This window comes from Microcebus murinus, chromosome 18 (assembly GCF_040939455.1).
Source record: "Microcebus murinus isolate Inina chromosome 18, M.murinus_Inina_mat1.0, whole genome shotgun sequence".
NCBI classification, from domain to species: Eukaryota; Metazoa; Chordata; class Mammalia; order Primates; family Cheirogaleidae; genus Microcebus; species Microcebus murinus.
In genome coordinates, this window is record NC_134121.1 from 9,602,857 (window position 1) to 9,673,187 (window position 70,331).

At 48.5% G+C, this 70,331-nt stretch overlaps 1 protein-coding gene across 1 annotated transcript; it reads right to left on the reverse strand.

Moving 5' to 3' along the window:
- Positions 1-27,478: 27,478 nt before the first annotated feature.
- LOC105878427 (myosin-3) lies at positions 27,479-49,000 on the reverse strand. Its single transcript, XM_075994095.1, has 39 exons — positions 48,797-49,000; positions 46,893-47,036; positions 46,279-46,435; positions 45,490-45,517; positions 44,617-44,725; positions 43,902-43,994; positions 43,084-43,147; positions 42,885-42,983; positions 41,700-41,803; positions 41,478-41,616; positions 40,950-41,068; positions 40,718-40,867; positions 39,815-39,985; positions 39,421-39,727; positions 39,219-39,289; positions 38,470-38,557; positions 38,268-38,385; positions 37,742-37,865; positions 37,512-37,648; positions 37,172-37,427; positions 36,741-36,983; positions 36,481-36,657; positions 36,227-36,372; positions 36,053-36,143; positions 34,976-35,365; positions 34,743-34,869; positions 33,560-33,678; positions 33,220-33,416; positions 32,675-32,858; positions 31,857-32,022; positions 31,420-31,544; positions 30,491-30,799; positions 30,165-30,368; positions 29,967-30,092; positions 28,963-29,133; positions 28,770-28,874; positions 28,539-28,634; positions 28,294-28,431; positions 27,479-27,754 (listed from the first exon to the last, which is right to left on the reverse strand). Exons 1-39 carry the CDS (start codon positions 48,998-49,000, stop codon positions 27,728-27,730), a joined length of 5,823 nt encoding a protein of 1,940 aa, XP_075850210.1. The 3' UTR covers positions 27,479-27,727.
- Positions 49,001-70,331: the final 21,331 nt, after the last annotated feature.

Here is a 70,331-nt window from a genome sequence, read left to right on the forward strand (position 1 = left end):
TCAAGGAAGCTTCAAGCCCTGCACATTTGCTTTCAGACATCATCGGGTTCTTTTTAAAGTTCTGCAGTGTCATTCCCCCTTCACATGCGCTCAGACCCCTTTCCGGTATTTTCCACTTGGTGATAAAAAAAGATATATATATATATATATGTTGTTAAAGAAGAAAGGAGCAAGGAAATAGTTATCTTTCCATTCCTAAAATTTAAATTGTAATTGATATTCCTTTCACTACTCCAAAATGGTTGCAGAATGAAGATATTCATTTGCTCTTTTGAGTTTTTGTTCATGTCCTGCTGACTTGCCCTCACGGGGCCCCGTTGTGATCCAGATCCGAATCTATATTGTTCAGAAAGCATTCACTGATCAACCTCAGCAATGATACTCAGTCTCCTTTGAATGTTCACAGATCATGTCTCTTCTATTCGTAAGGTGCTTATCGATGAAAGATCGGACCCGACCTGCCCTCAGTGAATGTATGTTGAGCACTAACTGTTCCCCACAGTCTTCAGGTTCTGGGGATACAAACTAGATTTCGCTTTCATGGGGTTTATATTCAGGGGTGTGAGACAGTATAAGTAAGTGTTTTACACGAACGAATGCAATGATTCAAAAGAGCAGAGAAAATGAAACAAGGCGATGCCGTACAGTGGCCAAGGAGGAGAGAGAGTGACATCAGCTAAGCTACTCGGTGAAGGTCTTTGTGAGGAGGAAGCATTTGAGTTGTAATCCATGTGACAGAAGGCGCCAGTCATGCAAAAATCAGGGGAAAGAACATTCCAGGCAGAGGGAACAGCAAGTGCAAAGGACTTAAGGCAGGAAGGAGCTTGGCATGTGTGTGCTCACAGGTTTCCCAGAGGATGAAGGATTTTTTTTTTTTTTTTGAGACAGAGTCTCACTTTGTTGCCCAGGCTAGAGTGAGTGCCGTGGCGTCAGCCTCGCTCACAGCAACCTCAATCTCCTGGGCTCAAGCGATCCTGCTGCCTCAGCCTCCCGAGTAGCTGGGACTACAGGCATGCGCCACCATGCCCGGCCAATTTTTTTTGTATATATATTTTTAGTTGGTCAATTAATTTCTTTCTATTTTTGGTAGAGACGGGGTCTCGCTCAGGCTGGTTTCGAACTCCTGACCTTGAGCTATCCGCCCGCCTCGGCCTCCCAAAGTGCTAGGATTACAGGCGTGAGCCACCGCGCCCGGCAGATGAAGGATTTTTTTTTTAAGGTATCTGTATTTCTCCTCCAACATCTAGCACATAGCAGGCAATCAGCTGCTAGACTGTAAGCTCCATGAGGGTGGATTCCATGCCTGTCTTCCTTTCCATCACTAGCGCAGTGACTGGCATATGCAGGCACCCAGACTGATGAATGAGTGGGGTTTCATTGAGCAACTGCATGCCTTAGCGCTGGGCTGAGAGCACTTCTGCAGCAGAGGCAGAATGGACAGGCCGACTCCTTCATCTACTAAATGCCAGTCCGTGCCGAGCCATGTCCTTCCAAGTCTCGGTCTCTGTGGTTCGGTGCCACCGTTCATTCAATGGAGTAAGAACAGAGCACTTCCTGCCTTTTCGGGGAGCACTGTATAGATGAGTACAATCTCACATTGGAAATGTCTGGAACTTTTGGAAGCAGCTCAGTAAATTCAGACAATTCCTACAACGTGGCTCAGCAGGTGGGAAGCCAGAAGCCATTGTCCGCTGCAGTTTACAGTGGGAATGCGGTGCCTGCCCTCACTACTGTGGGGTTTCCAAAGCTGGCACCGCTTTTAAGTTTTGGAATGTAGATAAAGCATTCCACCAAGTGAGCGGGGCACTGTTTCGCCTTCCCTGCTGCCGGGCTTATTGTCGTGCTGATTGCAGCGCTGGGCCTGGCCCTTCTCTTGCATTCTTTCCTGAAGAAGCCTGTTCACAGTCACCCGGAGTAATCCCCGCTGGAGTGGTGCTTTTAGCGTATGGAAGAGACTGTCCATTCATAGAAGCAATAACGTGGTAAGATCGTTTTTCAGGGGCATCAGGCCTAATAAAACATATAATCAAAAGGTTTCTTAAAGGAATGAGCCTCCACAAAACCTCTCTCCCGAAACAGCAATGATATTAGTTGAAACTATAGGCCTGCTTTGGTTTTCAATGGAAGTGGAAAAAGCATGAAAGTAAGCATCTTTAAGGTGTTTGTGTATAATTTCTTCTTTCAGTGTTACGGGGGTGAATTATACAATACTGAAGATAGGGACCACTTCGTTCCAATAGGGAAACTGAGGCCCTTGCGAATGAAGCACTGTGATGCTCCCCTTTCAATAAAACCGAAACGCGCACCAGCTAACCCTACCAAGAGGTCACATTTTTTTTCTAAACAGCAAAAAGTAGATGCTTCAGGAGTGATTTTCCTAGAAGGAATTCTTAATGCTCGCCTGTTTCCAAACCCACTCTGCTGTTGGTGCCACTGCTGATGCAGCCCGGGGCTGAATGCGGAGAACGTCCCTTTGCTAACAACCTGTCATGGGACTCAGGAGCCAACCTAGGAGTTTAGCTTTATTTGTGCAGAGCGGCATTTATTAGCATAGCCTTGTTTCTTTTACCAATCAAATGGAAATAGCAGATCCACCAACGTCCTGGTGTAGCGGCCATAATTTCCTAGGGTGCGTATAATACTACATAGCTGGTGGGGGTGAGAAGATGAGACAGAGGATGACAAGGCGGGGTCCACATCTCCTGGCTGGCCCCCTTTTACCATTTCATAATCGCTGTCTGAGTGGACAGTGCCTGGGATAGAGTTTGGGCTTACACAGACAAACATTAGTGCTGGACTTAATCATTGGACACACCATTTTGTCAATTGAATTGGGGTCAAGTTTGGTGGCCGAATTCCCCAAATATTTTGTGCTACCCAAGCCGTACCCCCAAAACATCACCCAGCCTCTAACCTCAGAAGGTCTCTTACTGCTCAGGACTGCTAGTCTGGATGGCTTCTAGGCCAGGCAACCCACAAACCCTGGTGCAGGCACACCCTCTGCTCTCCCTGGTTGGTATAAAACTCAGTTTGGGATGAAATGGAGAGGCCCTTTTAGCTGCATCAGGGCACATTAGGAAGGACTATTATTTGCCAAGCAGTTAAAATAAAACTTATTTCTATTTGGTTTCTACTTATTTCCAAAAGAAGAAATTTCCCCTCTTTTTCACACAGTCCCAGGAAGTAACATTTGAGTCTTGGAAGTTAATAGATGAGAAAAGTCTCCTTAAATCCTTCTGAATACAGATCTTCCCATTAGACCCTTATGTGTCATCAAATCCAGTTTTCAGAACAAACCTTCCATCTTGGACCACTGTTCATAAAAACAAAACTCGCAACCAGGAGGTTATGATCTAAGGTCGAGGCTTTGCTCAGTGCACTGACGCTGGTTCTGATCTGGCTTTTGTCTTTAATCCTTTTATGAATTGAGTAGCGTGACCCTGAGCCAATAACTGTAAGCCTCAGAGTCTGCAAATGCAAGCTAAATCCTATGCTACCATTCAGCTCTGAAGTCCTGATTATATTCCCAATCAAAGCTTATCGCATGCCTTCACTCATGCAATAGTTATCTTCAGCCCCCAATATGCATGTAGTACACTAGGACTAAGCCTTACTAGCAAGGTGAGTAAGAAAAGGCAGGAGCTGAACAACCGTTGCCCCCACATAGTGGGAAAGAATGACATGAACAAACATCATCAGCAGCAAGGTATTAGGGGCTAGCTTGGAGAGCCTCACACGGTGCAGAGGGAGCACTAGGGAGAGGAAAAGGAATTCTTGCGATGCTGGGAAAGGCTTCCCCGAGGAAGGGACAACATTGCAATTTATTCCTGAAAGAAGGGTTTGCGGACAGAGAATGTAGAAAGAGCATTCCCCAAAGGGGGAGCAAGGCGAGCAGCATATACCACATGGACGTGTAAGGAAGCTCGGTAAGTCTGTAGAAAAGCAAATCGTCCAAGGTGGCTACTGTGTGGGGTGTGGCGGGGAGAGACAGCACGGAAGAATCTGGAGAGGTAAGTAGAGGCAGGAGACAACGGGTCCTCAATTTGCCCAGTTGCAGACACCATTAATCAGACGCAACCATTAGTAAAACCCAAAGGACAGTCCCGCTCATGCTTAGGTCTGTGATGTGACAGAGGCCGGACGGCAGGGTGCAGGAGGGAAGAGCATGGGCGTTAGTGCATGGAAGACTTGAGTGTTTTTCTAAGCTGCAGGACTTTTTACATCTGTGGTTTCAGCAAGTTGTTTGCTCTCTCTGAACCTTAGGCCTCAGGCTCATTGTCTATAAAATAGGAATAAGTATAGCAACGACTTCTTAAGTAGGAACAAAAGGAGCCAGCAAAAGAATATATATGAAGGACTCAGTGCTGTGACTCGTACACGGTAAGTATTCAACAAATGGGTTCGTAATAGTACACGATTCATAATATCTGACGATTAACTGGGATTGATAAGAACATTTCCTTGGCCATGGTCAGCAGAGAAACTCAGAGTCAGGTGGGTCGGCTGAGGTCAGGTTACCCCACCATTTGGTTTCTGAGAATAGCCCCGGAGGGATTTGCAGCCAGAGCCCCATCCCTGGGCCAGATTTGCGATGCTGGGTGGACATGCCTGGCAGGCTCATTCCGTCCTCAGATTTCTTACCCCATGGGATCAAGGAGGGCGAGCCCAAGCCTTGGATTATGAAGAAATTCTTGTCTCTCCCTGTGTAAAATGATAAGGCCAGAGTATCCTGGCATCAGGCAAGGGAATGCAGCCCCCGTCCGAGGCTCCTTGTCCCCGCACGATTACCAGGTGCCTGCTGATATTAGACTCTGGGGACTGCTTTGAGAGTCCTTGTTTCTTTTCCCCTGTTGTCCTTGTTTAACAGCTACGTTGTACAAGGGGGTATGGTGTGTATTTCTGCCTCCTGGCAGTGGTCGTTGGCTTCTGGAAAAAAAAATGTTTTAATGCACTTTATTATTATTATTTTTTTAGAGCAGTTTTAGGTTCACAGCAAAACTGAGTGGGAAGTAGAGCTATTGCATTTCCTCGCTGCTCGCACACAGCACAACTCCCCGTTGTCAGCATCCCAGACCGGAGAGGTGCACCTCTTACAGCCGATGAACCTACATGGACACATCACTGTCATCGAAGTCCGTAGTTTACATTAGGGTGCTCTCTTTGTGCTGCACATTTCATGGGAGTTGTTGGCTTTTTACACCAGCAAGGTGTAAAAGGAAGCCCAAGGAAGCCCAAGGAAGCCCATCCAGATAACTTGGGACAAGCCTGGTGATGCGAACTTACTCCCTAATAACCTGTTTGGGAGAAGAGGTTTAAGACTGGGTAGAAGTACAAAAGAAAGAAGGAGAGAAAGACAGGCAAGGGGAAGCAAGGCCAGAGAAAGGAGAGGACCGCCCGCTCGGCCAGCCAGTCCCACCCCAGTCTCTGAAGCTCGTCACCGGTGAAGGCGAGTGATAGTCCTTGCCTAAGTGTCCAAATTCTGCTCCTGTTCCCCAGACCTGTTTTACCGCCCTGCGCCTTTCTCTGGGCCTTCCTCTTCCTGGAGACATAATGCTGACTGTTCATCTTTCCCTTGCAGTTTTTTCCCAGCACACCCTCCAGGGCTGCATGAAAAACACCCACGCCTGCCCCCCAGACCGTGATAGGGCGAAGTTTTACTGTGAACCAGCAGTCTTGGGGAGGGACTGGGGCTCTTCTGGAGAGAGGTTTTCTTGTCATCTAAAACAACTTATTTCAATTGCTCTTGCAATGTTCTTGTAAGGAATTCTAAGTCCGCTCCTGCTTTGACAGATGAAGCCTTCTGGGAAGCTGGCCATCCTGGGAGCCCCCGGCGATGCTGAGATGTCCTTCCAAATAGGGACCCGAACAGCTGTAGGGCTCCAGTTACCCTAGAGGTGGGTGACATGGACACTTCTTTTGCCAGTTGGAGAAGGAGGAGGGCGAGGGTGGTGGTGAGGAGGACAGTGACAGGAGGGTGGGGGGAGCTACAGCTGTCGGCAGCCGGGTGGGGGAGGGGAACATCCTGCCTCCGCCAGTGTTCTCTGCTGCACTCTGGGGTACAAAGGTGGCACCCCACTTTGAACCTTGGGGTATCATTGGTGATTTCACACCCAAATTACACCCTGCCTGCAGTGAAACCATACTGCCTGACTCCCCCAGAATTATTAGGGTCCTCTCACTGCAAGTGGCCGTTGTAAATGCAGCTAGCCATCCGTGTGTTAGCAAGTAGTTTGCTCTAAATCTTTGATTCAGGATTTAATAGTGTATTAAGTTTGTTCAAACCGTGAATGAAAATGCATACTCATTTACGTGTTTTTATTTTACCTTGTTTTTGCACACTGAAATTTTCTGTATTTTTCTAAAATGACTACGGATTATTTTGGCCATAATAAAAATAAATTATTTTTAATTATAAAAATTGAATTGGTTTGAAATAATTCACAAAGTAATTTTGAAAAGTTTTATAGAGAAAGAGATGAAAAGATACATGTCAAATTGGCGAGGTGGGACTGGAGTTGGAACAAGAGACAAGCAAGAGATTGTCAACTTCTTTTTTTGTTTGTTTGTTTTGAGACAGAGTCTCACTTTGTTGCCCAGGCTAGAGTGAGTGCCGTGGCATCAGCCTAGCTCACAGCAACCTCAAACTCCTGGGCTCAGCGATCCTACTGCCTCAGCCTCCCGAGTAGCTGGGACTACAGGCATGCGCCACCATGCCCGGCTAATTTTTTGTATATATATTTTTAGTTGGTCAATTAATTTATTTCTATTTTTGGTAGAGACAGGGTCTCGCTCAGGCTGGTTTCGAACTCCTGACCTTGAGCAATCCGCACGCCTCGGCCTCCCAAAGTGCTAGGATTGCAGGCGTGAGCCACCACGCCCGGCCTCAACTTCTTTAACAGTCTCTGTATTGCTTGACTTCTTTTATTTATTTATTTATTTATTTAATTTTTTTTTTTTTTTTTTGAGACAGAGTCTCGCTTTGTTGTCCAGGCTAGAGTGAGTGCCATGGCGTCAGCCTAGCTCATAGCAACCTCAAACTCCTGGCTCAAGCAATCCTCCTGCCTCAGCCTCCCGAGTAGCTGGGACTACAGGCATTCGCCACCATGCCCGGCTAATTTTTTGTATATATATTAGTTGGCCAATTAATTTCTTTCTATTTTATAGTAGAGACGGGGTCTCGCTCTTGCTCAGGCTGGTTTCGAACTCCTGACCTCGAGCAATCCGCCCGCCTCGGCCTCCCAGAGAGCTAGGATTACAGGCGTGAGCCACCACGCCCGGCCTCAACTTCTTTAACAGTCTCTGTATTGCTTGACTTCTTTTATTTATTTATTTATTTATTTAATTTTTTTTTGAGACAGAGTTTCACTTTGTTGCCCAGGCTAGAGTGCTGTGGCGTCAGCCTAGCTCACAGCAACCTCAAACTCCTGGGCTCAAGCAATCCTTCTGCCTCAGCCTCCCGAGTAGCTGGGACTACAGGCATGCACCACCATGCCCATCTAGTTTTTTCTATATATTTTTAGTTGGCCAATTAATTTCTTTCTATTTTTAGTAGAGACACTTCTTGCTCGTGTTCAGGCTGGTTTCGAACTCCTGACCTTGATCAATCCTCCCACTTTGGCCTCCCAGAGTGCTAGGATTACAGGTGTGAGCCACTGCACCAGCCTGCTTGACTTCTTAAAGTGACCAAAACAATTAAAATATTATTATAGAAGAAAACCTAGGAAAAACTAGCCTCAACATTGGCCTCAGTAAAGAATTTATGACTAAGACCCGAGAAGTGAATACAACAAAAACAAAAATCAATAAATAGGACCTAATTGAAAGAAGCAGCTTCTGCAGAGCAAAAGAATCAACAGAATGGGAGAGAATATTTGCAAGCTATACACTTGACAAAAGCCTAATATCCAGAATCTATAAGGAACTCAAACAAATCAGCAAGAAAAACAAACAACCTCATTAAAAAGTGGGCAAAAGACACGAACAGACATTTTTCAAAAGAAACCAATGGCCAGTAAACATATGAAAAAATGCTCAACATCACTAGTCTTCAGGGAAATGCAAATTAAAACCACAATGAGGGCCGGGCGCGGTGGCTCACGCCTGGAATCCTAGCACTCTGGGAGGCCGAGGCGGACGGATCACTCGAGGTCAGGAGTTCGAAACCAGCCTGAGCAAGAGCAAGACCCCGTCTCTACTACAAATAGAAAGAAATTAATTGGCCAACTAATATATATATAGAAAAAATTAGCCGGGCATGGTGGCACATGCCTGTAGTCTCAGCTACTCGGGAGGCTAAGGCAGGAGGATCGCTTGAGCCCAGGAGTTTGAGGTTGCTGTGAGCTAGGCTGATGCCATGGCACTCACTCTAGCCTGGACAACAGAGTGAGACTCTTTCTGAAAAAACAAACAAACAAACAAACAAACAAAAAAAAACACCACAATGAGAAACCACATTAACCCTGTCAGAATGTCTGCTCTTTTCTTTCTTTAAAAAAAAAATGGGAAAGGATCTCACTCTGACATCCAGACTGGAGTGCAGTGGGATGATCTCAGCTCACTGCAGCTTCAAACTCCTGGGCTCCTGATCCTCCTGCCATAGCCTCCTGAGTAGGTGGGACTACAAGGTCCCGCCACCATGCCCGGCTAATTTTTAAATTTTGTGTAGAGACAGTGTCTTATTATGTTATGCAGGATTGTCTTGAATACCTGGCCTCAAGAGATCCTTCTACCTTGGCCTCCCAAAATACTGGGTTTAAGGTGTGAGCCACCGTGCCCGGCATAGAATGACCATTATTAAAAAGTCAAAAAACGATACATGCTGGCGCAGATGCAGTAAAAAGGGACACTTATACATTTTTGGTTGGAATGTAAATTAGTACAACCTCTATAGAAAACAGTATGGCGACTTCTAAAAGTAGAGCTACCATTCAATTCAATAATCCTGCTACTGGGTATCTACCCAAAGGAAAAGAAGTCATTTTATCAAAAGACACATGCACCCATATGTTTATTGCAGCACAATTCACAAAGATATGGAACCAATCTAAGTGCCCATCTACTGCTGAGTGGAAAAAGAAAATGTGGCACACCATGGAATATTACTTAGCCAAGAAAAAGAATGAAATAGTGTCTTTTGCAGCAACTTGGATGGAACTGGAAGCCATTATCCTAAGTGAAGTAACCAAGAAACAAAAAACGAAACACTGCATGCTCCAACTTATAAGTGGGAGCCAAGCAGCGCGTATGCATGGTCATACAGAGTGACATGATGGGCACTGGAGACCCAGATGGGAAGGATGCAGGATGAAAAGTCACCTGTTGGGTATGATGTACACTATTCAGGTGAGGGGTATGCTAAAAGCCTAGACTTCTCCACTATACACTTCATTCCATGTGACAAAAAAACATTTGTACCTTGTAAATCTATTAAAATAAATTTTTTAAATGAAAAAAGCAAGTGTATATTATTTTTGCAATTTTTTAAGTAAATTCAAGGAAGAAAGAAAAAGTTTAAAAAATTATTTTCACATGTGTTTTTCTTTTCTTTTTTTGAGACAGTCTCACTCTGTCACTTTGACTAGAGTGCTGTGGCATCAGCCTAGCTCACAGCAGCCTCAAACTCCTGGGGCTCAAGCGATCCTCCTGCCTCAGCCTCCCAGAGTGCTAGGATTACAGGTGTGAGCCACTGTGCCCTGTCCACACGTGTTTTTAAAAAGTAAGGCTGTTTTAACTTCCTACTTTTTAATTATGTAAATTTTTTAAATTGAACTTTATTTTCTTAACCCCTTAGCAGATCCATTCTACCAATTTTATGAGTCAGCCTGTCTGACAGAAGTTGAGTTTTGCGTTTGTTTCTCCATATGGATAATATAGGCCTGTCTATCATAATCAGATATTTCCACCCAATGAATTTTTGGGTAGAAATATAAAGTATATACTTTTGTTTCAGAGGCTTCAATGGCTGAAACAACTTTTCTTTTCAACTATGAAGTTTCAAACTGACAGAAAAGTTTGAAAAATAATTTAGGCTGGTCTGATGGTAGTGGGTTATCAGAACTTATTAACATTAGTGTCACTAAAGTTGGTATATAACTCCCCATTGGTAGATTTGACTAGCCAAAAAGAAAAAAGGAAAGAAAAAATGAAGATAAAAAAGAAAAAAATATTTTCAAACATGCATGATCTGCCTTCTAGGTTTAACAAATGTCATTTTTTTTTCATATTTGCTTCAAATCTTTAAAAATAATTGCAATAATAAACTACTATAGTTATCACCTGCCTTCATCCCGGGGCAGCTGTGTCCCTGAAGTTGGAGTGTATCTTCTTGTCCAATGTTTTACACTGGAGATATATATATATATATATATATATATACACACACACACACACATTTTCATCTTATTTTCGTGTTTCCCCGAAAATAAGACCTACCCATAAAATAAGCCCTAGCAGGATTTCTAAGCATTTGCGCAATATAAACCTTACCTTGAAAATAAGACCTAGTGACGGGCGTGGCTACACAGTGTGTCTGCACAACCCGTGCATTTCGTCATGGAGCGGTGAAGAAGACGAGCAGCCCTTCTCATCTGCCCCATCGTGACAGCTACTATCCCAGAGGTGACCGGAAAGTTGCAGGCAGCCCCACCAGCAAGGTCGGCTCCCCCGTCAGGTCCCGGCCATCCTGTGCGCGCTGCAAGCTGAGGCTTTGAGGGGAAAATAACACATCCCCTGAAAATAAGCCCTAGGGTGTCCTCTTGAGGAAAAATAAATATAAGACCCTGTCTTATTTTCAGGGAAACACGGTATATATGTATATCCATTTAGTACTATGTACTATTATTTTAAATTTAAAAATTTTTAAACTATACCAAAATAGTACGGTGATTTTATATATATATATATTTGCTGTTTGTTATCACTTTTTTTTGAGATACATGTAACTCTGGTTCATTCATTTTCATTGCTCTAGAGCATTCTATTTTGTGATTCTACCCCAGGTTATCCATTCTCTGTGTCTAATCGTGGGCATTCAAGACATTTCTAATTTTTCTGTATTGTAAAAATCGGTGCATTGAACATCTTTGTTCATGTCTTCTTATGCACTTGAATCAGAATCCATCCATGGGATTTTCCTAGAGATCGAATTGCTGGATCCATTGAAAAACCTTTTTAAATATGAGTGAGAGAGAAAAAGAAAAATGGACCAAGTCTTAGGTTTTCTTTAAAATGGTTGGTTTTAATAAGGATTCCAAGTCATCTCACTTTGACTGAGGATGAATTCTTCAATTCCTTTCATTACTTTTCTCCCAAATGTGAAAACCGTGAAATCTCTTAATCAAAACCCTGATTATGAAGCATTTGTTGGTCAGAACTCAAAGAACTAACTCATGCTGAAGCTGAACTGAAGGGGAGACATACACAAGTTATTTTTCATTTCCTTTCTCTTAGAATTTTGCATATCAATTTAGAACATATTAAAGGAGACATCAAGATTAATGAGCTTGTTCAAAAAAGCAAATAAGTTCTGGTAGGTAGAATGATAAATTAAAAATTCTGGATTTTATGAACCCAGGCTGAAAGACAGCCTCCAATCCCAGCTGTGTCCCTGTGATGTTACTTTATGGGCCTTCTATAATGGTATTTCTTCCCTCCTGCTAGATCAATTTCAGCGTGTTCGTATCAGCAGATTCCGGGTGATGGATAGGCAGCTTCATTTTAATAGTCTGTTGGTACAGGGTGACCTGTAGCCTTTCCAGAAGAGGTAAAATAAATTCTCCCATTATTGCTCTCTCCTTCCCCACTCCAACTCCATCATTAATCTCCAGTTCTCCTGATTTGAGTGCCATGGAGGACTGACAGACTCCGGAGTCTCAGCTGCTGCCGGGTACCCGTGGTCACCTGCGCTTTCTTCAACCCCACGTGTGAGTGACTCTGGATTAAGGTCTCCAGCACCTGCCCCAAACCCTCCTACGTCTGTCCCAAAGTGTGATACATGCACAAGGTGCAATATGCAACAAGAACGAAGGTGCCCTACTGCTAGGTCTGTTGCATTTTAATAGTCATTAATTTTCAGATGTACTTCACAGATTTTATTGTTGAAGATGGGGCTAAAATAGCATTAAGTTAAAGAAAAAAATCTTGTTAAAAATATTAAGTACATAAAAGTGCATGTGGCTGTGGCACATATTATGATGATATTCAAATGACTAGACGTAGGAGACATTGCCTGAGGCAAAGCATAGTCCGGCTTAGAGTACTATAAATCCTTGAATTTGTGTGAGTATCACACATATGCGAATTGATGTGAGTATACACATTTGGGCGTGTCCTTTAAGTTCCTTGGTCTCAGTTTACTCCCCTGGAAAATACGGGGGTTGGACTAGATCAGTGATTCTCAGCCTTGCCTTCACCTTTGAATTGCCTGGAAAATTATTATTTTTTTTATTATTATTATTTTTTTTTGGAAAATTATTTTTAAATACCGATTCCTGGGACCCTCTCTCAACCAATTCAGTCAACAACGTTGGAGGGTTGGGCCAGACATCAGTATTTCTTAAAAGCTCCTCCAGTGATTGTAATGTGTAGGCAGGATTAAGAACCACTAAATAAGATTGTGTCTGAGGTTCGCCTCCCTGATGTAAGATTAATTGATTTTCTGATCCCAGGGATAGACTGTAAATTCAAAGTAAGGACGACTCAGTACCCTTCAGGCTCGTCTATAACAGGTGCAATATTTACCCACTTCTCCAGGTCAGGGTCAACACTGATTTGGAAGCTCCCAAAGGGCAGAGACTGTGTCCTTTATCTGGGCTTTACCAGTTCCCACCATGGTGTTTGGTATACAGTAGGTGCTCAATAAATGTTGGATGCAAGAATGATAGGTTGGAGTTCAGGAACATGATTTTGTCAGGGCATCTAGAATTAATCAAGTGGTCAGAAGTTGATCTGCACTAACCAAACTCCCAGGAGACTAATTTTTATGCCGGAATTCCAATTTATGAGCTTGAAAAGGGAGCTCTTTTGGGCCCGAGAAATAGAACCAATCTCTATTCCAAAGCATTCTCTTTCTGATGAATGAGATCAGGTCACCTGGTGAGCACAGAACAAGAGTTGGGTCTTCTTGAGTGCTATTTCCATCAAGCTCTGAAGATCTGATGGCTTAGCCTCCTTTTCTTTAAGCTTATTTTTATGTAAAGTGTCAGGATTAGTCCTGCAGAATCAGAGAACCTGCTGGACCTCCTGGTGACACACTGATAGATTTTCACTTTCCAACTTTCCTTTCTCAAATGTTCATGCGACCACCCCCTTGCTGTTTACATTCCTTGTTACCACAACACACAGTTCCTAAGTGTTGGGTTGTTTTGCTGCTTGCTAATGACGTACTGGAGAGAAGCACTTTAATCTTCTCAGTAAGGTCACTCCAAATCTCCCTGCGAGATGATGCGTTACTTCTGGAAATCTGTCCCGTAGACAGCTAATCCCAGCCTCCTTGCAGGCTTGACTTACGAAGATGGCATTTGCTGACCTTATGTTTTAGAGAGTCATCTTATTTTGAGGCCTGTAGCGCTTTGCCCACCGTCTACAATTACCAGCGACTAAAAATACTTCAGAGGGTGAAGAATCTTCAAGGAGACTTTGCAACCTGGAGTATATTCCTTCTATTCCGGTGCCATATTTCAAGGCAATGGCCACGTTGCCGTGCTGAGTTGCATATCACCTGCCAAACCAGCATTCCACTTTAGAGTTGATTGGAAGCCGATCTTTATGCCGAACCTTATGATTATGTCACCTTTTCCCCCTAAATGCACCCAATAGTGGTTTTCCTAACAGCACTATCACGGCTTAGCCGCCATATGCAGAATTAGCTACCTTCCCTGGGCATCATGCCAATGCTGCATTTGCCCCGTGGAAATGTAAGCTTCCATCCTCCAGTGTCGGTTGTAATTCTCCTACATACCACCTGCATCTCCCACCTCCAACAGTACAGTTTAGGAGGGTCTACATAAACCCAGGATCAGAGAGACGGATTCAGCTGTGTTGCCCAGGAGCTGCTGTTTGTCTAGGGAAGGGAAAAGTGTATTACGTGAAGCTGCAGGTCCGACCTGAACTGTGCATTTTTTTCTATGTCTTTTTATGACATTGACTCAATGAATGGTGTGAGTGTCACTCAGAGTCACTCAACTGCCAATAAATAGGCTGCCACCCCCTGATTTCAGGCATTACCTTGTCAGGCGCCACCACTCCCTGCCCACTTCTTAGTGTGTTTAAATAAAAGGAAGCTCTTCTACCGTGTGAAAATGTTAGAGTTACTCTGAGGATGTGCACGTATATTAAGTAAGCTCTTCCTTAAAATCAATTCACATTTCCCTCTTACATTTTCAGTCTAACTAGACTCTTGGGGAAGTGTGTGTGTGTGTGTGTGTGTGTGTGTGTGTGTGTGTGTGTGTGTAGGTACTGCACGTGGATAGAACATTCGTGGAAGGACACACAAAAAGCTGCAAACAGTGGTTACTTTAAGGAGGGGCATTGATGATTGGGGTACAAAGGAAACTATTTTTATTTTCAAGCCTCCTGCGCTGTTTTAGACTGCTTCTTCATCCATTAAATAAGAGATTAGATTTGAATGGTCAGATGATCTTCTGAGTCCCTCTCTAAGAAGCTGTAATTCTATTGAGCTGGGGGTATGTTTCATATTTTCTTTCTTTAATCTTTTTACTTTACTGAATTCAACTCTGTTGAAAAATGAGAAACACCTCATTTTTCCAGCATTACCTGAGAATGAAATTTTCCACACCGAATTCTCCAGGTAAATGAGTCTAAGCCCGTCATGTTGTTGAGGTCTGAAGTAATTTCTCATGGAATATTTATAAGCTGTGTTACATGCCTTCATAATCCCTTTTGTTACAGCTTTAGGAGATACATTTCACAAGTTGTTACATTTTATCTATTAAAAGTTCAGTGGTTTTTAGTGCAGTATATTCACTGAGATGTGCGTCCATCACCACAATCTAATTTTAGAGCATTTCAACACTCCCCTCCCCCAAAGAAACTCCCTACTCATTAAGCTCTGTCTCCCCAATCTCCCTTCCCTCTGCTTGTGTCAGTCACTCATATATTTCCTTCTCTGTGGATTTGCCTATTCTGGGCATTTCACATAAATGGAATTATATAATGTGTGGGCTTTTGTTCCTGTCCTCTCAAACAGAGTGCAGTTAGTATTTTACTTTTTCTTTATGACTTAGGCTTATTATTATTATTGACGGTATGCCAAGCTGATGGTGGCCCTAAGAAATACTCAGCCCAGGTGGCGTTTGCCTCTAAATTCCATAGCCTGTTAAGGCATACAAAACTTTGTCCGGGCTCTGTGGCTGGGCCACCAGGTGACTGCTTGAATACCTTGTCCTGTGACCCTTGACTCCCGTTTTAACCATCATTTCCTTTCTGGTCCTCCTATTTCTGCGAAGTTGCCTCATTAGTACATAAATGAGATCAGGCCCGAGGTTTCATGCCTTCTCTCAACCCAGGCTCATGATGTAACTCCGCTGTGAACTTCTTTGGTGTGTTTCTCTCTTTCTCCTGGAGTGATTAAACAGGCTGAACCCTTCCCTGCTTTTATTGCTATCTTGAGCATCTTGTATCATCCAGTCAGCTGAATTCCATCTTAGTGAACAATCTCCCACAAGTATTTTATGATCTCTGTGGTTTAAGCAATGTTAGACTCTTTGATTCCTGGTATCCTTCCTTCTTTCTTAAAATAGTCTATAGCCCTCATGTCAAGGACCTTATCAACTTCCCTTTCTCTAAAATTGTGTGATTGTACAAGAAAACTTTCCCTTATTTTCCTTGAGGAGCAGATGTTATCAAAACATTCTTACATGCAAACGTCCAGGCGGGGTGGGGCAAGGCAGCCCCTAAGTCAACGGGGCGTGTGTCCTCCAACTCCAAGGGCATTTGAATGTTTGACAGCAAGAGAGGATATTTGATTTCTAAACTGTCGTGGGAAGTCGAGTCTAGTGAGTATTTTCTTTGCCTCTTGGTAGGAGTAGGGTGAAGGGGGAAGGGGGAAAGCTTGGTTTAGGGCATTGCCATAGCTCTGGCTCAGACTCTCATGGGGGCTGTTTGAGGCTCAGTGAGTCAGCTTGGCAGGGGGGGAGTTGTCACTGCTCTGAATTTGGCCAAGGGCACATGGCAGGGTACAACCATAAGTATGTGACGCGAATTTGAGATTGGGGGGCTTCTCATCTTATGCTTATTGTCAGGAAAAGCCCAGAAGTGTGGGGACCCCCCCCCTTGCAGAGAGTAGCCCTGAGTCATTCTGAATTTGGAGAGACCAAGAAATTTCAGTCTGCGACACAGAAACCAACCCTTGGCGGGGCCTGGCTTGGGCTGGGGAGAGGACGGCAAGTCAAACAGTGCCTGGCACGTGGCAGGCACCAGAAATATTTGCCAAATGACCAAACTGCTGCTGTCAGTCTGAGCAGTTGGTAGCGACTGTGCGTCGTGAGATGCTGAGAAAGGCTGGGTGGGAAACACCGTGATTTGCGGCCGATCGTCCACAGGTGCAGGGGAGCGAGTGGAGAGCAGCACAAGGCGCAGGGCACAATGTGGGACCTCAGAGGGAACCAGAGTCTGAAGACGCTGGGGTGGCTGGAAACTGCAGGTGGGGACTGGAAGGGCGTTTGGGTGCATGCACCTTTGGATAACCTGAGACCAGGGGACTCTGCTGGGGCCAGGCCTGGGCAGACCAGCAGACAGGACACCCCCAGGCTCAAGCCGAGGGGAGAGAATTGAGGCGGTCTCCCCAGCAGCCACGCTTGGTGGGTCTGCACTTGCCTGAACAGGATGCAGCCCACTCATAAGTGGCCCAGCACTGCCCACTGGCGGTCGTCTCCATCAAGTGCATCTTGGTGTAAATCGTCTGGGAGCCTCTTCTGCTGACCTTCCTAGTGGACGCCCTCAGCGTTTGGCCTTTGGGACTAGTTCCGCTGACCCACGTGAACCCAATTCTGCTGTGATGTGAGTATAACGAGCAGGAAAGGCCGGTGCACTTCCTGCCTCTGTGTAAGTCCACCGATTGTCTGAGACGATTCGGTTATGAAATGTGACAGACATCCCACCGGGCCCTTTGTTTGTGTCCTGCCAAGAATCCTCTAGGGTGGGCACCATAATCATTCACACGTTACAGAGGAGGAAACTGAGGCTGAGAGGAGGAACTCTCACTCTGGCTGCAAGAATATGGCATATAGTTCTGGGTGTCACCAACCCGTTAACGGAGGTACCTTCCCACCATGATCGCTGGGACAGTGGGAATGGGGAGAGCATAGGCAGGGCGTGGGCACTTCTATTTTATGTTTTACAAGTATAATTTTATAACGAACCTGTATTACTTCCCTCTATACGTTTTTAATTTTAGACTAAATTCGGGTGTTACTTTACCAGTCTAGCATGTCCAGAGGAGCAACCAGGAAGGAGGTGGGGCACGGAGAGGAATATGGTGGCCCTCTGATGACCCCTGCAGAGCTAAGACAGTAGGTGTGTCTCCAGGGCCTGGACCCAGGACCAGAGGGGCGGAGTTCCCTACGGGGATGTCAGCTGCAGGTCGAAGCACCTTGCTGGCCAGGAGGGATTGGCCACTGGTGGAAACAGTGGGCCTGTGGGGTGGGGACATCTTTAGAAGGGCTTGGGCTGGGGGGTCACTAGGGAGTTAACATGGGAGAGTCGCTGGTGGGGAGAAGATTGGGTTCTGAAGCCTCAAGGCCTGTCTGTGGTCCTGTCCCTGGCAGCCCTGGCTCCACAGAGCCCAAGCCTGTCTCCGTGCTCTGGTCCCCACCCTTGGCTGGATGCCGTCTTCATCTGGAGGCTCAAAGTGTTACCAACACCTGGTGCATCCCCGGAGGTTCTGATTTAATTGGTCTTGGCAGGGCCCCGGGCACTGGGATTTTAGAAGCTCTTCGGTGGTTCTAAGCCAGGGTCGGGAGTGGCTGAGTGAGGGCTTCAGCCACTTCTGTGGGTTCAGTGGGCAGACTGCTTCCCTTCCTTTGTGTCCCTGTACTCTGCAGGGGAGCCTGGGCCCACAGAAAGAAACTAGAAGCATCGTCACCAGAAGCTACAAAAAACACTAGCTCATGAAGATGGAGGGAATAAAAAGGCCCTTCTCGAAACACGAGGGAAGAAACAGAAACCCAAACAGTGCACACGAAGGTGTGATAGACTTTTAATTCCATCAAGCTATGCAGAGGGGCAGGGGAACATTCTAGAAGGCAGGTGACACGCTGGGCTGAGGAGCCAGAGACTGTCTCTTTCAGCAGCAGGGGCTCCGCTGTGCAGCCAGGAGGTGGCAGTTCCGAATTCCAGCCTCTGGTCACCTGCGGGATGGGCGGGAACGGATTCCCGGGGGAATAAGGGGCCGCCCAAGGCAGGACTCAACTTGGGGGAAATCAGGCTCCTGCCGGTGACAGTGAACTGACCTGGCCCAAAGCCTCTGTCCCCAGGCATGGCGGCTGCTCTCAAGTCTGCCCTAGCCCAACATCGGGACCTCACAGGAAGAAAGGGCCATCTATCGACAGTGACAGAAACGGCTATTGCCCCAAGGCTTCAAGGATCTGGGCACAAACCCACAGCTGCAGCCCAAGCCTGGACGGGGTGAGGCAAGGGAGCGCCCTCTTCAGGCGCAAGATCTAAGGGCTCCCATAAAAACTCAGTAATCAAGATTAATCATGCTATACTGCAATATTTTTAATTCAAAATTAATGCAAAAAAATTATGACAAACAGAATTTTAAATTAAGATGGGATCCCTATGTCTGGCTTTCCCGCTTGCCTCCAGTGCCCTGGACTTCTCTGAGGGAGTCATCTGCTTGTCACTCACACTTTGCCAGAGCCACGGGTCAGCTTTGGCACCTTGAGAACTGTAACACTCACTGTGAGACCCGGCTGGGGACCGCAGCGCCTGGCAGAGCAGCAGTGCCCCCTAGCGGGAGACTGGCGCCAGGGCATGGAGGATGATGCGGGCAGAGTGACAGAGCCAGCCGGAGCTCTGGGGGGGGGGGGGGACTTGCCCTGGCGGGGGAGACGCTACCTGGGAACCTGCACAGGTGGCAGCTGGGGAGGGTCGCAGCCGGGACCCTGCGGGAGAGATGGGTGAGGAGTGGGCAGGGAGAGGCAGCGCTGCTGGGACTGCTTGCTCCTGCAGGGTGGTGTCCCCAAGGCAGGGGACTCCCACGTGCAGTCTCAGCACTGCCACCCGCAGATGGGACGACCTTGCAGCAGCCACTTACCCTCAGCTTTGAAATAATAAAGGGCTCAGCATGACCATCGGTCTCTACAGCTCCCGTCCTCGGCAGCATTCTGTGCCCGGGTCTCCAGTTCTCGGGACAAGTGTGAGTAAACAAGCTTCTGAGAAGCGAGAGGAATGAAGCACGCTGCTGGCGGGAGCTGCAGGCCACTCTTGCAGTGGCAGTCCCGGGGGCGGCGTCTCCCGCCACGGTGTGTCCAAGCAGAGGGAGAGGAAGGAGGAAAGGATTTCTCCACACCCAGCCGCAATGTGACTTCCTTGAAAATGTTATAACAAACGCTGTCATGCCAAACAGCTCGGCACTTAAACAGCTATGCCCATAGGATCTTAGGCACTCGGGGTGGGTGGGCAGGATTTTGTGAGTGCCCGAGTAGATGAACAAGAATAAAACTAGAATGGACAGGTTTCACTCTTGGAAGTGGAGATTTGAGAAACCCCCCAGGGCGTGGTCCTCCAGGGCAGTCCCTGGAGCAGCAGTGCCAGCACCAGGGAACGTGCTGGAAATGTCGGTCTCGGCCCTAGACCGGAGAATCAGACCGGAGAATCAGAAACAAGCTGTCTGGAGGATCCCAAGGCTCGTTCCATTTCGAGAACCACAGAGCTGGAGCCCTGCTCCTGGCACCCTCTGCTGCCGCACCTGTCACCTGGGGATCTTGTTAGATGCGGACTCGGATTCAGGAGCCCAGGGAGGAGTCTGAGACTCTGTACGTCTTACAGCTCTCAGCGGGTATGATCCTGCTGTCGCTGGACCACTTCCTGTCGTAGGGATCCAGGCCTGTGTTTCCTAGACCAGCTTTGTGACAGAAATCACCTGGGATGCTTGTCAACGACACCAATGACCGTGTCTCTCCCCTGGAGGTGTTCGTGGGTTGAGTGGATCTGGCTTGGGGGCCAGGGATCTGCTTTTGAAAACAACTGCTCTAAGCATTTCTATTTAGGCGGATCATTAGAATCACCAGGGAAGGGAGTCTTTAAATGAAGGTTCTCAGGCTCCAACCCAACCTGCTGAATCAGACCCTCTGAGGGCAGAGCCTAAATCCTGAATTTTTAAAATAGTACCCTAGGCAGTGCTGATGCCCAGCTAGGTCTAGAAACCCTTGGCCCAGTTCAGACCTCTCCTTTTTCAGGTAAGGAACCAGAAAACCCAGAGAGCGAGCTGCCAGAGAGTATGAAAGAAGCTAGAAGCCAAGTTAGGACTGTGATTTTCTCATGCTCATTCCTTGAGTGCTCCTCCAGTGACTATCTGAACCCTGTGTGCGTGTGTGCGTGTGTATGTTCAATTTGTGTAATTTTGAAAATATAAGATATTGGGGCAGGAACTGTGATACAAACATAAGTAAGACAGTAAGTCACAACTGCCACTCAGGGAGAGTGGAAGGAATAAAAAGGTGTTCTGAGAAACGTGTACAAAGGATGAGGGCACAACCGTGGGTGGACACAGAGAACCAAGAGAGCCCGAGGTGTGCTAGGGTTTCAACAAGCGGAGGTGGCCGGGTGGGGGGAGGGCACAAGAGAGCCGCGTTTGTGGGCACGTGTGGGACGCCAGGCTGAGGGTCAGTGCCAGGCAGTGTACTCCGCTGACAGGCCGAGGAGGCCCCCGATGGGGTCTGGGTGGAGCTGTGCTTCCAGCAGTTCCGACTGAGGAGCACACGTTGTGTCAACTAATTTAAACAGACTCAGCTGTGACCTCGTTCGCCTTGAACACCACACATTCTTCTGCACCCAGGGGCACGCGAGCCACGTGCACTTCTCATCACCAGATCTTCATATCCCCAGCTTTTAAAATCCAAAAATGAGTTTCAATTGAGCCATGAAATACAGTAACAGACCTGTCAAGATTGCTGCTTCTTTTTTCTGTAATGATTAATATTCGAATTGTCTTTTATCTCAGGAGCTCAAGGATGATTTACACCGTAGAACTATGATTAATATTTCCTTACAGAGATGGCAAGAGCCACAGAAAAAGTCCCACATTCATCTCCAACTCCTGTATTTCAGACAATGATGCAAAAGCAATGGATTGCGCAGGATGACAAGGCCAGAGAGGACGTGAAGGCAGGGCACGGGGCCGAGTGAGCATTAACTGTGTGCTCAGTACCTGCCTGGCAAAAATGTACTGGGCCCCGAGTCAGGCATTCAAATCCCAGCTTGTGAGGCTGTTCTGGGGTGTAGGGGACTGACATATATTTTCCTAGTTTAAGAATAAAATTTAATGAGTAATGTACATGTTCTGCCCAGAGCGTTTGAAAGTAATCTGTTCTGGACAGGCTCCCTGTGATAAACAAAGGTGTCACCTAGAGGCATAACAAAGGACCTGAGCTGCAACTAGCAAGAGCAGCTCCGCCCCATGGCATTGTGGGTCTGGAAGCCACACGATAAACACATTGTTCCTGTGATTGCTGTGTACAACCCATAAGATGGCTGCTTAGTCAATGGTGGGTAAGACCCCTCAACGGAGGGCGACCTAAGCCAGGCACAGCCACCGGGTTTCAGCCGAATATCTTAGGGGGTCACCCTAAGAGAAGCTGGGGATGAGAAATGCCCCCTGTGGCTCACCTTGCCCATCCTTGCTAATCTCGGTCCTTTATCTATGCCTAGTGCCTAGAGCAACCACCTTGAGATTCTGAGTCTGGGGATATCTGCTTCCCTAAGGCTATTCCAGAACTTACGGCTATCGCTGCCACGCCTGGGTGCTTACGTACAAGGAACTAACTTTAATCTTTTAGAGTATAAAAATAAAACGGACCGGGTGTATTATTACTCAAGCCAACTGTCTGTATGTGTGTCCGCGTTTTTCTTTGTGTTCTGAGTTTGTGTTTTATGTTCTGTGTTCATCCTCCATCCTGTAAACGGGCCGAGACACTGGGGTTTAGCCTCTGTGGGTCCGTCCTCGCTGACAGCACCCATGCCAGGTGTGGGGGCAGCCCTACTGAAGTGGGAAGAAGAAACTGGTGGCTGGAAGGCCCCCTGTGGAAGGCTCCCCCAGATTGCAACGGGACATGGAGGCCACCCCTGAAGTGCAGATCTTCCCCGAGGGGACGGCCTCGTTCTGCTGGTCCTGTGAATCCTCTCCGAGGGTGAGGGCGAGTCCCACAGGGCCTGTGCTCTTGGCCACAGGAGATGGACTGTGGCCACATCCGGTTAATCAGCGTGTGTCTGTGATCACTCATTTCACGTAAGAGCCTGTGGCAGTCGGGACTCACTGTTCGGCTGAAAGCAAGTCACTTGAAAAGGCCAAGGTCCATGTCCATTTAACCTTCTTTTGGGTAGAGAGCATCACGTCTGAAGGCTCGCGGCCTTTGCCTGCCTGGTGGGACGGAGGCAGGAGTCGCAGGGAGGGAGTTCGGACGGTGTTCTCCGTGACTGGCGGCCCGGGCCCAGGGACCCTAAACCTCGGGCTGTGGCAGCAAGAGAGGGGCCAGCTTGTGTCTCCGGCCTGTCCGCCTCCCGTGGGCTGCTGCAGAGCAGGGCGTGACTGCGAGGAGCTCGTGTGCTTCCCCCTCGCCAGCCCAGGGTGGCGCACTCGTCCCAAACCTGCCCCCTTTCCCAGCCACCCGCCTGTGCCCCGAGGCAGGTGGGGACAGCCTCAGGCTGGTGGGCCACTCGGGAATCAGAAAAGGGGCCTTTCGTGTTTCCAGCTGGAGATGATGCATTGAAAGGTTGGTTTTTGCCCCTGGGGATGATGCCAGGATGCTCTCAGACTAACCTCCCATGCATTTTGCCCTGTTCTTCAGGTCTCAACACCTGCTGCCTGTGGGACCGAGACCCCAGGCCCAAAATAGGCGCAGCTGCTGCGGATGCCGTCTCGCCCAGGCTGGCCCGTATTTAGAAACGCTTGTCTCTCCACACGCCCTCCTGCCCTCCCCACTCGGAGCCTTGGGGCTCAGAGACGGGAGTTCTTTCCTATTTCTTCTTCTGGTCTAGCTTTCTTGGGGATTTCTGGTTCTCCCACCCCGTTCCTGGGCACAGAGCAGGCGGCTGGTAAATGTCAGATGAATGAATACACATCTAAGAAGCGTAGACCTGAAACTTCTAGCAGCAAAGCTTGGGGGAGACAGAGGCGCTGGCTCCCCAGGGCTCCTTCACTGACGGTCTCCTGTCTTCACGCCTGAGTGAATTTCAAGCAGCCATGCCCACTCCCCATGCCAAGAAAGTCAAGTTCATGGTCAGGATTGTTCACCAATTTGTACAGAACCACTTTTGGGCTATTATTTTCTCTTTATCACTGATCTGCAAAGGCAGAAAGTCAGTGTAGCCAGAATATGTTCCCTAAGGACACAGTTTCCCCACCACTTTACTGCCCCCACTAGGAATTCAGTCCAGCGGGTGCAATAGCACCTACTGCGTGCAGAGCACCATACTCATAGCTCAAGGGATTGACTTTCTTTTGGTCTCTGACTATAAAAGCAGTTCACGCATCACCTTCCTCAATTACCCAGCACCTCTATGGCTTTTGTTTTGTTTTCTCATCATTATTATTTGGGAACTTATATTCCCTTTACTGTCCTCGAGGTCCGAGGTTCTTTCTTTGTCATCTTCGTATCCCTAGGTCACTAGGGAGCCCTGAGTGTATGGCAACCCTCCACATTATCTAAGCTGCCTCTTCTCTCAGCAAGCTGGTGTCAGGGTTTTCCATGGAGGTGGCCTGAGGGTGTCTGTCACCTGCCTCCTGAATCTCCTCCGGGCTCCTGAACGAGGGCCACGCCCCATTTAATACACCCCAGAGAAGACCCCCGAATGCCCAGGAGTTGGGGGTCTTGCTCCTCCCTGCCATGGAAGGCATGAAACATCTTAGATAAAAATAGTCCGTGCCGTCTGGGCCTTGGCTCCTGGTGGCCTGCAGTTGGGGCGGGAGAGCCTCCGGAATGTCTCGGCATTGCTCAGTAACCGGATCGCTGCCCCACGCAGTGACAGCCTCAGAACCTCTCCGCCTCAGCTGTTTTCAGCAGCGGGATTATTGGTAGGGGTGTGAATAGCCCTCCGTGTTCGGGGCGGCTTGCTCTCCCCGCATTCCCAGGCACACTTGCCGTATTAAAGCTCTCAGCTGTCGGGGTGATGCAGGCTTGGAGACACGACAGGCTGCCGTCAGCAGCGAGTGGCAGACTGCAAGCAGCAACCGATTTTCCCCCATAAGGACATGTTACTCCTATTAGAAACTGTGTCCCTCACAAGTCCTTAAGAAGGGGCCCATCTGCCAATCGTAAATCAAGATCTCATCCGTTCCAAATAAAGAGCGCGTCTACCCTCCTAGCCGGCGGTCCTTTTATAGTCGATGGATCTTTTTTTAATCCTGCACTTGAGCATGCATTTCTTGTGTAATTAAAAAATTATAAAAGACAATAAAGCATAGAATCCACTGCTGAGAGATTTAAGACTCAATAAAGAATTCAGAAAGCGACAAGTTTCTGGATGGTAGAGGATTTACAGGGAGAAAGTAAATAAATTCTATGCCCCAATACTGGGGGAAAAAAAATAATAAAAGAGAAAAGCAAGGGTATTTGAGAAAGGAGAAATTAATTGGAAATGGCCCTGAATTTGGAGATGGTGGGATCCCACCCAAAGAAGTGAGCCTGAGGAGGAGGTAGCCCTTACCCTTTTTTGCCATCCTGTTTAGGAGCCCGCATACAAAAGAGCGGGTGGACATCACAAATGAGCGAAAGGTCACCCAAGGGCCTACTGAATGATCACGTGGCTGTCTGAGCAGACTGAGGCTGGGGGGGGCTGGGTTGGTGCAAGAGGAGGGGTACAGCGAAACACTTGGAGGGAGCTAACAGGCATAGCCAGTCATCAAAAAGCAAAACCAAAGTGCACTTTGAAGCTTGTCAGCTCAGTCTCAACACACCTTTGCCCCACGCTCCAGCTCCTGGAGGTATGTCCCTTGTCTCTAGCCAGCCGCTCAGGCAGGCGGTAAGTGCCTTGAGGGTGAAGTTTCTCTAGAGAGAACCCCAGCTCTGCCATTTTGACCTCGAGCAAGTAAGTCACTCTGTGTTTCGTCTCTTCTTCCTCCGCAAAACAGGGCTGAGGAGGCCCATCCCATCCGCACTGATAGCGTGAGACAGAGCACAAGGGGGAGGCCGGTAAATCGTGGCTGGCATCCTCCTCCTCCTGTCCACAGCCGGACGAGACCTCCCCTCCCCTGCTTGTGTGGCGCGGCCGCTCCTTGTGTGGAATGAGACTCGTGCTTTCGTTTCTCTCTCCTCAGTAACACAGCTTGTATTAGTAGGTTCTATGGCTGTGAACATCTTTCGCTTTATGGAATAAAAGAACACTGGTACCATTGGACATGATGTTAACGTTTAGAAAATGACTTGTTTTCATTTACGTCCTCCACAAAAGCAGAGCCTACCATAGTCAGTCACGGGTAGCTTCTTCCAGAAGCAGACTCCACACCCACCCGTTTGTGTGAACTCTCACACTCTGCCAATAAGCGGACACACACATCAGTCCCACGGCCCCAGAGATGTTCAAGCCGGTGGCCCAGTTCTGCAGAAAATGCATCAGGAGCCTCTTAATTCTTTAAGTCTTAAACTCTGTAACACGAGTTTACTTCAAAGATAGCTTGCTCACGCTTCCTTTTTGATCTGTAAATGTTTTCTCATTTATAGAAAAGGACTATTTTAGAAAGCATAATCACACTGTCACATTATACCTTAAAAACAAACAATAATCCCACATCACCATTAAATATCTGGTCAATATTCACACTTCAGCAGTTGGAGTATGCACGTGCATATCTGTTTTGCAACAGCTTGTGTTTACAAGTCAGGCTCCATAGTGCAATTAGTAGATAGGTCCATTAAGTCTCTTTAAATCTATAGTTTCCCGTTCTATTTCTTTTGTACTTGTTTCCTTGCAATTTATTTATTGAAAAAAACTAGATGATTTGTTCAGTTGCATTCCCCTACATCCCGGATTTTATTGTTTGCATCTCATGTCTCTGCCCCTGTATGTCCTACAGGTAGTCGCACCAAGAGGCTTGATCACATCCAAGGCAAATGGTTGGGTGGGAATTGTCTGTAGACCACAGTGTGTCCTTCTCTCAGGAGGCATACAGGGTCTGGCTGCGTATGTTTTTGTGATGCTAGTAGCCATCATTCATCAAGGGTTCTTAATTCATATCAAAATGGCGATATTCCAGTTCCTCCATTCCTTCTTTACACATTAGTTGGGACACCCCTGTAACAAGGGACTTCATTTGCTTTCTCTATTGCCCACTTTGCATGGACGGCCGCCCATTGCAGTGCTTGTAAATTCTGAGAGGGTCTGAAGGACTGCAGTCCTTCTGGCCCAGTCTCAGGCCGGGCATGGCTCAGACTGGTTCTCATTGCTGTGACTTCCTCTCAGCGACAGCCATCACCAGCGGGACATGCCACTTTTTAGTTGCGGTGTTGCCATTAAGTATTGCAAGCAAGTCATAGAGATATATATATACAGAATGATTTGAAATCACTAATAGGCCAAATCTGACACTGATGGTGACTTCCTTTCTACTATAGTGGAACATCCCAGGAGGTGCTAAGCTTGTTGCTGGGAGCTGAAGAGAACCCCCCTTGGTCTTTGATTTTCACCTGAGTCGAACTGGGTTTTTTTCCTAATCTTCTAGAATCAGACAAAGAGGGAACTCCGTGACTATTTCTGATAAGTTTAATTATGACAATGAACAAAAGATCCCAGGTTAGAAGATGGTATCTCCAGTAGCAGTTCAATCAGGGGTCATTCTGACTTCCTGCTGCATTTTCCCTCTTAAGGTAAAGACAATTTCAGCCTGGGTAAGGCTGGGATTTTCTTGGTGCAGCTTTGAAATCGTTCAGATAGAGCTAAGATAACAGGACTCAGTGGCAGATTTAGACTGAGCTCTTGAAGGGATCAGGCATTATTGTATTCACCTGTGCATTCCTCGTAGCACAGTGCTTGCATGGAGCAGCTGCCCAACTGGTATTTACTAGATTCAAGATCAATTTCCCCTTTGCCTTATTTGGTCCTTTGCCTTATAACTCTATTCAATTTGAAACAGGGTTCTCGTGAACCTAACCCTTGTGTTTCCCTCCTCTCATACTAAGAGATGACTCTTCTGCAAAACCCTCTCTCCCACCCGGACCAAAGCAATGGTTAACCTAGGGGTATTTTTTCATTTTTTTATTTAATCTCAAATTTCAACCAAAGGCATTCTCTTCCTTCCCCAGCATGCACACACCAGTTGGATTTACCAAGCCATCTGCTTACTGAGATTTCAACAGTGAGCACAAAAATCACCAAAACGAGAAGCCATTTCCATGTGGGGAAGAGGAAAACAAATACCCTGAAACAGCCCCAGGTGAAAACAAAACAAAGTTTATTGCATGTGAAAAAGAGTCACATGGAAACTAAGTTGTAGTGAGCAGGAACCGTGAAAATACACATTTTGCATATCTTCTGTCCTGCTCCGGAGGCTGGCTCACTCCTCACTCTCGTGGATCACCATCTGGAAGGGAAGTAGCACTGTGAGTCAAGTCAGATGGCAGAGACACATTCCCTCCCACCACTTCCTCCACCAAGCGTCGGGGAGTTGGCTGTGTCCTTCAGTGGGACGCGCTAACTTTTGGACATTAAGAGAATACACGGTTGCATGCGTGAAGTCACCCCATAGCCTGAGAGCTCAGCCCTGAGCAAGAGCGAGCCCCACACGCTAGACAGCACTCGACCTACACCGGCAGTGATTGACGGTGCTCAGCGGGCTCTCGAGGGGACACCTGCAGCAGCCTCTCTGGTACTAGCAGGGGGGCACATGACAGAGCTCAGTGGGACACCGCTCAGTCCTTTTCAGGACGGTTATTTTTAGGTTGTGACCTACAGACTTGGATTCTAGCAGGGCACTTCCCAGCAAAGCGACTTTAAGCAAACCCCTTCTCTTCCTGAGCCTGAGATTCCGCAGCTCTAAAGCGAAGGGTTCCTTCTCTAAGGTTCCCCGCGGCTCCGAAGTCTCTGCAGGCCCTGGGGGTTCTTCCCAGGGCCCCCACTCACCCTGCTGGAGGTGAAGTCCCGGGTCTTAGCTCGCAGCTTGTTGACCTGAGATTCCGCGATGTCCGCCCGCTCCTCAGCCTCCTCCAGCTCATGCTGAGCTTTCCGGAACTTGGTGAGGTGAGCGTTGGCTTGTTCATCCTGAAAGCAAAGCGCCCGGGCAGGTTAGATGAGCACGCCTCTCTCGCAACTTTCGGCGGGACGCGGCCCAGGCTGCCGCCCTGCGGCCACACGCTTATCCGACTCACAGCCTCCTCGGCCTGCCTCTTGTAGGACTTGACTTTCACTTGGAGCTTGTCCACCAGGTCCTGCAGTCTCAGCACGTTCTTCCTGTCCTCCTCGCTCTAAAAATGAGAACACAAGAATGTCATGGGAGAGGAGAGGGCAGGGTCGCACCAAGTACGGCCAGTCGGTGGAGGGTCCGGGGTGGCATTTGCACGTGGCCGAGAAAATGACCGTCGGGTTTTCTTCAAACTGACCTGGTAGGTGAGCTCCTTGACCCGCCGCTCATATTTCCTCAGGCCCTTGACGGACTCTGTGTTCTTCTTCTGCTCCCCTTCGAGCTCAAACTCCAGCTCTCGGATCTGAGGGAGACGTTGGGGAAGTGGGTCTGGGGCCGGGGCGAGCACAGGAGAGGCGGGAGGCCGGGCTTGGGCCGGCCCCGCTGCGTACCCGCGCCTCCAGTTTCTGGATCTGCTTCTTCCCGCCCTTCAGCGCCAGCTGCTCGGCCTCGTCCAGACGGTGCTGCAGGTCCTTCACCGTCTGCTCCAGGTTCTTCTTCATCCGCTCCAGGTGGGCGCTGGTGTCCTGCTCCTTCTTCAGCTCCTCGGCCATCATGGCGGCCTGGAAAGCGAGTCAGACCCGCGGAGATGCAGACCAAGCCCGTGGGCCCGCAGCTGCCAACACCTGGGTGTGCCCGGGGCCCAGGGACCACGCCCAAGAAAAAGGACAACGGGCGCGACGATGACCGGGCACACCCTTCCACCACGGAGTAAGACAAGAGCTTCACCCAGCGTGTAAAACAACCTAAGAAGTGGAAACTTCAAGGACTGGATGGGAAATAGTTTCTTCCCTTTCTTAAAGTGACTTTCTTGGGACTTTCCTCCCCGCGGAAATTCTTTCTTTCAATATCACCAACATATATTTTCAAAGGAACCCGAGACGTAGAGAAGGTTGACTTGATGTCTAGCACCACAGATTTGGGTACACTGAGGTCAAGGGGGAGGCCTTGAGAATCAGGGGGGACTGAGGACGTGCAGGGGAGCAGGATAGTTTCGGGGTACAGTTCTCCCATCCGGCAGCAGGGGGCGCTGCTGGGCGCAGTTCGCAGGGAAGTGTCCACCCAAGAAGGTTAGGAGAAGGGAGAAATCTGGTGGATCTTGGCATCTGAGGGTCTCATTGCCATATTTGGAATAAGTCAGATGTCGAAGGAAAGAAGAGCACACCTGTTCTTGGGCAGAACAAACGGGATACGATCCCTTCCTCTCTTTTTCCCTATGCCCCCGTTCTAAATGTGCAGAAGGGAACAGGTGCGTTTGGGGGGAGGTGGGAGCAGTTTGGGGACAGAACACACACCCAGGTGTGTCTGGGGGAGACCCCACCTGTCTAACGTGAGCTGCCAGGGGGCTCACGTTCAGGAATAGGGACTTTAACGGAACGCAGCCCTGACGCCTTACGTCGGTGATGGCCTTCTTTGCCTTCTCTTCGGCGTTCCTTGCGTCCCTGCTGGCGTCTTCCACCTCGCTCTGGAGCTGCGTGAGGTCTGTCTCCAGCTTCTTCTTGGTGTGGATGAGGCTGGTGTTCTAGGGAAGGGGCGGGGTGTTACCCAGGCGTGCCTGTGGCCAGAATCTCCCAAGGCCTCCCCCCGCCCCCACCTGGGTGTGCAGCAGCTGCGCTCTCTCGTTGGCATCCAGGAGCTCCTGCTCTGCGACCTTCCTGCTCCTCTCCGTCTGCTCCAGCGTGGCCCGCAGCTCCTCCACCTCGGCCTGCAGCAGGTTGGCTCTGCGCTCCACCATGGCCAGCTGCTCCTTCAGGTCCTCCTGGCCCCGCAGAGCGTCGTCCAGGTGGAGCTGGGTGTCCTAGCCAGAGAGCGGAGGGAAGTTCCGTTTGAATGGAGACATCGGGGCCGGGAGCCTCGTCCACGTCTCTGAGTATCTGAGGCCAAGAGAGGACCCCCGAGCCCCAGGGGTCTGTCTCAGACCTTCAGCTGCCCCTGGACGCTCCGGAGGTGTTTGAGGGTCTCTGCCGCCTGGCGGTTGGCGTGGCCGAGCTGGATCTCGATCTCGTTCAGGTCCCCCTCCATCTTCTTCTTGATCCGGACGGCCTCGTTGCGGCTGCGCACCTCGGCGTCCAGGGCGCTCTGCATGGACTCCACCGCCCTCTGGGAGTTCCTCTTCAGCTGCTCCATCTCCTCGTCCTTCTCGGCGATCTTTCTATCGATTTCCGATTTCACCTGTGTCAGTTCGAGCTGGATTCGGAGGATCTTGGCTTCTTCATGCTCGAGAGCAGCCTTCAAAGAACAGAAAGAAACAAAACAGTGCCAGTGATGGGATGGAGCCTCCGGGGAACACAGCTTCAGTGGAAGGGCCCTAAATCTAACTTTATAATATTCAAAACTACCTTTTAAAAAAAAAGTCCCTAATTTATCTTCAGTGCAGAAATAAAATGTTTCAATGCTATTGGGTTTGGATTATACTCTCAAACAATAATAACATTTAAATCATCATATTTCTTAGGCGCATAAAGCATATTATAGATGTTTTAAATCCATCTAAGGGTTTGTAAAATCTCATTTTAATGTAACTTTTCCCCCCAGTAAGTTCAAGGTCATTCACAGATACTAGCCCACTCAGCCTCACGGTCATGCCATGTGACGGGAGAGGAGCAGGCATTAGGACTGTCCCTGGGACTCGCCGACACGGAGGGCCCGCCAGCCTCCCCGGCCAGAGCCAGCTGGGACTGCACCTGTCCCCCACCTGCGTCCCCAGCGGTGCTCACCTCTGCTTCCTCCAGAGCCAGCTGGGACTGCACCTGTCCCCCACCTGCGTCCCCAGCGGTGCTCACCTCTGCTTCCTCCAGAGCCAGCTGGGACTGCACCTGTTCCCCACCTGCGTCCCCAGCGGTGCTCACCTCCGCCTCCTCCAGAGCCAGCTGGGTATCAGCCTTCTCCAGCTCGATCTGCTTTCTTGATTTCTCCAGTTCGTGGATGGTTTTGCCATTTTCAGCGATTTGTTCTGTGAGATCCGCTATCTCCTCTGCAAAGAAATACATGTCGAGTACGTATAAACGCCTCTGCCCAGGTTTCCGGGCATGCAAAGCACTGACTCAATGCTTTTTAACTAGTTTATTATAATTCTAAGGACTCCTGTTTCCTAGAGATAAGATACTGTGTAGCGAGAGACTCAGAAATAACCCGCCGGATAGCGAACACCTTCCGTGCGTGCATCCACAGGCATGCGTGTAGGGACCTGAATAAAGAAGTCACACCCCCGCCCGCACGCTCTAGGGCAACACAGCGTGGAGGGAGGAGTTTTTCAGGCCATTTCGGAATGTTTCAAACCGCTTACGCTCTAAGTTCTTATTCTCCCGTTTCACGGTTTCAAGTTGATCCAAGGCTTCCTCGTAGGCGTTTTTCAGTTTGAAGAGCTCCGTGCTCAAGGAGCGGGACTCCTTCAGAGACACCTCCAGCTCCGCCTGGCTCTCCTCGCACTTGGTCTTCCATTCGGCCAACACCTGAAACACGAGGGTGGAGCGTGCCACCGTGGGTGAGCCCTCCTCCTCCAGGCTTCTAGCTGGATATTACTGTTAAGTGTGGAGCTAGGGCTGCCCTTGGTGGCATCTCTTGCATGGCCCCTTGATATTGGTTATTGGACTAACCAAGATTTGCTCAAGGCCTTCAGTCAGTAAACAATTGCCAGCCCCTAAAAAGCAAACAGATCCTCTGAGAAGGAATTAGCTGGGTATAATTTCCCTTTTCCCTAATGTGAGAATGGCCCTGTACTCCTAAATATTTCATTAAGACATTGGTTCAAATCAATCTGATCTGCCATACAGAAACCGGGCTTCCAGAATGCCAACCAATGGGACCTAAGCGAGAGTCCCACGTGTCAGCCGCCTACACAGACCAGCGGAATGGGGGAAGGAAAGATGTTTGGGGCTGAGCAGCGAATTGGTTTGTCTCCACTGACAATGTCTGAAAAAGACCTGTACCCCCATCCCATTCCCATTCTGTGTGACAGATGAGGAAAGTACACCTGGTGAGGTTCAGGGACTTGCCCAAGGTCACGCTGCAGGTGAGGGCAGAGTGGGACCCAGTCTCCTCCTTCCATGGCTGCTAGAAATCCCCACATGGTGGTGCCCTGCCAGCACGGAGCTGCCCCCGCACCTTGTCAAAGTTCCTCTGCTTCTTGTCCAGGGCGGCGGCCAGGGAGTTGGCTCTTTCCACGTCCACCATCAGATCCTCCACTTCTCCTTGCAGCCTCTGCTTGGTCTTCTCCAAGGAAGCACATTTAGCATTCACTGCCTCAACCTGTTCCTCGGAATCTTGAAGGCGCTGAGCAAGTTTTTTCCTTGAAGAATATGAAAGAGAGGCAGATGCTATTTAAACTTCAATCTTCTTGAACATCACTATTCATCAAATTGGAATCACTACCAATCTGTGTGATTCAAACACCCGAGTGCTTTTACAGCCCAGGAGAATTTCCTATCTGCTTAAAATCCAGGATCAGTCATTTGTCCTGTGTCTACCCAAGAGCAAACTTGTTTGTCCCACTGAAATGTGCTAACACCAGGTCAAGACACACGAGGTGGGAAAACATCTAGAAACAAAAGCAAATGCATCAAACCCATTCCCGAGTAGTTGTAAAGCCAGAGCCCTCTACCACGTGACTGTTTAGGGTTCTAGTTCTAAAGGCAAACAGGGCTGCGCACTTGGCCTCCTCCAGCTCCTCTGTGCGCTGGATGGCGTCCGTCTCGTATTTGGTCCTCCACTGCGCCACCTCACTGTTGGCCTTGGACAGCGCCCTCTGCAGCTCGGCCTTGGCTTCCTGCTCCTCCTCATACTGTTCCCGCAGCAGGTCGCAGTCGTGGCGGGAGGACTGCAGGGTGTGGGCCAGCGCGTTCTTGGCCTGAAGAAGTCAAGAAAGAGGAGAGCCCCCAGTGCATTTAGCGTCACATGCACGAAACAACCCAGGCATGTTCCTGCCGCCACCCCCTACTGCAGGCGGTATTTGAAAATTAGATTAAGGAAGCTTCCCTCGTTACACTGTACCTTGCTCTCTTCCTCCAGCTGCCTCTTGAGCTCTTCTATCTGCTGGGTGAATGCTTGCTTGCTCCTGGAAAGTTGGGACACGATGCTTTCCTTCTCCTCCAGCTGGCGACTCAGCTCACCTGGGTACAGAGGGAAGCACTTTCATTCATTCATTCACCGCGTTCCCTCTACGTGTGTGGCACTCCCTGACTGGGGTAGCCGGCGTGCTAAGATCTGAGCAGACAGCAAATTGTGAGAGGCGGGCCCATCCTGAGAGAGAAGGGATGTGTCTGTGCAAAGGAGACCGAAAGCGCCACCTGGGAAGATAATCATGGGTGTGAACTACTGGGAGATGGGCGAGGCTCCTGTCCACAGAGCCACCGAGAACCATAAATGGTAACATGACAGGGGCCCGGCACAATTCCCGCCAGCCTCCCCAGTGGGAGGTGTTTCCAGCAGTTGTTGATTTGTTATCGACAAATGCTTGGGACTTTATATCTCTAGCAATCTGGAGTTGGACCCTGGGGTGAATGTGGTGTTTATATGCTTATGCAGAGGGAGGGGGCAATGGGGGCAGGAGGCTGCACGGCCGCAGAGGTGACTCGCCGAGAGTACTGTGGAAGTGGCGGCCAAACGCCTTTCCTTCCCTGTCTCGGCGGTCGCTGCTGAGGATGGACTCGCCTGTGAGGGACTTGCCTGTGATGATGTCCAGTGCCGGACGGAGCCACGTTTTCTAGGTGAAAGCCCTAAATACTGTTCCCTTGCATTTTTATTATCCTCCATGAGCTGATAGAAATTGGCCACGTGTCTCTACTCTCCTAAAACACTCGAATGGAAGCAATGAATCTGAATTAATGTGCAGAGAAAAGTAGAAAGGCCATCAGGCTTGTTTTTTCATCCTGTTTTACTGCCAATTAGATTCTGTTTGATGTTTCCATTTTGGACGCGTTGGAACGAGGTGCTCCTTTGAGTCCCTTCTTATTCTGGTCTGTTCCTCTCTTGTTCTGACTGCACTCAGTGTTCTGTCCCTTGAGGGTGTTTCCAATGGCCCTTCCTGTGGGTTATTTCCATTACTTCGCTCCTGAGGAGTGTGCCTCCCTAGAAGTGCTCCCCCAAACGCACAGGGCCCCTTAGTTCTGCCAGCTGCCCGCCTGCGTGTCCACGGGGACCGCCACGCCCCCACCCCGTGCCCCGCGCCGCTCACCAGCCTCAGACTGAAGGCGCGACTTCTGTGCCGCCAGCTCGCTCAGGCTCCTCTGGGTCTCCTCGTTCTTGCCCCTGGCCTCGCTCAGCTGGTCCTCCAGGGTTCGGCACACCTTTTCCAGATTTGCCTAAAGGGTTGAGACATCGAGGCGGGGGCGGGCGGAGGGCGGAGGGAGGGAAGTCAGCCTTTGAGCCCGGAGCGTCTCCCAGGGAGAGCCGGGCCACGCCGCGCACCTTGGATTTGGACACGCTCTCCACGCTGCCGGCCAGGTCGTCGATCTCCAGCTTGAACTCGCTCTTCTCCTTCTCCAGCTTCTGCTTGACCCGCTGCAGGTTGTCGATCTGCTCCGCCAGCTCGGCCGCGCTGTCCGCGTGCTTCCTCCTCAGCGTGGCCACCGTGGCCTCGTGCTGCAGCGTGGCCTCCTCCAGGTCCCGGCGCAGCTTCAGGAACTCGGCCTCGCGCTTCTTGTTGAGCTCGATCTGCGTGGAGGTGACGCCGCCCGCCTCCTCCAGCCGCTCGCCCAGCTCCTCCAGCGCCCGGGCGTAGTCGCCGCGCTGCTTCTCCGTCTTGGCGCGGGCGGCCCTCTCCGCCTCCATCTCCTCTTCCAGCTCCTCGATCCGAGCCTGTGGAGGACGGCCGGCCACCGGCCCCGCGGGCGGTCGGCGTCCAGGACAGGCTGTGTCGCCCCCGTCACCGCCCTGGACTTTCCCCAGAGAAGGATGAACGCCGCTGCTTTCCTTTCCCATGAACGTTTCCTGACCCGCCATGGTCACGGCCCCCGCAGGGACCAACGCCGGATATTTATTTTCTACTCAGCCGCAGGTTGACCCCAAATACCTTAATCCATTGACCGCCACACTAGAGAAACATTTTTTCCCCCCTGGTGCTACTGTGTTTTATTAAAGCAAAATGATACTTTCTAATTTGTTATTGTTTATTGTTTTCTGTGCATGAGTTATAGGCAATGCCACCATGTTTTTAGAATTGTCAATACTGATTATAACGATAAGAACAAGTAAGTAGGTAAGATTTTCATGAACCAACTGCAAGGTTTTGCTTCAAGAGGTCCCGGGCTCAAAGCTAGCCTGAGTTAGATACAGCTCGCATGGCAGTCGGTGTGTTAGTTATGCATTTGATTGGAAGTTATGGGGAAATGGTTCATCTCTGCAGCATCAGCCTAGCAGAAAGAGAACCCATGAGGCAGGTGGCCCCCTGGTCCTGTCCACTTGCTCTGCACGGCTCCCAGCAGACAGCTCCCGGCTCACTGTGAGTGACCCCACGTGGGACACGGAAATCCGAAGCTCTCCTACCTGTAACTCTTTGATTTTCTTCTGAAACTGGAGGCCCAGCGTCTGCTCATCTTCCACTTTGCTTTGCAGTTGGCTATATTCAAAATCCTTCCTGTGGAGGGAAACGGAGAATGCATGAAGACAAAACACCCAGTAACTTGCAGAACCGAGCCCGTGGGTGTGGGGTGGGCGTACTTCTTGAGCCTTTCGTCCAGCTGTTGTTTATCGTTCTCCAGGTCCAATATGGACTCTTGGGCAAGCTTCAAGTCTCCCTCCAGCTTCCTTTTGTTCCTTTCCAGGTCTACACGGAGCTTCTTTTCTTGCTCTAGGGAGCTTTCCAGCTGAAAAAGGCACCATTTACTTTTGGGAATAAATGCTTTGCGAGAGGACCCTCGGGTGCTCTTCCAACCCTGGGGTTCTGGGACCCCTGACTAGCATCATTTACTTACGTCATCCACTTGCTGTTCCAGTTTGCTCTTGATTTTGCTCAAAGAATTGACTTTGTCTTCTTCAGCTTGGAGGTCATCCAGGGCCTGCTGGTGGGCCTCTTGGAGGGCCTTCTTCTCTCTGGTTAACTTGGCAATGGTTTCATCTAACCCAGCGAGTTCCTCAGTCAGGTTTTTAACCTAAGAAGAAGCCACAAGCAATTTTAGGAATAAGTTTACTTTGCAGTGACTGCAACGAGCTAGAAAGACCCACAAGAGAGTACCTTGTTCTCTGTGGCATGCTTCTCCTTCTCAACCTTGGCCAGTGTCAGCTCAAGGTCATCAATGTCTTTCTTGAGTTCTGAACATTCATCCTCCAGTTTCCTCTTCTTGGCTGTCAGCTCAGCATTGATCTCTTCCTCGTCCTCAGCTCGCTCAGTCACCTCCTTGATCTTGGCCTCGAGCTGGAATTTGGCTTTGATCAGCTGGTCGCATCTTTCCTCGGCATCCAACAAGTTTTCACTTTCCTTTAAAAAAAAAAAGAATCATAATTCCCTTTAATGAGATAAGGTTTGTGACATTCCAGTGTTGTGTTCTATATGCAGTTCTTTATGACGCATCCCAACTAAAAAGCAAAAACCTCCACCAAGAATCCAGGTTTCCTAAATAAATCATCCAATCTAGAAGGAGAGTTAAAAAAAAAAAAATCACGCACAGCTTGTACTTGGAGCTGCAGGTCATTCTTCTCTTGTACCAGAGTCACCAACTTTTCCTCCAGCTCCTTCCTTTTTGCCTCTGACTTGGCGAGTTCGTCTTTGGTTTTCTGGAACTCCTCCTTCATGGTGGCCATCTCCTTCTCTGTCTCCGCGCTCTTGAGGAGGGGCTTGATCTTGAAGAAGAGTTTCATCCAGGGCCAGTGCTTGACGTTCATGAAAGAGCGGATGTTGTACTGGATGCAGAAGATGGACTCCCTGAAAACCAAGATACGGCTTATTCCCAAGAGGGACCCTCCCCTTCCCCAAAGGGCTCATGCTTGAACAAAGAGCCTGCTCGACCTCCTCTGCACCATCTTCTGGAACTCCACGCGCATGAGAAAGCCCCTGCACACGGCCTGCGTGCGGGTGATCAGTCTGGCCAGGTGGTCGTCCCTCATCTCTTCCAGGGTCCCCAGCAAGCCAGCCTTGAAGAACACCTGAGCAGGGAGAAGGGTGGCTCCAGTCGGTCCCCTGCGGAAGTCGTGTCAAGAGGACAAAAAGGCCAGCCTCCGCCAGAACTGACGCATTACCTTGGTGTGTCCAAATTTGTACTGCGTGTGGTCAATGTCGATGGATGCCAGGAGCTTTTCGCAGGCCTTCTTGCTGTCGATGAATTGCCCCTCGGGGATCGCACTGGCGTTCAGCACTCGGTATCTGCGTCATGGACACGGAGATCATCACCGACCGTTGACAAGGACACAGACCTTGGAGCCCGCCAAGTGCAGGCCTCTCTCCCTTTAGGCAACAAGGTCAAGTTCCCAAGAGGCGAAGAAACGTTCCCAGAGTCACACTGCTACGTACGGTAGCCTGGAATCTAGACCTCCTGACCCCTAAGCGGGGGCTGCTTCTGCCGTTTTGTATATCAGATACGTTCCAGAGAAAAAATGTAGAAGAAACAAGTATGTATACCTTGGCCAGGTGGTAGGCTGTTTAGTTTACAGGGAAGTCCACAACTATTCTTTTGAAATGGGTCTTTTCATGTCAACCTCCCTCCCTCTCAAATTCCAGTATTTGCACATCTCATCAAAAAGAGTATAGGACATTGGTATGACGCACCTTTGTTTGAAGTCCCCGTAGAGGATCCTGTTCGGGAAGCCCTTCCGGCAGATGCGGATGCCCTCCAGGACGCCGTTGCAGCGCAGCTGGTGCAGGACCAGGCTGTGTTCCATGGCCCCTGGGGACAGAAGCAAGACGCGTCGGCTTCACGTAGAGTTTCCTGAAAACCGAGCACCACCCAGAGAGGCGGCAGGTGTCTCACCTGGGGTTTTGGTTTCGTTGGGAATTATACAACGCACAAAATGAGGGTGAGTCGTTCTCAAATTGGACATCAGCTTGTTCAGATTTTCCTGAAAGAAAAAGGTTACATTTGACGGCCTACTGTGAGCTTTTACAAAGACAGAGATGCGTTGTAATGAAAGGTGTGTGTTTTCAATTCATCATGAATTGTAAAGAATAGTTTATTTCACTCTCTCTTTTAAAATAATCCTATGGCTAGAGGCGCAGGCAAGTAACTGATACAACAGTCTTTTGTTTCCGGGTGATCCAGAGGTTCTCCAAGTACAAAATACTTTCTAAAATCAGTTCAGGAAAGTTAAAAAAAATAAATAAATAAATAAAAAAAAATACTCCTCTCCATGCAATCAAAGTTAAAAAAAATAAAATAAAATAAAATAAAATCAGTTCAGAAGATGCATCTGGCTCCACTGGGGGCGTGAGGTCTATTGCTTGTGTCCTTAAGGCAAACTGGAGAGTTTGTACTGGGAACTCACTCCCAGGCCAGCCAAGCCAGCTAGCTGCAGTACAGAATGGTCATGAAACTCTGGTCCCACGTTGGTTGGACTTCATTTATATATTATCGCACGGTTACTCCATCTCACTGAGAGACAGTAATCAGATCGAGACAACATTATTACTCTTGAATAAATCAAGTTTAGAATCTCCCTACATTAATCATTTTTATATGACTTAAACCAATTACAAGCAGATGAACTTGCATTTTTTTCTTACCCTGAAAAGGGCAGAGACAGTTTGGAAGGAAGAACCCTTTTTCTTGGCAACTTTCTTCTTCCCGCTATCAGCTGAAAGAAAGAAAGGAGGGCATGCTTTGTTAGTGGATCTATAACCTTTTTTTTTTTTTTTTTTGATCTTGTGGGGCAAAGGGAGGGGGATCACACAATACAAGGCACTCCGTGGACTGGGAGTCTGTTACCGTCTGCCGTGGCAAAGGTGGCATAGAGGTGTGCCAAGAGCCTGTTGGAGGACTTCTGGTACAGCCCAACGACAGTCTCGTTCAGGGGGTCCTTGTTCTTCTCCAGCCAGCCCGAGACACTGTAGTCCACGGTGCCTGCGTAGTGGACCAGGGAGAAGTGGGCCTCAGCCCTGCCTTTGACCACCTTGGGCTTCTGGAAGTTGCTGGACTTGCCCAGGTGTTGGTCGTACAGCTTGTTCTTGAAGGAGGTGTCCGTTGCCTTGGGGAACATGCACTCCTCTTCCAGGATGGAGAAGATGCCCATCGGCTGGATTTAAGGCAAGACAAAGCGCGTATGGGTCAGTATGGGCTGCAGAGTAAGACAGGTGGTCACTGAGTGGATGGAACAGGATACCTTCTCGATGAGCTCGATGCAGGCAGCCAGGTCCATGCCGAAGTCGATGAACGTCCACTCGATGCCTTCCTTCTTGTACTCCTCCTGCTCCAGCACGAACATGTGGTGGTTGAAAAACTGTTGCAGCTTCTCGTTGGTGAAGTTGATGCACAGCTGCTCCAGGCTGTTATACTAACACCAAAATATAGCGTTCACATGGAAAGTTAGACTTCTTTCAAAATCAAAGCTCTATCAGTGCTCCTCCTCATTGCCTCAGGCTCTCACCAGACTCATTTATGCTTTCAGATGTGGTCACATTCTTCAAGGCCTGGCTCAGATCACGCCCTGTCCTTGGAGTCTTCCTTAAACCTCCAACTAGAAGGTATTTCTCTCTTTCTTGAGTTCCCGTGGTCTGGGCATCTCATGTGCACTTTGTTTCATAGTTACTCCTCTGTGTGCCTTATAGACTTATTTTTTTTTTCGCTATTAGACTACAAGCTCATCTCTTTTTATCACCAGTAGGTCTTGTTTTTGGCAGATAGTAAATATACACTTTGATGAATGGCTACGTGTATCTAACACAAAACCAGTAGGGTATTCATGCAAAATATTGTGTGATTGACTTATTATTAAATTCTCTGTAACTCTTTTCTGGCTCTCCCTAAATCAGTAATTGCATTTGAATTTTTTCTTTTATCCATTTGATATTGTACTTTAAAATTCCACTTGAAAGCAGTCTTCCCCTCTCCTAAAATAATGCAAAAGCCCTCCCAGCAAGGTACTTCTCTTCTACCCAAACTACTCCCCATCTAGTTTCTTGCAGGGGACTACAAGATGGCCATCTTCATATCTTCCCTTTAGGATCGTGAAAACTAACCCTTACGTGCAAAGCCATATGAAAATACGACCACGAGTAACACAAACCTCAAAGATTTCAAAGCCTGCAATGTCCAAGACGCCGATGAAGTGCTGTCTTGGCAGCTTCGTGTCCAGCTGCTGGTTGATGCGGGTGACCATCCAGAGGAACAGCTTTTCGTACACCGACTTGGAGAGGGCGTTCACAGCATGGTGAACCTGCCGTGGGGGAGATCGGGCATGAGGAGGAAGGCAGTGGCCATCAGTGGCCCGCGTACCTGCCTGGCCTGGACGCGGTTACCTGATCCACGGTTTGGCCTTTGGTGACGTACTCGTTCCCGACTTTCACTCGGGGGAAGCACAAGGCTTTCAGGAGGTCCGAAGAGTTGAGGCCCATCAGATAGGCCGTTTTGTCAGCCACTGGAAAGAGAAGGGAGATGACTCGAGGCAGAGGGAAAGGGCCGCTTTGAAGATCATCCAGATGCCTCCAAGCTGGGCCAGGTCTGTCTAGCTGTGTCGTACGCTCCCTGTTGCTGAGCTGCTTGCCTGTGGCCAGTGGCCGACTCACCCAGAGAACGTGACAGACTTTATGAAAAGGCAGGACTGGGGTCCAGAAGGCCCTGCCCACTCCTCACTGCGTCCGAAACAGGACCATTCTGGCGATTTCAGCGGGAATGAGTGGTGACAGTGCCTGTAGGCATCCGAAGCCCAGAAAGACCCGGCCACCTCTCCAGGTGGACCAAGAAGCAATCGCTTTCAAAAGAGGAACCACATGGTCTCGGGTGAAGAACGCCCAGCTCTGGCTACGGCAGCTGTGGGGAGTTTGTACCTTCGGTGCCGTCTGGCTCTGCCTGCTCCTCCCGCTGCTTCTGCTTGAACTTCATGTTCCCGTAGTGCATCACGGCTCCCGTCAGCTTGTAGAGCCCAGATTTCTCCTCTGGGCTGAAGCCCAGGATGTCAATGGCGCTCTGGCAGGGAAAGAACAGCCCATCAGTCATCGGCCCCAGGGATGGGGCAGGAACACCCGCCCCGCTCTGTGGGTTCCACCTACATCCGTAGCCAGCAGCTCCTCAGCATCGTCTATGCTGGCCACCAGGATCTCACCCTGGCTGATGAACGGGTAGTCGTAGGGGTTGGTCGTAATAAGCAGCAGCTCTGAAATGACAAATAGTTAGAGCAGGTCTCACAGATGCAAAGAGAACATCCGCCCAGTGCACCTGAGCTCCCACATCCGGACTGAGACTACGACCACTGGACCCCAGATTGAATGCAGGGTTAGAAATCTCTTCGAAACAGCTTTGCAATCCTCAGGCTGTCACTGAAAATGCAATCCAGGCAAGACTGTGCAGTCTCCCTCCCGTACTACGGAGACTAAAAACCCTGGAAAGAATATTTAAATTTTCTTGCTTTTTCTCGTGAACGCTGCATGTCAGTGTCGGTTGGGGAAAGTTAATATGGAACAGGCTGAGTGTGGTTTAGGACAGGAGCCCACACTGGGGGCAAGCACAGGTTGTTTGGTATAATCATGGCCTTTTCTGCAGTCTGTTGAAAAGCCGAAGCCTGTTTCCAGACTGGAGACCAGCAGGCTGAGCAGACAGGGCCAAAGAGCAAAGAAGACGGTGTGCACAAAGTCCTGCCAGGCACGGAGCCAGGGCTGGGCACGACCCACAGAAGGGACAGTGGGTCTGAGTGTGCCTCGGCCTCACAGCATTGGGCGACAGGCTGGTTTCTGCGCTGGAACACAAGAGGGCGCCAAAGGACAACGAAATGCTCTGTTGTTCGGCAGGGTTTTAAAGGCCAACCCTGAATTCAGTAGGGGTTTAATCTTATTAACGTCCAGTTGATGAGGTTTTTCAAATTGGCATGCCATTGCCTAAATAGACACGTCATGTTTCCTTTTTAAAATTTTTATTTATTTTTAGATTTATTTTTATTTCTTATTTACTTTTATATTTTTTAGAGACAGGGTCTCACTGTATGTCCCATGCTGGAGTGCAGTGGCTCGATCATAGCTCACTGCAACCTCAGACTCCTGGGCTAAAGCGATCCTCCCTCCTCAGCCTCCCTAGTAGCTGGGATCACAGGTGCACACCACTGCACCCAGCCTGCATCCCATTTCTAAAATAAACTTCTTCCGTTGCCTGTAGAGTCGCCTGTGTATGGGGGCAGCTCTCCCCAGTCTAGTGATCAAGGGCCAACATGCCTAAATGATCAACCCCGGTGGTGACCGTCTCACCTATGAGCTCAGGCTTCTTGTTTGAAAGAATCTGGTAGAAGATGTGATAGCTTCTCTCAGCCTTCAGCTGGAAAGTGACTCTTGACTTTTCCAGCAGATCTGGAACACAAACACAGGACTCTCTTCCAGACTGTCCCCCACACTCTGAGACAGTGTCAGGGCCCCCCCCCCCCCCCCCCCGCCCCGTGCATGCACTTACATGTTTCAATATCTGCAGAGGCCAGCTTCCCGGTCGTTCCAAAGTGGATTCGGATGAACTTGCCCTGTGTGGGGGGGAAAGGGAGACTGGGTTCTCCCAGGGCCCTACTGTTCCTTCCCCTGTCTCCGGGTAATGTAAATAGGAGGTTTTTCTCCCTATGGTCTGAAACTAAGTACGGACTCCCTCTTCTCCCTTCTCCTTTCACTTTCGTGTTTCTCTTTTTCCCCTTCCCTTTTATTCTATATTCCTTTCTCCCCTATATATAGTCAACAAAGCAGCTAGAGTGATTTTTTTCAAGATGTCAATCAAACCATATCACTTCCCAGCTTACAGAATGTTCCAGCATCCTCCTGTTGCAGTTGGAATAAAATCCAAACTGCTTCCCATGGCCTATAGGCTCCTCTGTGACCAAGTGTCCTTCTCCCTCTTCCACCTCACCTCATGGGACTGGTCCCCGGCCACATGGACCCCCCCTTAGATCTGTGACGGCACCAGGCCCTTCCTCCACTCGGGGGCTGTGCACTTGCTCTTCCCTTTTCCCTCCTCCTCTTTCTTCCCTGTCGTCAGACTCCTGCTCATCCTGCAGGTCTTGGCCCAGCCCCCCTGCAGCGGCCTTCCCTCCAACCCCTGGAGCCCTGCGACTCTCCCACAGGCCCTGTTTACTGAACTTCACATGAATGTGTCCTTGTCTGAAATTGTCTTGTTGTTTCGTTCTTTCATCGTCTGTCCCTGCTGGTCTCTATACTCCGTGAGGACAGGCATCTTGCCAACCTTGCAGGCCGCAAAGAAAATCCCATCTTAACTGAATCCAGACTCACAAAGCGGGAGGAGTTGTCGTTCCTCACGGTCTTGGCGTTCCCGAAGGCCTCCAGCAACGGGTTGGCACTGATGATCTGGTCTTCCAGAGTCCCCTAAGGCAAGAGATCGGGGCAGGAAGAAAAAGCATTTCTTTAAGCCACAAAATGATAGTAAAAAAATGCTCACCCACTCTGTGACTCCCGCCTGCCCTGGCTCCACCCTGACTTTCCATCTGTAGGACCAAGCAGAGCAGCAGCATGTCCTATGTGAAACACTTTTGCCATTTTGTTATGTTTGGCTATGGTTGGGTCTCTTGACTTAACATTGAACACTGCAATTCCCCGATTCTGCAGTTAAGTAGGTTGTCTGTGTTCATTTCATACTGTTATAGTCATTTATTTCAAAAGGCAAGTATATGCTGTGGTTCTCTCATGTAGGTATGTGTGATTCTGCCAAAAAAAGAACAAGCTCTCTTAGTCAACTGCAAATTGACCTTTCTTAGTTATGATAATTAAGCCTTAGAGCTTTGTCTTCTAAGAAAGCACAGGGTCTGGTCCTGTAGATCAACTCCGCACTGTGTGGTCTAGGGTGGCCAGCTGCCCTGCGAGATTTTAAGTCCCAGCCTGCTCTCCTTTCCTTGAAGCGGGGGGTGTGATAACATTTGGCCTCCTCATTCTGAAGTTAAGACAATGGTTAGAAGTGGAAGCAAAGCAACCCTTTCTCTCCTGTCCATACCTTCATTTTGGAGTCCTTCTTCTTGGCAAGGTCCCCAGTAGCTGCAATTGTTGCAAAGTACTGGATGACCCGTTTGGTGTTCACAGTCTTTCCTGCCCCGGATTCTCCGCTATTTGGAGTGATTAAAAGAGAGAAGTAAAAAGAAATGATGAAAGAAAAAGAAACAGGCTCCCCAAGATGTGACACAGGGGCTTGGGCATAGGCTTGGGCATAGGCTTGGGCATAGGCTTGGGCATAGGCTTGGATATAGGCTTGGGCATAGGCTTGGGCATAGGCTTGGGCATAGGCTTGGGCATAGTCTGACCCACATCTCACACACGCCTACCAAACAAGGGTGGGACACCACTAGGGGAGATTGAAGCCCCAGGGGAGGTGCCACAGCTGCTGGCTTAGTTGACCTAGACCTTCCACATACCTTCTTGTCCATCTCCCCCCAATTTTTGTTTTTTTCTGAGACAGAGTCTCGCTCTGTTACCCGGGCTAGAGTGCTGTGGCATCAGCGTAGCTCACAGCAACCTCAAACTCCTGGGCTCAAGCGATCCTCCTACCTCAGCCTCCCGAGTAGCTGGGACTACAGGCATGCGCCACCATGCCTGGCTAATTTTTTCTATATTTTTAGTTGTCCAGCTAATTTCTTTCCATTTTTTAGTAGAGACGGGGGTCTTGCTCTTGCCCAGGCTCATCTCGAACTCCTGAGCTCAAACGATCGGCACGCCTCTGCCTCCCAGAGTGCTAGGTTTACGGGTGTGAGCCACTGCACCTGGCCCCCATCTCCAAATTGATCTTTTCATTATAGACTTTGCTCTAAACAGAATAGAGCAAGTGGCACCTTTTGTTGCAGCTATGAAATCATTCTATGTCTTGGATACTTACGTGATCAGAATAGACTGGTTTTCACGATCTGCCAAAGAAAAAAATAAAATAGAGTTGATGGTGATATAAAAAGAGCTTCCAAATTTTACCCCCTTTCTCAGTCAGAGTTAAATGACACAATTCCTCCTCCCTTTAATTTTTTCTTTAGCCCTAAGTGGAAATTTGAAGAGCCTCCTTCTAGTTTCATAACTTTTTAAATTTTATTTTTAATTGACAAATAATAGTTCTATATATTTATGGGGCACAAGGTGATGCTTGTTGGAGATACGTCTATATTGCAGAATGATTAAATCAAGCTAGTTAACAAATCCGTCGCTTCACATACTCATCATTATTTGTGGTGAAAACATTTAAAATCTACTATTTTTAGCAATGTTGAACTTTTTAAAATTTTAGTCACCATTTTGTGCAGTAGAACACTAAAACTTATCCTTCCTGTCTAAGAGAAACTTTGTACCATCTGATCTACATGGAGAGCCTCCTTCTTGAGAACAAGACTCAGAGATGTTTAGTCCCTGCTTACAACCAGCCAGTGGCTTCTCATCCTGTTGGGTTGAACCACATGAAATCGTCAGTCTTTGTTGTTTTGACCCACAAAAGTGCCAATTATGTATGTTTCAACCAACACTTGCATTAAACCCAAACTCCTTCCAACAGCCTGTGAGTCCTTCCACCTCCTCTCCCCGGTGCTGGACGCCACCCGGTGCCAGGCCCCCGGGCCAAGGGGCAGCTGCCCTGAGTGGGGGCCCGGCGCCTGCACCACGACCAGCCTTCCTCCTGGGCACCCACCGGTCAGCATGAACTGATAGGCGTTGTCGGAGATGGAGAAGATGTGGGGCGGGGCCTCCTGGCGCTTCTTGCCCCGGTAGCCGTTCACCACCTCGGGGTTGTACACCGGCAGCCACTTGTAGGGGTTGACGGTGACACAGAAGAGGCCTGAGTAGGTCTGTGGGAGAGAAAGGTATGCGCATGTGTGTGTTCACGTGTGCGTGTATGTGCGAAACCTCTTGCCTCTCTTACTCTCTCATCTGTCTTTACGATGCACTTGGAGGCAAGATGTCATTTCCATCTACAGATGAGGCCGCCGAGACTCAAAGAGGGAGCGACAGGTTGGTTTCCAGCCTCCCACACCTGGCAGGTGACAGTGCGGAGACCCGGCCGGCCCGGCCCCATCTTCCCTGCACTCCAGCTCGGCTCGCTCAGCCCCCACCCCCCGTCCTTCTTCTCTGGCTTACTCGTCTTCTTTGTTTCTCTTCCCCTTCTCTTTTCTGCCCCCTCCGTTTCCCCCGTTTTGTTCGACAGCTAGTCAAGCACAGACCCTGCAAAACCCAGCGCTCCCACGCACGTCCCCACCCCCCACCGCGTCACAGGTCCCCGCGCAGCCCCGCAAGGGCCTCACTCACGTAGATCATCCAGGACGTGTAGCGGTCCTTGAGGTTGTACAGCACCGCCGGCTCGTTCAGGTGCGTCAGCATGGCCATGTCCTCGATCCTGTCAAACTTGGGGGGGTTCATGGCGTACACGTCCTCGGGTTTGACCACCAGGGTCTGAAAGGGGAAGTCGCAGCGCTGCGGCCACCTGCCCCGCGGAGCAGCTTCCCAGCCGGGGTGCAAGGGGCGAGCACCAGAGAGAGCCCAGCCGGCGGCGCCGGAAGGGAAGGTGACGGGTGGCTTGTGGCGGTGGCAGTAGAACGTGGTTTGCTTCTGTTACTCGGGGCTTTTTTCCACTCTCCAGGGGGCCCGGGGTTAAGGAAGGGTGACAGAAAGGAGAGAAGAGGATCTCTGTGGGTGCGTGTGGATGACAGTGGCAGGGAACGCAGCCGGCAGCAACCGTTCGGCTCAGTAACGCTGGCTGGGCCGGTCGGCTCCTGCGGCGGAGGGCCCTCTCCTTCCTGTCTGCTCAGGGAAAGGGCGCACCCAGCGGCAGTGCCCAGGCAGGAGCAGAAGAGGAGGAGGCAGGTGGCGTCCGGTCGCCAGGCTGGTGCCCACGGAGCGAGCCAACATTCTGAGCTCTCCAAAAGCAGCTGCCCAGCCCCCAGCCTCACATTTTGCCCCCTTGCCCCCCCTCCCCGACCACGCTCACGACAGAGCCCCCTCCCTCCCTCCCTTTTTTGGGGACAGAGTATCCTTATACAAGCCGGGTGGGTGGCACCTTTTGTGAGGCAGAGCAGGGCTCCGATCACTGGCCAGTGTCTGTGCTGCTTCACCTGGGAGGGCAGGCCCAGCCCCCACACCCTCAGCCTTCCTCTCCCCTGCTCTGCCTCACTCCTTTCTCCCTGTGACCGGCCCCGACAATGCTCGCTTTTCCCTGTCCGTCTCTGGGTACTGTGAGCAGTAAACCTACCTTTCCCCAGCCTTCAAGCAGGGATCCATGCAAACCGTCCTGCCAGTCGGCCCTCCTTGCGCACGGCCTCTTAGGGACCTTGGATTTTCACTCATTGAGGGTCGCCTCAGCCTTCCTGCTGCTTTGCAAGCCCACTCTCAGCTCCCTTATCTGAATAGACGCAGAGCCACCTTCGGGGAGCTTTAATGCTTGGTGGCACCACAGGGCAGCTTTTAATGCCCTTTTCCTCCGTGCCCAACACAATGACAGTAATTCCTTCACCTGTCTCTCAGATTTCCTTTTGCCTGTTTTATTTTTAATCAATTATGTTCTTCTTTCTCTCTTCCTTTTCTTTTTCTTTTTTTTTTGGCAGGGGGCTGTTCTTGGGACATTTCTAGAGTCTTTCGGTCTAGATTCCAGAGAGCAGTGAAGTCTGGAATTCCTTCCAGCATTCCCGCAATGGCTTGGGCCAGATTGTAGTGGGTGCCTTTCATGACTCTGGGAGGCTGCTGTCTCCCAGCTGCTATTTGAGCTTGCGGTCCACTAGGGTCCCTTACACGTTTTCCTTACTTCCTCAGTTACAGGGTCATTGCTGGAAGAATTAGAGGGAAACCTAGGCTACCAAAGGAGAATGTTGCAGAATAGCTCCTCCTAGTGCTGGCCGCCCGACTCCACACTCTTGGGACTCATGGAGCAGGTCCCTTCTAGCCTAGAGTGACCTGGACACTGACAAAAGCACCTGAAAGCCAGTCAGGCTTCTGGTTGGTCAGCCCCAAACAGACTCTTCTCCCGCCCTGTAACCTGAGGGCAGTGTTCTCGCTGCTTTCTCTGAGGACACCTGGGGAGCCTAAGGCCATGTCACCTGGGGCACTGCAGCGCCGAGGCCACATCTGGAGGCGGCGGGGGTGGGGAGGGTGCTCGTCCAAGGCAACGCGAGGGCGGACAGAGGGCCGGCCGGCCTGCAGAGGGAGCGCACGGGTCTTACCCTGTTGTCCTCGGTTTCCACGGTGACCCTCCCATCCTGAGAACTCTTGATTTTCCCCTTGGCATATTCTTCCTTTGAGTCCACCACAAAGCAGTAGGTTTTGGCGTCAAAGGGCTGGTTCTGGGCCTCGGTCCTCTCCTTCTCCGACTTCCGGAGGAAAGGAGCAGCCATGCCGAACACTTCCATCTCAGCGTCTCCGCTCATGGCGTCAGCTGGAAGGCAAGCCCCTCCTGAGCACAAGGCGCCAGACGGCTCCGGGCCTGCTGTCCCAGCACCCGCCCCGCCCCTGCGGCCACAGGAGCCCCCAGACGCAGGGCCCCAGAAACAAGGCTGTCCTCCTGCCCCCTGGCGCTCCGCCCAAAGGACCCAAGTGCCAGGGAAGCCCACTGGCACTTATTTATTGCGTGGCTACTCTGTGCGAAGGCCTGGAGCCTGCCTCGTCCAAGCTGCTCAGGTCTCTGAGGCTCCAACCGGTGCAGGGGCCCCCTTTTCCTCTGCAGTAAAACCCAGGTGTTACTGAGGAACATTTAAACGCAAACACCATTTGGAAACAAATGCATTCTTCAAAGGGCGTGTGCTAAAAGGCAAATGGCTAAGGAATCTCTGAACCATTTCAATGAAGGTGGCTGCACCCTCGCACCAGGGGACCAGCCTTTGCTTCCTTCAGGGCTGAGAATAGCAGCGAGCCTCTGACGTCAACTTGTGTGTGAGTCCCCCCAGGTGCAACCTCCTCTCTGGCCCTCCCGCCTGACTTTTCCTGTCCTCTCTCTCTGGCTCCTGGGGCTCTCTGTGCCCTCAAGGCCAGGGGGAGGAGGGAGGACCTGGTAACTCTGGGTCACTTGGAGACTTCCAGCAGCCAAAGGACAGGGTCCGAATTCTCACCTGAGAGTCACACCTGCAGGAGAGCAGAAGACGGGAGCAGCCGGGGAGATATCGGACCTGCGGCAATAGGACAATACGCACATGCACAAAAACTTAGTGACAGCTGGGAGCGTCTGGTTCCCTTCTGAATCAGCTCTTGATGAGTTACCTAATAAGAATAAAGAACTAATAATTGGAAGAGGCAGGCTGGGGGAGCAGGCGGGACATGAGGCACAGGTAGGCTGTTACGGTAGGAAGAGTCTTCAACTGCCTGGATATCCGGGTCTTTCCAGCCTACCGTGGCACCTGCCTCAGTCTGCGTGTCTCCCAGTGAGAATCAGGCATTAGGGACGAATCCCTGTTAAAAAGCTGGCAGTACCAGGCCAGGGGCAGGCCTCCTTGTCTTCTGCAAGCAGGAGAACTCTGAGATTGGCTCGTGTACACCTGGTGGCCACAGCCAACGTGGTCTCGCGAAGACAAAACGCCTGACAGGCACAGCCCGGGCGGGGAAGGTGAGTCAGGGCGAGGCCTGAGCCCCCCTGGCCTGTGTCACAGGTCCTGGAGGCCACAGGGAATGCCAGGCCATGGTGGACGGGCTCCTGGGAGTCCAAAGAGGAGGACGGGGAGAGGTGGGAGGAGGGTGAGGTGCTGGAGGCAGAGGGTGGCTGGGCACTTGGGCCCAGGGAGACCTTGCCCCACACCTGGCCAATAATCTCAGGAAATCATCTCAGCGGGAGAGGAGGCGCCACCGTACCAGGGCCACAGGGCAGGGGCTGGGAGGGGAGCGCCTCGACTTACCTCTGCCCACGAGTGAGCCACGGAGGGGCGGCTGCTCCCCGGGGCTTTTATAGGCCTCCGCTAACCCCCACGGCTCATTCCTTCTCTATATTTGGAAAGAGAATGACCCACCACAAGCTGAGAACCGGCCTCTTCCACACGTATTTTTCGTCGTTGCCAAGGGCAAGGTATATATAGAAATGACCAGGATCCATAACCATTTTCCAGCTGTAGGAAGTCGGGAGTTTGGGATGCCTTTCTCTGAGCTCGGGGCTGCTGCTTCGTCCCTGGACGTGGTGGCTCAGCGATGCTGTGGGGTGTCGCACTCCGAGTCAGCGCGGGGCCCCTACCTCAGGGGGGACAGAGGACGGCCACTTGGGCGGTTTGCTTAGAAATCTCATGACTTGGGAAAATGAGGGACACCGTGGATGAAAAAGTTGAAATCCTCTTGGAATTCTGAGCAAGACTTTTGTCGCAACCCAAGATTGCGACGGGGCTGTGTGATTGTAAAACTTGTGCCAGGAATAATAATAATAATAATAATAGTGATTATAAATAATAAATATTAATAATAATATTATTATTATCTCCTTCCTTCGGCCTCCCCCTCCTCCCACCCTTCTCCCTCCTCTGTTTTCCTGTGTGATGTTCTGTCTCATTAGTACCATCATCGGCTTAATCCTTTCTTAAGCACTGCTAGGACCAACTAGCAAATTACTGACGGGAGCCCTGCCGCCAGCCGGTCTTTGCAGCGACAGCTGCTGAGGACTCGGGACTCGTTGTTATTAAGACGTATCACCAATTAGGGAGAGGACCAGCTGCCGGCCCGGGCGGGGGGTTCGGGGAGTGGCGGGGGCCGCGGAGAAAGGGCGAAGGGCACGTTGCCTAGCAGATGTGGTCATTTCTAAATCAGGAGTGGAGAAACAAAGCCTCAAGAGAAGAATAAGGGCGTGTTGGACACTTTTGCCCATTCCCATTCTACCTTTTTTTTTTTTACCCTTTTTCTTCCTGACCAAATTACTGGGAGGGTGGCTGGGTGGGCATCCTGTGGTTGTTTATTCTAGACAGGACTGTTTGTCAGCAATTCCCACTAGAGAATAAGGCCTGGGCCTTCCCGACACAGCCACACCGAGCCCAGCCACGGAGGCGACGTGGAGAGACAGGGCAGGAAGGGGCTGCAGGTCCCCGTGAAGAGGGGACATGTATGAAACACCCACAGTGCTCCGGCCCCTGCAAAGGAAGTGGAAGACGCAGCCTCTACCGGGACCGTTTGTACTATAGACTGTGTAGACTCGTTTCTAAGACCGAGGTGGTTTCAGATCAAAGCCGCCGTGTGTACTAAGTGCCTGTTCTGTAGATGCCAGGCAAGGCCGGCCGCTGCTGGGGATGAAGGTGGGACGGGCTTGCCAACCCCTTGCCCCCCCCCCACCATCCGATATGGGATCACCCCATCCCGCGGATCCTCTTCCTCCAATCTGGACCGAAACCCCCCTACTTGGAGCCCTCCTCGCCCAAGGGAGAGCCCTCCTCAAGTGTCCCTCTGTGTCCTGGAAGGGAATGGTGTCCTGGGGCTCTGTCCTGCCTATCCGGTGACACGTCGGCCCGAGCCACTGTGTGACTGGCTGGCCATCTCCCGGACAGGCCTGGTCAGGACAGCCATGGGACAGGTAAATGTCACCGAGGGGAGCAGAGGTGTTCACAAACCCCAGGGGGCCCAGGGACAGCGCGAGGGGCCCTGGCTGCCTTTTGGGGGTGGTGTGTGTGTAGGGGGCAGGCCGTAGGGGGGTGGTTCTTGCTGTTCCTTCTTAAACACCCAGAGCGGGGGCTGGGAGGGACTGTGCGGAAATGAACATAGGTTAATTTTGCTTTTTCCCTTTTGTAGTCACCAGAGTGCCCACCTACCTGTATCACCACACCCAAACCCACCTACAGGAGGCAGAAAAGAAATATTCCGCACAAGGTTTCTTTAAGTTCCCTGTAAGATAGCACCCATGTCACATACTGCACCCAGGACAAGCTCTGAGACCCTGCTGGCCTCCTGTCCTGGCTTTTCAAATCGACCCATCCTTCCTTCCTTCCTTGCCCCCATCAAACTTCTTCATCTTCAACAGGCATAGACAAGCCAGCCTGGGAGAAAATTCGAGGAATCCTGTTCCCCAAATCCTGTTCCTCTTGAGGGTGTTCACCTGCAAGATCTGAGAGATCCTGTGCGGGACCGCCTTCTTTTGCCCGTGAGAAGATGGGAGGCGGGAGCAGTAGGCAGCTCGCGGGAGGCCCCGGGAGGGGGTCCGAGTCGGGTGGAGCGCGGCTCTCAAGGGGAAATGCCCGGAACGAGCGGTGACAACGCCAACTGCAGCATAGGCAGCAGCTTAACAGCTAGGTGTCAGGAATAGAAAAATCTGGCCGTTTGGAAAATTAGCTTTAGGAGAGGGGAGAACACGCAACCCCTGCAGCTGTGGGTCGTAACAGGGAGAACGCGGAGCCTTAGAGCACCCAGGCCTGGGCGCGAACCCCAGCTGGCCGGCTTGCCCACCCTGTGATGGTGGGCAGTGTGCTTCTCTGAGCCTCTCTTTTCTCTTCTTTAAAATGGGGCTTCCACTCCTGTCTCTTTTTGTGCATTCAGGAGGATGTTAAGACAGTGGGCACACCGTCCCTGTGCTGCGTTTGGCATGTTGTAGGTGTCTGGCAGATGCGGGTTTTTTCTCTGCCTGGAGATATTCCAGCACAGCGCGACTGCTTTTATCAACGATAACCCTGAGTGGTGAGATGGGGCGGGGGAAGAGACATTTATAATATTTTCTTGAAAAGATTTCCATCCAAAGAGAGAAATCTTAAAGAAGAGAACCTCTTGCTGCTCTAAGAGGGAGCTGGTGCCATCCTGCTGTGGAATGCCTCCTCTGATAAACAGGGACGGATGACTTACTGGTGTATTAATAGCTGGCTTTGGGGAACAGAAGGAGCCCTTGCTCTTTCAGCCATCACACAGCCAGAGCTAATCCGCACGGCCAGGGCAGAGGAGGGCTGCATTCATCTCTTGATGAGCTGGAAAAGATACGTATTGTGTCTCGGAATGCACGCCGGCTTAGGAAGTGGAGAAACAGGCGGCTGCCCCCCTCTGCGAGGCTCAGCCGCTTTCTCCCCGGCCATCTTCCCGCTGCTGTTGCTGTCTGGTCTCAAGAGGGGACACCAGGGCTCCCAGCCTCGCAGCAGCGTTCCCAGGACCACTGTCTGCCAGAGCGTGAGGTCAGCCTTGGGGAGCACGTGCCTCCGGGGTCAAGTGGCTTCTCCATGTCCCACTGGGGCGGGGATTAGGTGTCACTGGAGATGAGGAACTGGCTTATTCTGGGCCGAGACTGCTCCCTGGCGCCGAGGGGAAGGGTGGGGGTCCCGAGCCAGGGCCCAGAGTCCCGGGGAGAAATTCAAGCAGAGAGAGGCCACACTCTGTTTTCACTTCAACTCAACTGTACGCACTGTTCCCAACGTTCTATTATGAAAAATTTCAAACCCACAGGTGAGTGGAAAGTATAAAAAGTGAACACCCATATCCAAAAGCAACAACTGTTAGCACTTTGCCAGTTTGCTTTCTCCCTCTTTCCCTTCTCTCTCGCTGTCTCCTTTGTCTTATTTTGCTATACCGGTTGGGAGAAATTAGTAGACATTGTGCAACTTCACCCTTACTTACCTTAGTATGTAACTCCTAAGAATAAGGTCAGTCTCCACATTGCCATTTTCTCCCCTAATAAAATGAACAATAAATCTATATCATCTCTTAGGTAATCCATATTTAAATTTCTCCAATTCTTCCAACAATTGTGTAGCTGAGTCTCCCCCACTCCCCCAAATCAGGATTGACACTAGTTTGAGGCATCACACTTAGTGGTTATGTCTCTTTAGTTTCATTTAGTCTAGAACATCCCTCCCATCTTATTTTTTTATTTTTAGTACCATAGGCGTTATTATTGCACACTTTTTATGTGCTGGGCACAGAACCCAGCACCCCCAGGGAGATTCAGATGCAGGAGGTACCGTCCTGCCTTCAAGGGGGTGTCCATCTCCAGCAGCGAGAAGAGGATGGAACGTGCACCCCCGTGAACTGTGCAGTACGAGACCGGAAGTGATGAGGGGACCCGACAGGCACTCGTGCCTACAGCATTCGAATGAGGGAGAAAGAAACCCCAGCTACAAAGGAGGGCAGGGACCCGTGGGAGGGAAGAAAAGAGCACTTTGCGAAGGGGCATTAGTGTGGGGCCTCAAGAAGCCGAGGCCACAGGGGCTGTCCTACAGGATGGACGGCAGGGCACAGGCCGGAGTAGGGGACATGGGGGAGCCGAGCAGACACGGGGCTCCTGTTGGGCTGCGGCCCAGCGACGCCGAGTCAGTGGGCCCCAGACAGCGACTGATTCCTCAGAAGCTTCCCTTCCTCTGGCAGAACCGGGTGGCCGAGGGGACAGAGGACAGGAAGGAGACTTTCTTTTGACTTTTTCTACTTACCTTTTTGTAACTTTTGAACTATGTGCCTGGGATATGTATTACCTATTCCAAAAATTAACTAACACTTTTTATTGAAAAGATGTAGTATGAAAAGTGGTCCCCACACTGCCAGTGAGATGGAAAGGAATGTGTTGGCTGCTTTCAAGAGGGTTCTGGAGCATGCTGTCAGTACTCACTGTCAAGGCAGGGGCGAAGACGCCAGCGTTGTTTCGCTCTGGGCCCTGCTCTGAAGACTTTGCGAGCCTTAGTTCACACAACGCTCACATAGAGTCTGTGAGAGAGGCGCTATAACTAGCTCTGTATTACAGAAGAGGAAACCAAGGCACGAGAGAGGTAAAGAAACTTGCTTGGGGTACGCGGCTAGTGAGCGAGTGGCCAGGGTTATAACAGGGTTCGGTTTGGTGTCAGAGCCGTGCCATGAACCACTTCACTTGCTACGTGAGAAGAAATCAGGGGATGGATGACATGAACCGGAAAGTTTGCAAAGTTAATCAGAGCAAACTTCTTGAGCACAGCAGACCTCAATCTCTCGGGGTAAGGGAGAGCTGGTGCTGAAAGGTGGCGGGGCAAGGAGATGAGGCCACACCGCAGTGGGAAACCTAAGGAGGGGACTGAAGACGAGGGTGAGGGTCATGTCCCAGACACTGGGCTGGCAGAGAGGAGGTCACCTCATGCCTGACGTGGGGCAGCTGGCAGCTGCTGTCGCACGTCTGCCTTGGGACTCAGATGACTGATGGGACCCTGTGGCTGGGACTGTGGAGCAACGTGACTGAAGCGGGGGAGAATGCTTTGAGTGGGACAGGAGGAGCTGGATTCCACGGGAAAGGAGGTTGTTAAGAGGCAGGCATGGTGGCCCAGGGTGTTGCCAGGGGATTCGGGGATAGGAATTATAAGTAGTGTTTGAACAACGCCACAGACAGGAAGCAGATAAATTTGTCCATAGCTACAGGTGGGGCGTGGAAGGGAAAGGGCGGAGATCACTGTGAGGTGACCAAAGGGATGGGATGGGAACAGATGGCACTGTGATAATAGAGAATCTGGAAGAGGGGTGGCTAACTTGGGGCATTAAGATTTAAGCCATAACATTGAATTTGAAGGATAACACGGAATTTTCATCTAAAGCAGTGGTTTTTAAACTTGGCTGTACCTTAGAATCACCCGAGGAGCTGTTAAAAAGAAAAAAGCTCTGCATAACCAGTTGGAAGATATGACCCCAAACGGAAGAAACGACAGACATTTAAAATACTTAAGAATCAACTTAACAAGATATGTGTAAAGTCTTAAAGTCCTTGCTGAAAGACACAAAGGCAGAAGTTCCTTGCTATTGGATAGGGTACTTCACCACCATAATGATATCCATTACCCCCAAGTTAATATATAAATTTAATGAAACCCCAATAAAAACACTAATTTTTTTTTCTTCTGGATCTAGAAAGTTGATTCTAAATTTCATGCATGCATGGTAAAGAATATCTTGAAAAAGAAAAGCCTCAGGAGGACATTCTGCCAGATGTTAAAACATACACCATGAAGTCTGCGTCATGCTGGTGCAGACTGACCAAAGGAACATCACAGAAAGCCCAGAAAGAGGCCGAAATGTGTATGGAAGTTTGATATATGAAGGTGGCATCTCGAGCCAGTGGGGTAAAGATGGACTCTTTAATAAGCAGTGATGGGATGGCCATTTGGAAGAAGATAAATTTGGATCCATACCTCACACCATACACCAGATTAAATAACCAATATATCAGATCAAAATGTAAAGAAATGGGTTCAAAAAATATATAAAGAAATGAAACAAAGACTAAAAGCAACTCTGGGGAAACTCCTTTACAATCTGGGAGTGGGGAAGGCCCCCAGTATGAAATCAAAATTCAGAGCAATAAAATAAAAAACAGATAAATACAACATCATAAGAACTAAAAACCTTTACAGCAAAAAAGCATATAGTGAAAAGACAAAATGAAAGAAAATGTTTGCAATTTACATCACAAAGGGACAATCCAATCTCCTTAATACACGAATAATTCTTAGACTTTAAGAAGAAAACAAAAACCCTCACATAGAAACAAATGACAAACAAGCAGAGAATTTATAGAAAAAGATAAGCAGATGGCCTTGAAACACATGAAACAGTTCTCAGCTCTTCCTTAAGAGAAATGTATATTGAAAACACACCTTCTCCCCAACTGGACTGGAGAAAATCCAAACCGTGGGCCATACATCCCGTTGGCTGTGATAGCATAGACACACACGCTTTTCTGGTGAGTGAAAAATTGTACAACAGCTATGGAAGAGAATTTAGAATAAACTAACAAAATTATATATGAAATTTCCCTTTTACCCAGCCAAACCACTTCTAGGAATCTACCCCTAAGATATACTTTCACACATACTAAAACATTGTAAGCACAAGGTTATTTATTGCGGCGCTGTTTAACAGTAAAAGATTAGAAGCAGCCCAAGAGTTTACTGGTAGGAGAATGATTGAATAAATTATGCTATATCCACACGACGGAATGCTATGTGGCTATAAAGAAGAATTGGAAAGATCACCATGGACTGATAATTTCCAGGATATGTTGTAAGTAAAAAACTAAAGGTCCAGAGTGGTGTATATGGAATGCAATCTTTTATGCAAGAAAGGAGACATAAGAATGTATATGCATATTTGCTCACCTTTGCAAACAGAAACATAAAAGGGATAAGCCAGAAACTAATGAAAATTGTTACTTATAGAGGGTGAATGGGGAGTATGAGAATATGCCTTCTTATATGATTTGACTCTTGAGCCATGCAGATGGTTTATAGATTCAAAAATAAATTGAAATTTACAAATCAAGGGAAACAGCAAATCCTGAAATTGAATACAAAAATAACATCAACAAACCTAATGTATATCAAATTAATAACATAAACATACTTAGAAAAGACTCAATTTCTGTCACTTTTAAAAAGTATCCTGACTGTACATTTGTAGTGAGATGCATTCAAAGCATAAAAAGAACTTCAAAGAAATTGGGAACTTTCCTCAGTAGACGATTAGTGGTAATGCTGAATCGTAATTTTAAACTGTTTTATATATTTTTGGATAATGCAAATAACTAAATATACTTATGAGAAACCAAGATTTTCACTCTAAGAGACACAGGTCTCAAATATCATAGAAGAAGGTAAGAAAAGCCCTGTAAATGTTCATTCAAATTGGAGTGATGAGTAGGGATCAGTTTGAGCATCTGAAAAAATAATGGCTGCAGTTGAACAGCAACACATTGAAGAGAGAACAATCTGGGGGTCCTAAGGTGAGACAAGGTGGAGGAGCAGGGTTCCTCTTTACAGAAGAATGCCACTAATAGACGCAGACAGAATGATAAAATTAGAAAAGCCATTATTTTGTTGCCCCCGATGTGATAATCCATCCAGGCAGGGATGACCAAAGGATGGACGCTAAAACCCGGGGTGAAGGGGTACTGGGGAGAAGGATGTTCACCACTTTAAGCAGGGGAAGAAACAGCACCTGAGAGGGAGGCAGCCTGACGTCCCAGCGGGATGCAGCGTGACCTGCATGGAACCCCCTGTGAAATCGTCTTGCCAAAATGGTTACCTGAATCTAATCGAGCCTTTGGGTACAACTTCATGTTTTCGGGAAACAGAGGAAAGTGACACCATGAAGGAACAGTCAGATGCAGAATGTGGGACATGCTACAAGAAAACTGGCCAGTTAGAAACGAATCAATATTTAAAAAAAAAAAAATCTGGAGAGACTGTTTTAGGTTGAAAGAGACCAAAGAGGTAGAATGCAATACTGCATGAACTCAGGTTAGATCCTAGGTTGAAAAGAAAGAAGGAAGGAAGGAAGGAAGGAAGGAAGGAAGGAAGGAAGGAAGGAAGGAAGGAAGGAAGGAAGGAAGGAAGGAAGGGAGGGAGGGAGGGAGGGAGGGAGGGAGGGAGGGAGGGAGGGAGGGAGGGAGGGAGGGAGGGAGGGAGGCAGGGAGGCAGGGAGGCAGGGAGGTAGGGAGGGAGGGAGGGAGGGAAGGAAAGAACAACCTGATAAGGCATTTGGGGGACAAACTGAAGAAATTTGAACATAAACTGGATATTAGATGGTACTCATGGAATTTTTCTTAATTTTTCAGCTGTGAAAATCGTATTGTATTTATGTAGGAGATTGCTTACTTATAGGAGTTAATACTGAAATATTTGGAGAGATATCACAACTTATATGACAATCTTCAAATGGTTCAACCAAAAAACAAAAAGGAGAAGAATTTACATTGGTAATTTACTGACGTTTTAATTTGCTTTTCTTCTGTTATGAGGGAGGTTCAGCCTCATCTTACACACTGGCTGGTCACTCATAGTTCTATGAATAGTCTTCTTATCCTTTGCCCTTCTTCTCTTGGAATGTTAATACTTTTCTATTTTAAGAATTTTCATATATCGAAGATTTTAGTAATCTCTCATGTATATTGCAAATGTTTTCCCCATTTGTTTCTTATCTCCTTTGAGCCTCGTAAGGATCCTAGGGGACAGGCAGAGCAGGTGGCATGATCCCCTTAACTGACGGGGAAACCATGACTCAGTGGGGACGTCTGCCCAGGGCGGCAGGGCTGGCGGGAGACCGTGTGCACCAGGCTGTCCTACTGCTCCCACAGGGACTGGAGCCCTGATGGCATCCTTCAGGATTACGGGACAACTAATTTTTCCCTTATACAAATCAAAATTTTTTAAATATTTGGGCTTCAATTTCCTCCTCTGGAAGAAAAAAAAAAAAGGAATCGAACTAAATAACCTCTTAAGTCCTCTTCATACCAGATGATTGATACACGATTGAAAAAAAAAAAAGAAAAAAATTAAGTCCTCTTCAGCTCTGTTATCTTCCGAGCCTGTGATTTAAGGTGCAAGAGCCACTTGAATGAAAGTATTGTCTTTATCCTCCCCCACCCCCACTGCCACCAAAAAGAGAAAGCACTGTCTTTATCCTCAAAGTGTGTATGTGTGCCGGGGTCGGGGAGGCAGCTGGGTTATCCATCTCCGTGTGTGACATTTTCCAAGGTGCATGTCCTTGACAGTGTGCTACCAAGAGCATTTCCTTCCTAGCCTTACCCGGGCTCTGAAGAGGGGCCGGAATCCTGCTGTGCTTCTGTTGGCCAAAAGCAGTTGAGCACACACTGCAACAATGAACTTCAGCATTTGTGTTTCACGGCTGGAGAGTACTAGATCCAGGTAGCTCCTGCCTCTTCCCACAAGCCCTGCAGGCATTATTAATGGATCATAGCACACAACATCTGAGCCTGGTCACAGCTCCACAATCCCACTTAGCACTGTGTCATAGGAAGCAACTATGACTTTATTGAACTCAACACAGGGATAAACAATTTGTCTTCCTGGCACTAGACTATTTTTCCTAATAATGACTCTTTCTTTCTTTTTTTTTTTTTTGAGACCGAGTCTTGCTTTGTTGCCCAGGGTAGAGTGAGTGTCGTGGCGTCAGCCTGGCTCACAGCAACCTCAAACTCCTGGCTTCAAGCAATCCTCCTGCCTCAGCCTCCCGAGTAGCTGGGACTACAGGCATGCAACACCATGCCTGGCTAATTTTTTCTAAATATATTAGTTGGCCAATTAATTTCTTTCTATTTTTACTAGAGACAGGGTCTCGCTCTTGCTCAGGCTGGTTTTGAACTCCTGACCTCGAGCAATCTGCCCGCCTCGGCCTCCCAGAATGTTAGGATTATAGGCGTGAGCCACCACGCCCGGCCTAATGACTCTTTCTTATCACAAAGTTAATATATGTTCATTTAAGCAGGTTTAGAAAATATTTTTAAAAAATAGGCTGGGTGCAGTGGCTCGCTCCTATAATCCTAGGACTCTGGGGAGCCAAAGTGGGAGGATTACTCAAGGTCAGCAGTTTGAGACCAGCTTGAGCAAGAGTGGGACCCCGTCTCTACAAAAAATAGAAAAATTAGCCAGGTGTGGTGGTGTGTGCCTGTAGTCCCAGCTACTCAGGAGGCCGAGGCAGGAGGATTACTTGAGCACGGGAGTTTGACGTTGCTGTGAGCTGTGATGACACCACTACACCCTAGCTGGTGCAACAGAATGAGACTCTATCTCAAATGAATAAATAAAGAAATAAAATAAAGAGATAAAAATCACCATACACATATCATTTTTAACAACTATTAACGTTTTGGTATTTTTTGTGTTTATGCAAAAAATGGGGCTAAACTTTTGCAGTTTACTCCTTCACTCAAAGTATATATCGAGTATCTTTTCATATATCATTGACTATTAATCAGCAGCTCTATTTTAATGGTTTCCCGGTACTCCATTTATGAATGCACCACTGTTTTATCTGCTGTGGGTGTGTATTGTACAGATCCCTGATAGTTGGACATGTAGGTTGTTTTCCATTATTTACTCTTTCCATGATCTGCTATTACAAAAATGTTGCAGTAAACAAATCTTTGTGAATATTCTGTGAATACATGCATAAAGGAGGAATAGCTGGCTTGCTACATATTGATTAAATTGTCATTGAGAAAGACTGCCACACTTTATTTTCCGCCAATTCCATGTAAGAGTCCATTTCTCCCCATCCTCAATAAGTAACATAACTCTTTTGTGTGTTGTCATCCTGAGACAAAAATTCCACCATCGAATTATTTACTATTTGATGTTCTTTTTTTCTGAAGCTGTTTATGTCTTTTGCCCTGCTTTTTCTTAAGGTATGCATCTTTAGTTTTCTTATGGATTTGCAAACATTGCATTGGTATTGGTAACTCTTCGTTATATGTTCTTGATCAAACCTAGCAATGCCTTACTTTATATTTTCTGCCTTTGGTGTCATGTTTTCAAAAGCTTTCCCTACTACTTTAGTCTGACTTTCATGATTGCAAAAACAGAGGCTCATTGAGAACCTTCAGAGAAAGGGACAGGGTGGGTGGAGACATTGGGTACAGCAGGACAATGCAGAGTTGACCTAAGACCAGACTGCTCAGGAACTCTGAAGCGATGGTCTCCAAAGTCAGGAGCACACACTGCCTTGGAGTGTGGGAGGAAAATATGTATAAAATATAAAAAAATAGATGTAGTTTTTAATTTTTGTAGGAAAATAGAGCAAACACACATAAGAGTCTACAAAAATATGCATTCAGTTTATAGAACAATACATACCCCTGTATCTACCACCCAAACTAATTTGTCTTACCCTTTCAAATTTTAGGTTTTTGTTTCTTTGCATGTACTGCCCTGGCAACCACTTCTAAATATATTTGTGCAGCGGTACATGTATATAATTTATAAATACATAAATGTACATATATTGGAGGATACATGTCAAATTTTTAATTTTTTTAATGTTTTAATAAAAAAATTTGGAGAACTGCTCAAGGAACCTGTCTGCTTTTTAAGGTTCCCACTTATCTCCGCCTACCTGCTTCTTTCTCTGGCAGTGGCTTCCTTGCTTACTGGTCTACACTCATCATTTCAGCTTGCACCGGGCTCCTCATGGCGTTTCTGGCCTATCTCTGGCCCTCTTCATACAACTTTCCTGCTTCAACTCCCATTGCCAATCAGCCACAGACTTTCTGTGTTTCTTTTTTGGAGACAGAGTCTTGCTCTGTCACCCCAGCTAGAGTGCAGTGGCATCAGCCTCGATCACTGCAACCTCAAACTCCTGAGATCAAGCGATCCTCCTGCCTCAGCCTCCTGAGTAGCTGGGACTATAGGCGTGCACCACCATGCCCGGCTAATTTTTTCTATTTTTAGTAGAGATGGGGTCTCACTCTTGCCCAGGCTGGTCTTGAACTTCTGAGCTCAAGCAATCCTCCCACCTTGGCCTCCTAGTGTACTAGGAGTCACTGCGCCTGGCCAGTCACAGACTTTCTTTGTTCATATTCCAGAGAGAGGATCTAATTGGTCCAGACTACGAACCAGGCAACTCTGTGCTGTGGGGGGTGTGATCCTAGGGTATAGCTGGCCCCTCAGCAATGGTTGTGTGTGGGCTGCTTCCTTTAGGAGTGTGCCCAGGGCACCATGACATCATGGGGAAACTGATCCCCAAATATGATAGTATAACTGTTTACATATAAATTTTTAATCCACTGGGAGTTCATTTTAATGGAGGATATATTATAGAATAAGAATCTTTTTTATCTCATTAATCGTTTATTTTTAATAATATTTTATTTTTAACAATATTCATTTTTAATAATCCTCAGCATTGCCTTTGTTATAAAATTTTATATAACATTGATCTATTTCCATCCTTATATTTCTAACTTGATCTTTCTGTTAAATACTATGTAATTACTATACTTTTAAAAATCATTATATTATATGACTTAGTAATATAAATTCATATTCATAAGGCAGGTCCTTCCTATTTGCTCTTATTTCCACTAACTTCCTTTATCTTTCTATAACTATTTTTCATATTTATTTTCCTCGATTAATTTCAAAATATTTTTGTTGAGATCCAAAAAGTGCCACTGCAATGTTTTAAAGCAAGGTTTATCGAGGTATATACATTGAAATTCACCCTTTTTAAGTGTACAGTTCAATGAGTTTTGGCAAATGTATGCAGTTATGTAGCCACTACTAAAATCAAGACATAGATCATTTCCACCACTTCCCCAAATTCCCCTGTGCCCCTGGCAACCAACCATTTGCTGCTGAAATATTATCAAAATGGTGTTGAAGATTTAAGTTGGAGAACATTGACATATTTACATCATTGAGTCTTCTCATCAGGGAACAGACTATGCTTCTTTATTAATCTCTTAAATTTTTTTCTAAAATTTTATAATTTTCTTCATATGGCTCTTGAATCATTACATTTATTCTATTTATTATAGATTCTGTGTGGTTATTGTGAATTTAATCATTTTTTTTTTTTTTTTTTTTGAGACAGAGTCTCTCTTTGTTGTCCAGGCTAGAGTGAGTGCCGTGGCGTCAGCATAGCTCACAGCAACCTCAAACTCCTGGGCTCGAGAGATCCTTCTGCCTCAGCCTCCCGAGTAGCTGGGACTACAGGCATGCGCCACCATGCCCGGCTAATTTTTTTATATACATATCAGTTGGCCAATTGATTTCTTTCTATTTATAGTAGAGACGGGGTCTCGCTCTTGCTCAGGCTGGTTTTGAACTCCTGACCTTGAGCAATCCGCCCGCCTCAGCCTCCCAGAGAGCTAGGATTACAGGCGTGAGCCACCGCGCCCGGCTTGAATTTAATCATTTTTAAATATAGTAAATGTATTGAGTTTTGCATATTTATAACTGGACGCTGACTAGATGCATAAAACAATCAAAAGAGAGTTTAGTTTTAGGCGCACTGGTTGGCAATCTGGTTGGGACAGAATGTCTAAAAACTGTCCTATTCTTTATCTCTTGTGTGGTTATTTGAACCCAGAGGCATTCTCCAGGGACTGCGTCTGTTCACATATCCCTGGCACTTAGCCTAACATAGATGCTCAAAAAATGTTGACTTCATCAATGAATCAGTGAATGACTGCCTCATGCTGCAACCCCTCATGTTACAGGCAGGACTTTCTGATTCTATGGGGTTCATGCCTTCTGCACTTGCATGGGCCGGGGTGGGGGGCCATGAGAGAGGGGAGCGCCCCCAAGGCCAGCACAGGGAAAACCAAGCCATCAAAAGGCCTGTCCTGCTTCGAACACTGAACGCTTGCCTGTCCGCATTGAGAATGGAATTTAATCCTGGCAGGGCTTTCTAGCCCCGCCTTCTTAATTAAGAGCATCTTACCAGAGCCTGAGCTGACCGGGAGACAGGCAGAGGCAGCCTCTCTCAGGTTCACCCGGTTGCATCAGTAGTTCTCAGCAGCCTGGCCACACCAGGGCCCACAGAGACCCAGTGGCCCTCGATCTGATTTCAGTCCGGTATTCCAGAATGCGTTGAGCCCTGGCCAGGTCTCACACACAGGCCAGCCACACGGCATTTCTCTTTGCTTTGTGACGGGACTGCATCAACTCGTGGGAGAAGCCCTTGGTACCTTGTGCTGAACAGAAGTTCTGACGGGGAGTGATGACATATTTGATTAACATTTTGTAAATGGGGCAGTAAAACAATTATCAGAAATGGAATTTGTTTACTTGAGCGACTCTTCAAATTGAGTGTTTCATGGAGGCAAAATTAATTAAAGAGCTGCCTGGTCAGGGAAAATTAATTACCTTATTATTCTTGCCGTTTCCCCTTCCCTATGGGGTGAAAATTACTTGCCTCTGTTGGGGGGAATCAATGCTCGTAAGAATTACCTGGGGATCTTGTTAAAACAGATTCCGACTGAGGCGATCTGGGGTGGGCCTGAGACTCCACGTCTTGTGAGCTCCCGGGCGATGTGGTGCTGCCGGCCCAGGGGCCACAGAGCTGCAAGGCTGCAGAGGAAGTTCTGCAGACTTGCAAGTAAGTCCCCACTTGGGCCCCCTCCCTACACATGAGGACACACTGGAGGGTCCCTGACACGCCTGATACTGCAAAGGCAGAACCACCTCCAGGCCATCAGGAGACCCTGGCGCCCAGCGGACGCAGAGAGCAAGGCTGCCCGCACGACCTCTTGAGATTGGGAGGCTCTCACGTGCGTCTACAGAGCTCAGCCCGAAGCCCTTCCCTTCGCATTATCCTTGAACGAAAAATGGATGATGGGCCGTCAACTGAGGATCCGGCCAGGAATACTTCAGACAGCTCAAGTACGAGGGCAACAGCCAGTGAGGAACGTGCCGTTCATTCTCTTCCAGTCTGTTCTCCCCTCAGTGTTGGGGGCCCGGGTCCCTGGGTGTCTCCCAAGCTTCTGAGCAAACTTCTTTGCCTCTCGAAGCTGTCCCAGCATTAGCTCCTGTCCTCCAGCACTGGGGTCACTGGGGCTATTGGTTTCCTGTCCCTTCAAGTGGGGATGAGAAGAAAGACAATGTCTTCTGGGCTCACGTGCAGCTACCCTGCTTCGACTGTCCCCACCACACCCCAGCCTACTCTTCCTCTGCTTTTGTGAAAGCAAGCTGAGGGCCCACCTTCTGTGTGGTCTCCTTTCAGACCCTCTCTCACCTGGGCCACCTGATGGTGACATTAGGTCATATTGCTGTCTGCACCAGAGCAATTGCCGAGTGTCGTCCAATGCATTCTACACATCACAGACCTGTCTTCTCTCAAGCCTGCCTGCCTTTCACAGGAACTATTCTTCCCCTCCCATTTTTTTTTTTTTTGGAGTTAAAGGTTTCATACAGTAAAAATTTTTAGGTATGTAAAAAATCAAGCTATAGAACATTCCAGAAGCTTCCTTTGTGCCCTCTTCTCAATCAATAACCACTGCAACTCTTGCCAGAAGTGATCGTTGTCCTGACTTCTATCACTGTAAGTTAGTTTTCCCTGTTATCACAGCACTGTACTTCACCCTAACACACTGATGCCTGGTCTTTCTAATCTGATCCAACCTGAATGCACCACCGCTATGACTGAGAATGGGAGGGGGGGGTCTCGGGGAGGGTTGTCTTTCTCTAAAGCCCCCGTCCTCCTTGAACTGGGTGCAGACATGGACAGTCACCTGTATGACATGCAGAGCACACACCTCCACAACAAACCGTGTCGTAGCTCCTTGCAATCAAAGGACCAAATTTTAAACTTGAGTTCTCACTAACTGGATATTTGATACAAAGCAGGGGGAAAAAACCCTTTTTTGGTGTGCTAATGGAATCGTGGTCATGTTTTTAAAAAGACAGAGTTGGTCTCTTTTAGAGACACATGCTGGGAATGGCTGGGTGGGAGTGGGTATGGGTGGAACCACGTCAGCTGTTGTGTTGGTGATTGCTGAAGCCCGGTGACAGCACAAGTTCATTAAACTATTCTTTGAATGTTTGAAAATTTCCACAATAAAAAGGGGAAAAAAGAAAAACTCAATGTCTTTGAATTAAATATCTACATACTAGTTCTCAGGAACTAGTACACAGGGTGAGTGATTTTTAAGACTGCTTATGAGGGTGACATTAGCAACCTCAGCCTCCTACATGAATCAAAGCAGCAGTCACAGTGGGGCCCGGGGCTGATGGATTGGGTCAGGCTCTTGCTCAATCCCTCCAGGGCTTCCCCACACTGACAACAGAACCAAAGTCACGGCAGTGAACCACAGGACCCTGTGGGACATGGCTCTCCCCTCCACGATCACAATGACACCCATGCCCCCATCACTCTCTAAACCCTTACCTTCTTTCACTTTCTTCACGGCACTTACTACTGTCTGACAACATATCGTGTTTACAGTCTGTCCGGCTCACTGAAAATAAGCTCCACAAGGGCAGGGGCTTTGTATGGTTCACTCTGTCTCCCCAGCACACACAACGGTGTTTGCCACGCGGATGCATGATAAATACTTGTTGAACGAGAGGACATGCAGGATGCTGAGCAAAGCTAGTCTCCAGGCAGGTTGTCCTGGGGCCAAGAGAAGGAAAACTTTTGCTCGCTCATCTACCTTTGTTCTTGACCTCATCGAAGAAAGCTAAGCATCACCTTGTGAGCCTATCAGAATTGACAGAGCTAGAGAATTAACCACGCACAGAGCAGCAGAAACTAGACCCCAGGAAAATCTGACCAATGAAGAGACAGAAGCTGGTCCTTTATCTTGAGGTGGGAGCAACACTTCATTGTCAAGGCCACAAATCCTTGATAGAAATGATTTCAGTCTCGTAGAGCAGCCAGGCCTATGTCTACTCTGTGAGCCTCTCAACAATCCACTGACCCGAATGAGGCAATCCATTTAGGAACTTTGGAAGATTACACCTCTCAATAGCCTTCAGAGCTGCTTGAATACGAGCTAGCTTCATGAGGCCCCCGTGCCTACCCGTCTCCTGAGAAAGAACCCAGTCGAGCTGCCTCCTCTAATTGTACAATCACAATCCAGTGTTCCTGGGGCCCCAAGTTTTCAGTTTGAGCCTTATGTTGTTTTCCAAGAAACATTTCTCTCAATTTTAATGCCACTTAAGAAAGCATGTGTGAATAGTTCATTAGAGCAAGGTGATACACAGTTCCAAGTTTAGATATATGGGCGTTTGGGGGTACGGAAGTCAACGTGGGGGGACATTAGAAGTCAGTGCAGTGCAGGCTGAAGTGGAATGGGGATGGGGAGGAGGTATAGTAAACACTCTAACCAACAGTCAGGAAAAAACCCATTGCCGTCAAAACCTCTGCCAAGGCCGGGCGCTGTGGCTCACGCCTGTAATCCTAGCTCTTGGGAGGCCGAGGCGGGCGGATTGCTCAAGGTCAGGAGTTCAAAACCAGCCTGAGCAAGAGCGAGACCCCGTCTCTACTATAAATAGAAAGAAATTAATTGGCCAACTGATATATATATAAAAAATTAGCCGGGCATGGTGGCGCATGCCTGTAGTCCCAGCTACCCGGGAGGCTGAGGCAGAAGGATCACTCGAGCCCAGGAGTTTGAGGTTGCTGTGAGCTAGGCTGATGCCACGGCACTCACTCTAGCCTGGGCAACAAAGTGAGACTCTGTCTCAAAAAAAAAAAAAAAAAAAAAAAAAAAAAAAAAAAACCTCTGCCAAACAAGCTCCCAAGGGCCACCTGCATTAGGAACAAAAATAATGGTAGCCATCACTTACTGAGCATGTGCTGGTGTTCTACATGGTTTCATTTAACTCTCACATCAGCCTTGTACAAAGAGTACTACTAATATTCCTAGGTAAGAAAACTGAGGCTGAGAGGGATTAACTTATGCAATGTCGGGATTCAAACCAAGTTGGTTACAGCGCAATGAATTCCTGAGATGCAACAGCATGAAGTTGGAACGTGCAGGCTGTGTCCACACTGCACACCCACCAACACCTGCAGGGAAGAAGAGAAGCTGGTGCCCACCTGTTAATGAAAGCAGAGGTCACTCCCCAGAGAACTAGGGGTCCCTGCCAACTCTAATGATTCCTAGGTGGTTCTCAGTTTTACAGCACCATTCTTAAGAGAATGGTTGAAATTTATATCAACATAACTGAAATGTCACCATCATTTAGCAATGAGGGTGAAGAGACAACTGAAACTTACCTTGCAAACTAACTTTTTCTCTATTTAATAATCTCGAGCTTTGGCAAGAAAGAAAAAGAAGCTACTTTCTGTTATCTTCAATATTTACCAAATTCAATAATTATCAAAACTGAGCAGTATACTCTGTATCATGATAATAACACTCTTCACGTAGTATTCAAAATTTGACCCTGGAAAAACAGTCCAAGTGGATTACAAATGCTCTGGAAACATACCCCAAATGCTGAATAATAGTTACTTCTTAGGAGGGGTTTAGGATGGGGGAGGGGAAAAGAGATAAGAGAGATCTGTCACATCTAATTTTTTAAAGGAACAAATTTGTGAATTTCTGGAATAAAAGATTAATTTTAAAATACTGAATATTAAAAGGAGTATTTGTTTGGTTGTAGAGTAATCATCATTTACAAATTTCTTCCTTCAACTTTTCTGTATATTTAAAATTTTCTCTATGGAGGATGGTAAAATTAGAGAAGCAACAAACTTTAAAATACATTGAAAAGACAAAAAATAATTACCTCCTAATTTCTAAAGGTGTTATTAAGGAACACATGGCTAAAGAGGTTATAACTTGCATTTCATTAATGAACAGAAATAACCACAAATAACATTATAGAGTAATATAACTCATCACTACAGGTATAAACAAAATGGATAAAAATGCTTGCATGGGTGACTGCTCTTTTATTTATTTCAATTTGATTATTTTACTTACTTATTTTTACAGAAACGAGGTCTCAGGCTGGTCTCAAGCAATCGTTCCCCCATTGGCCTCCCAAAGTGCTGGGATTAAAGGCATGAGCCACCACACCTGGCCTGTAACTGGTCTTTTTAAGGTAGCTTATCCACACGCACACAGATTTAAATTGTGCTGTATGTATAATAAAAACAACAAAAAAAATTTGTTTGGGAGATTATAGACAATTTGAAAATTTTAATTGATAAAAGCTATTTTAAAGTATACAGATACATTTACAATTTCAAGTCGTTTTACCAAGTTCACGTTAGTCTCTCGGCTCCCATGAATGTTTTACTGGAATTCAGTAACTCTCAGCTCTTACACGTAAGTTATCAGCTGCCTCATGAACATCCAGATCAAGTACTCTCGTGCTTACTGCACTGACAGGATTCTTACAATTGTCAAATAAATAAATGGCATTTTTTTTTTAAGCCAGTCAAATTGGCATTTCTTAAAATACAAATCCTACTGGAGTCTTGTGAAAACACTCTAACACACCTGGTAAGTATCTGCAAGTCATATTGCGCTGAAAGGCAGCCTTGAATTTGATTTCCCAATTCATGTTGAAAGGCTGCCCCACTGGCACACGGGACCCCCCCAGTTTTGGTTGGATTCACGTGGTCAGC

Excerpts from the sequence above, each read along its gene's own strand:
- LOC105878427 (XM_075994095.1), bottom strand. The coding sequence starts at position 49,000 with ATGAGCGGAGACGCTGAGATGGAAGTGTTCGGCATGGCTGCTCCTTTC. Across the intron at positions 32,859-33,219 it reads GAGGAGCTGGAGGAGGCCAA|GAAAAAACTTGCTCAGCGCC; the intron begins GTGCGCAGCCCT and ends ATATTCTTCAAG. Across the intron at positions 32,023-32,674 it reads AGCAGAGGAACTTTGACAAG|GTGTTGGCCGAATGGAAGAC; the intron begins GTGCGGGGGCAG and ends CTCGTGTTTCAG.